The 71227-nt window shown below is 41.1% G+C and overlaps 5 protein-coding genes and 3 pseudogenes across 6 annotated transcripts; 2 read left to right on the top strand and 6 right to left on the bottom strand.

The window, feature by feature from the left end:
* Positions 1-947: 947 nt before the first annotated feature.
* tom1l2 (target of myb1 like 2 membrane trafficking protein) lies at positions 948-18113 on the bottom strand. Of its 2 annotated transcripts, XM_049562592.1 has the most exons (15): positions 18011-18113; positions 17506-17590; positions 16676-16754; positions 16203-16352; positions 14885-15019; positions 13926-14072; positions 13156-13272; positions 12766-12899; positions 12571-12622; positions 10409-10577; positions 8727-8853; positions 8394-8469; positions 7389-7448; positions 4594-4630; positions 948-4464 (listed from the first exon to the last, which is right to left on the bottom strand). In XM_049562592.1, exons 1-15 carry the CDS (start codon positions 18060-18062, stop codon positions 4316-4318), a joined length of 1569 nt encoding a protein of 522 aa, XP_049418549.1. In that variant the 5' UTR covers positions 18063-18113; the 3' UTR covers positions 948-4315. The 2 variants fall into 2 exon arrangements, with proteins under 2 accessions (XP_049418549.1, XP_049418550.1); XM_049562593.1 differs by lacking the exon at positions 7389-7448.
* Positions 18114-18353: 240 nt separating this feature from the next.
* atpaf2 (ATP synthase mitochondrial F1 complex assembly factor 2) lies at positions 18354-22297 on the bottom strand. The gene is made up of 8 exons (XM_049562590.1): positions 21890-22297; positions 21726-21770; positions 21353-21501; positions 20789-20886; positions 20363-20443; positions 20106-20218; positions 19865-19980; positions 18354-19306 (listed from the first exon to the last, which is right to left on the bottom strand). Exons 1-8 carry the CDS (start codon positions 22005-22007, stop codon positions 19169-19171), a joined length of 858 nt encoding a protein of 285 aa, XP_049418547.1. The 5' UTR covers positions 22008-22297; the 3' UTR covers positions 18354-19168.
* Positions 22298-22463: 166 nt separating this feature from the next.
* On the top strand, positions 22464-29232 carry LOC125880290 (glucose-induced degradation protein 4 homolog). The gene is made up of 6 exons (XM_049562591.1): positions 22464-22862; positions 23268-23327; positions 24317-24424; positions 24515-24616; positions 24699-24829; positions 27770-29232. The coding sequence occupies exons 1-6, from the start codon at positions 22560-22562 to the stop codon at positions 27831-27833; spliced, it is 768 nt and encodes a 255-aa protein (XP_049418548.1). The 5' UTR covers positions 22464-22559; the 3' UTR covers positions 27834-29232.
* Positions 29233-40477: 11245 nt separating this feature from the next.
* On the top strand, positions 40478-43034 carry LOC125880288 (NADPH oxidase organizer 1-like; annotated as a pseudogene).
* A 5527-nt stretch (positions 43035-48561) lies between these two features.
* Positions 48562-52130, bottom strand: LOC125880286 (putative neutrophil cytosol factor 1C; annotated as a pseudogene).
* A 2225-nt stretch (positions 52131-54355) lies between these two features.
* Positions 54356-57944, bottom strand: LOC125880287 (NADPH oxidase organizer 1-like; annotated as a pseudogene).
* A 3095-nt stretch (positions 57945-61039) lies between these two features.
* On the bottom strand, positions 61040-63824 carry LOC125880283 (NADPH oxidase organizer 1-like). The gene is made up of 8 exons (XM_049562587.1): positions 63677-63824; positions 63495-63575; positions 63331-63403; positions 62897-63080; positions 62597-62805; positions 62380-62490; positions 61984-62101; positions 61040-61693 (listed from the first exon to the last, which is right to left on the bottom strand). Exons 1-8 carry the CDS (start codon positions 63749-63751, stop codon positions 61054-61056), a joined length of 1491 nt encoding a protein of 496 aa, XP_049418544.1. The 5' UTR covers positions 63752-63824; the 3' UTR covers positions 61040-61053.
* Positions 63825-66067: 2243 nt separating this feature from the next.
* On the bottom strand, positions 66068-69697 carry LOC125880285 (NADPH oxidase organizer 1-like). Its single transcript, XM_049562588.1, has 8 exons — positions 69532-69697; positions 69348-69428; positions 69182-69254; positions 68748-68931; positions 68450-68658; positions 68233-68343; positions 67835-67952; positions 66068-67544 (listed from the first exon to the last, which is right to left on the bottom strand). Exons 1-8 carry the CDS (start codon positions 69604-69606, stop codon positions 66905-66907), a joined length of 1491 nt encoding a protein of 496 aa, XP_049418545.1. The 5' UTR covers positions 69607-69697; the 3' UTR covers positions 66068-66904.
* Positions 69698-71227: the final 1530 nt, after the last annotated feature.

Genomic DNA, 71227 nt, shown 5'->3' with positions numbered 1-71227 from the left:
GCCCAACCACCAGGGTGTGCTAGCTGCTTGTGGAGAGGGGAATCATAGACAACAAGGTGGAGGTAGAGTGGATCCTCTGGATTTCTGCTCTGTGGTGAACCGATTCTTGCAAGTCCAACTGCTCCACACGCTCAGGCCTCTGCAGCAAACGCATTAATATTAGGGTTTAAGCAATGCTTACCAAAATATGACCTCTGACATGTTTAATCAATCTTTTTTTTAGTGGGAGAACATGCAGAAACTTGATTTTTAGAAGTCGTTTTTTGATTTTTGTCCAGATCACTGTTAAACTATCAACATGTGTCTTGCAGCAGTTCTGGGAGCACGTTCTCTCACACACACGCAAGCTTACACTAACAAGCAGCACATGGTGCCTCAGCTACTGTACAAGTAGAACAAGATTTGTTCTCCAAATCACGTTTTAATATATTTTTATCCTAAAAAAAACAGAACACACTTATAAAATTTTTAAAGATTTTTCCTTCAGTGACTACCTTAAATATATAAAAGCATCCATTTACCTGTTCAAGAGAAATCCACCAGCTCTTTAGTGCAGCACGACTTTAAAGAGACGGTGAGGTCTCATTTAAAAACAGCACATGTTGAGACAAACAGGGCTCCTGTACGCTGGTGTATTCCAGTCTACTGTCCAACACACGCCCCTCTTTTTCTTTTTGACCGGGAAAACGCTCCAGCGACTGAGGCTGAATGTGAGGGGCCATGTTGTGGGATGAGGCGATTCCAGACGACCAATGGGGAAGCCCCTGGTGTGGGGCCCATGGGCCTCCAGAGAGAGTTTACTGCAGGTCAGCTCCAGCTATTACCATCTGAAGAGGGAGCCAGGCGGAGGGTGGTATGCCAAGGAGAGGGCTGGAGTGGAGTGGTGCTGGTGGTGGCAGAGAATAACTGTAGGAACTCTTGAGAAAATAACGACAAGGATGTGGACACACTGCTAATGTTTTATTAGAGTTCATGCATAAGTCAAACAACACAAAGAGAAATGAGAGATGAGGCAACTCAGGAAAGTAGCAGTCACACAGCACAGCCTCCCTTATCAGCATCTCTTTTCATATTATCCAGCGACACGCACAAAGAAACGGATTGTTCCTCTGCAAAACAGGTCTGAGATGACTCCGGTGATGTCTCACTGTAGGTATGCTGAGATTCGGTTACAAATCACTGACAGAGCTCACACTGATATAAACCAGGTTGATCCTGGGCGGTATCAAACGGGATAGTAACATGTATTTTTTAAAACACACATTTGGAGGCTTCTTTTTTTTTCAACTGAGATAAAACGTCTGCGTTACAGAACAGATGACACACACACACGCTGAACACTAAAACAAAGAAAGGAGGTTTCCCTTTCAAAAATGTGCAATGTTGATGCTTTGTCGAAAGTGTCCAAAGTAAGTTAATCATGTCTGTTTTGTCAGTCAGAGTGAAGCTAGTAAAAATATGTATCCTTCATGAGATAAATAGAACTGGTGTGATTCTCATACAGCTATGGACTGCCCTTATTAACTATGTCCATATTCTTTTTTTGTTACCGTATGGACACATTGAACCAACAAGAATATCCACAGAACCAATAAACTAACAATGACACACAAGATACATTAGCCAGCAGCAATGTATAAAAAGGAAAATCTGAACTCCATTAACAAAAACACTCAAACCAATCCCTCATTCTGTCCCTTAACATTTTTTTGTACAATAAAACGATTTAAAATACTGATCTGAAGACAAAAAATAGTGCTGAATAAATTATCTCTACACCTCTGCTCAAATATTCCCCAAACAACTCTTATTAATTACATCTGGTTACGTGTTAATTTACAGTAAGAGGTCGAAAGGTAACGCGACTGTCAAAGTGCACGCTTGTTTTAAGCTTGTCGTGATTGTGTAACATGTTGCATTTATTATTGTCAGAAGAGGGAGGAAAAAAAAAACCAAAACGTCTCATTTGTAGCACTCTGTCTGCAGCCGGCTCATTTCTGAAAACAAATGTCATGTCGGAAAAGGTCAGAGCCTTTTAAGATGTCAGTGTAAGGAAATAACGGAGAGAACACACGACAAAATAATAATAATGTGCAAACAGCTTTTTGTAGTGTGATATTAGATTCTCATTACATCCCTGGATATTAAGCTGTGGATTCTGAGACGACTAAAGGACCGGATTATGTGAGGACAACTCAAATACTACAGCCAGAAGAGAGCGCAAGTTTGGTCCTCTAAACTCAGCTTTTTAAAAACAGAAATCATACAGCACAATCTACTCAAAAAAAAAAAAAAAAAAAGTTAAAACCAACAGTCAATGAGTAAAACCTCACCAGCATGTGTCTCATATCAGCTACCAGTAAGACCAACTGTGACTGGGACTCTGCTCAAAGTAACATTAACCACTCCCAGTGAGTACAAAGATGTTTACATGAATGAGAATAATTAGCTCTTCAGCAGATGGGATTTAACGACCTGCGAAAATTCTGACAGCAGCTTTAGGCAAATAAAATCTCAGCAATATAATCTCAATACCAACAACTGCGGTTACATTTGTCAAAGAGAAGTGTACGTGTGACTAATGCTGCGTTCACACGCAATCAGGCAGACGGACAACACCTTCTGGACGGCACAGGGACAACAAACAAAACAGTCTGTAAAACATATTCCAACTGTGAATGGAAGAAAATATAAAATTGTTTCATGTTTCCAGGGTTCCCTCACATTTTTACACGACTTTTCAAAAGTTTTCCATAACTTTTACATAATATTTTAACCCATTTCCATAACTTTACTTAAGTAGTTTAAAATAAGTGAGCCTCTATAGCAGTTCAGCAACACATTATTAAACACGCATTTCCCAGGCATTTGTTTTACGGGCATGTCTGGGCATGGTTTTGCAACCTTGCCTGAAGCACAGCATATGTGGTAACTCAATGAACTAATGTTGATTGCCATCATGTCCCTTCAATCGTTTCAACACTAGATTTTAAATTAGGAAGAAAAGGAACATATTTTGTGAAATGTGAGAAATGTTTTGGCATTTTTATGAACATATTCTAAATAATAGCCCAAAAAATTTTTTTAATTTCATAACTTTTCCAGGAATTTTATGACTAGGAGCCCAGTGTTTATTATCTTATATAATTATTCTAGTAATGGCCACTAATTGTCAAGATTGCCTGTGTTTTCTCCTCGTGTGAAGGAGCTACATAAAATTCAGCTTTAAGTTCCGTTGTGGAGGATGTCAAACAGTTAAAATATTTTGACTCTGCCATTGACTGTTACCCACAATTCTCTGCCTGTTCTCATCCACTAAACACAATATCCGGTGTGCTGTCTACTGTCTGCCTGATTCCATGTGAACGCAGCATAAGTGGACGATAAAAAGGACACATTTGTTGGTGTGGTGCGCAATTGTGCCAATCACAAAAACTACATTCCCCTCTTCTTCTCTTTCTTCCTGTTACATTATAGTTTCTGTAGATTATCAGATGTATTCTGTGTATACCATTCCCTTTTCTTGTCAAAAAGCTGACCCCCAGTGAGGTACATCCCTTTTCGTCAGAGCAGCTGGAAGATAAACCCTTTTCAAAAAAATCTACATTAAATCAACATCTCTTTCATACATCTGTAGCTTAAATATACACACGACTAATAAACTCGACATTTGTCATTTACAGATTTACAGTTCAACTCGCACTGACTTGCAAAGGGACTGATACAAACACCAAAACAATATCGTCGTAGGTCTGCTCAGTGCTGCCTGCAACGGGCGTTTCTGTAATCACAACCATAGTGTTTCTGCTGGGGCTCTTTAATTATAAAAACTTAACTGATCATGTTTGGTGTTAATGCATGCTTTTAGGGCTTTGGGTAAGAAATTGATTTCCTACTAATGACAAGCACAGCAGGACTCTCTTTTATAAAACTCTATTTTAGGATTAGCTGCAACATGAAGCTCTGCAGTCCATAACAGGCGGAGGGAGATTCTTCACACATTAAGAGGAAGGAAAAAGCAGGCTGCCTCATAGTCTCTGACACCAGGCATGATGTGGGTGAGATCCATCGTCTGGTGGCATATCAAAAATAGGCCGTTCGTTTGGTTTTCCCTTTCTTGTGAGAAATTAACGGAGAACATGAATAATTCCCTTTTTTATAAGGAGAGCATGTGCAAATCTCTGTAGTGTGACTGAATAGTGTTGAATCAGAGTGGAGGTGGGCGTGTTTTAGTGTCGGGTCAGTCTGTTCTCAGGTGATGCTGCTCGGCTGGTCGGGGTCTTGAGCTGGGGGTCAGAGGAAAAAGGTGGAAGGTCTACACAGCGAACAAAGCGTCCTCCGGCCTGTCTGGCTTCTTGCGGCTGGGGGTTCCCGGCGCTGCTCCCGGCTCACCGCTCGGGGGCGACGGTAGGCTGGGGACCATCTCTGCAGCTTTGGCTCTCTCCTCGAGGAACTTGTCAAACTCTGGCAGCATCGGATCAGAGGGAGAAAACAAAAAGGAGAAGAATGTGATGAGATTCAAATGTAGCTGGTAACAAAAGAGGATATCTACTGAAGCAAAAATTAGAACAAAGGAGATTAATGATGTCCTACCCTCACTTGTCACGCCTTCTTCACCTTCATCTCCTTTCTGGTGAAAAAGAAAAAGAACAATGTCACACCTGGGAGTTGACTGTGCTAGACCTAATCCACTGCAAACCACTGCAAACCATGGGCGTGGGACGGTGGGTGCTGAGGGTGCTGCAGCACAAGTTATTTACAATAGGTGGAGCCACACAGACTGTAAATATTTAGCTATTTTACCATAACTAACGGGCTACTTGAACATTTGTTTAAATTTTGAACAGCAAACAATAAGGTTTCTGTCAGACAATATATGAAAAACGACATTGAAAATGTGTGATTTTAACTTATTCCTCCGATCTGATGTAGGTCACAGTGCAGGGGCCAGGTCAGCAAAATTTGGCGAGAGATTTGCTGTAGTGGGAGCTAATGAATGATGCAGACAGGCTGAACAGACTGAGAAAGACCAGAAAATTGCCAGGACAGCCTTGGCTGCTTTTAAGGCATGGTACCATTGGAATGGAGTTCTGTTGAAGCTAATGATGGAGCAGATGATGAATGGATGTTTGATTTGCGCAGGGCATAGGAGTGGCTTCACCAAAGAGCAAACTAGAGAGTTCAACACCACTCAAAATGAAATATAAGACAATAAATAAGCTCACATTCTTTGGACTAACAGCTAATGGAACCAGCATGTAACTACGTCTGAGCAGTTTTCCTGTAGCTCCCGTGTAAGCGCATTCACATACATAGTCATGCACCCACATGTCTACTGCGCAGCACCCGTCAGCAAAATTATGTTCCCACACACATGCTGCAAACCAGGTAAAGTTCTGATCCTATGGATGTGCCCCAAATCACCACAAATCATGTATTGAAGTGTTTCTTTACACACTCACTCAACAGGTTTATAACATAACAAGGAGCCACTTACCTTTCATCCTCTCACCCAAAAGTGTCAAAATAATTGCAATACATTTTCCATTGATGCCCGTTTATAGAAAATACAATGAATACCAAAATTTCCACCATTTGTTTTCCACCTAAAACAGTTGGATATTATCACCCCATAATCCAAAACAATCTCATAAATGTGTGTAAAATGAGCATGACCTTTTGTAATACTTCATCATTCATTCTGCACCATAAAAACAAAATTATATGTTAAACCAATAGCCCCTTTCACACTTCCTGCTTATGAATGGGATATCGTGCCGGTATGCCTCCTCCCCATGCTGTACATAAGGTACAACTGCAGAATTGGGGGATGGAGTGGTCTCACATTTAAGCCACCACAGGAGGTAGTAACAGTGCCGAAATGGTGACTAAATTAAGCAGCTGGTAGGATGGGACCATGGGCAGGATGGTGTGACATTTTAATGATGTGTTATGCATGCCACCCCCCATGGGAGATTTTAAAAGTAGCTGTTAGCAGTTAGCGGCTAACTCAGAGAAGAGGAACAGCAGCCGTAATTGTGTGCAAATTGGGAAAATGATGAGATTTGAGAGCTCCTTTCCCTCCAAAGGGAGGACGAGATCAGTCGCCATATAACAAGAACGTTAATGCCACTGAATTGTTTATAATGTGCTACGAAAGCATTTGCTTTATGTCACACAAGACACTGTGTTACATGCCTGTGACGTCTCTTTTGATTCCACGATGCCAGCATGCTGTCTATAATCACACACTGAAGCAGAATGATGCCGCTGTGTTTGGTTCTTTGTAAAAATGCAAAGGGAGCATAAAGAAGGGACTTTGTAGCTGCTCTATAGTGCAACCTCTGTGTGAAAAGTGCTAACGTGGCCAGTGCCTTTCACCTGCATTCTTTCAAATTGCCAGCAGATGACGACTCCACTGGCTGCAAAAAGAAGTCTATGGGAAAATAGCAATACGTCTCACTTACTTTATTACCTCAGGAAACATTTTCCTGATGAGCGTCTAGTCAAAATCACAGGTTTCAAGTCCTATTCAATATAGCATGATGTTCATTTTGTAAATTATGTTCCCATTTATGGTCCGACTGATTGACAAGTCGCTACCACAGCAACCTGTCAATCAAGATAGAGGCATAGCAATGCGTATCCTCCCCAGCTCCACCCACTCATTTGGATATGGTCACTTTTAGCTCCAAAAAATGCAAGATGGCGATGGCTAAAATCTCATAGTTGGGGCTTCAAAACGGAAATCTACAAACCCAACCGTGATGTCAAAGTGGCTACGCCCACTTCTTTTATACAGTCTATGCTTTCTTCCCTTTTGTCCCATCAAAAAGTTAGATAAGGTTTAGTGAGTCGCACATTTTTGTTAAGATTAGGTTGAGGTTAGGCAACAAAAACTTTGATTTGATCAAAGTTACAAAAATGCACAGCTACAACTAAAAATCTTACACAGTAGAAGAAACTTTGTCCCTTGTTGTCAGAGCTGAAACCGGATGAACACATTCACAATCAAGAATGTCCTTTGAGATGTGTGTGTCAGACTATAACCACTTCATAGACACTTTCATAATGTGTCCATCAGTGGTGGGAAAGCAAGATGTCATGCTGTACCAATGACACCTATTTGGATTCAAAACCTCATGCTCATTTTACACAGCTCTGTCATGTCAGTCTGTCCCCACAACACACCGTTAGTAACTTAAAGTGAAATAGGATATTAATGTGTGATTGGTAAGAAAGTGAGGAAAAGTAATGTAAGAGAAATGTGTTATTTTGTGGCATTAAAAAGACCTTGAAAATGAGATAAGGGAGTAACACAGCGTGTAAAAAGGAAAGAGAAAGGGAGAGAGAACTGCAGGCAGAAATAAAAATCATGATGGGCTCACCACATCGGTACACAGCCACTCCTCTATGTCATCCATAACAGAGGACTGGCCTCCGACACCCTACGGGGCAGCATCAAGACCGACACAGGTGGCCAGGGGAGGCAGCAATGCCACAACAGAAAAAAAATCCCACCCCAAACACAACAGAAAATATGACTTAAATGAACTTCAGTGTTAACTTAAATTCAACTTAAGCACTTTGTGAGGAAAAAAAATAAAGAAATGGAATGGAGATAAATGTTTGTGGATGGTGTGACACATCATACACAGTGATGATGACAAGGAGTCATGCTGAGATGCAAGAGAATCCACTTTCACATAACAAAACCCTGAGCACAAGACACGACAAGCTGGTGAAGATGAAAAAAGCAGCATATCTGACGGCACAGCTGGTCGTTTTAGGCTGTGACCACGAGGTTTATCATTTAATTTTACCACTTTACACAAACAACAACCCACAGTGCACACCAAGCACATTTAGGTGGAGTTGTCAGACTCTAAAGCGTTAGTCAGTCACTTGGACATAAAAGCATTAAACAATGCTGCACACACTACAACTGGAGATAAGACAAAATCTTTGTCAGTCTTGTTAGTAATGGATGACAGACAACAGCCGTGAATGGGTAGCACTTAAGATGCTTAATAAATTAAACCCACTGGAGACTTGTTAAGAGCCACGCAGTACAAACAAACAAAAAAAGAAACAACAGGAAGTGAAGCCTGTATAATCTAGATACTGCTGTTAAAACTGCAGGCTCGGTTAGACATACAAAAAGCCAAAAACTAAATTTTAAAGATGAGTTTAAACTTTTCTTTATTTGTGAACTAACTGAGCAATTAGTAGCATCCAGCAGCACAAGTTAAAGCATGAGGCTAACGTCTGCTACGGCTACAAGGCGCACATACAAACACACACTCCAAATGTTTTTTGAGTGGTGATGAGAGCACTGACTGAAAATTAAAGCCCACACTGCACATAAAAGCCTGTGTGTCACTGAGACTCACCGCTCCTGCAGTCGGCTGTTGGACATCCAGAGTGGGAGGATGGCCATCGGAGGCATTGCTGCCTTCTGCTGTAGTGCTGAGACAAGAGGTGGAAATGGGCTTTTAGAATCTTGTTTTGCCTAATTGTTTGTAATTAAAAATATGACTCGAGCTGAAATGATTAATTGATCAACAGAAAATTAATTTGCAACAATTCTGACAATCAATTAAGTGTTCTCAAAATCACCGTGGGATCTGCAACAACAAACTTAATTAACACTCAGCATCTAAAAACAGAATACATAAAAAAAAATGTAGAATTGAATCAACCATAAATTTCTTAGGCATTCTTACGTCTTGCGTGGTTCAGGCAGAGCTCCAGTCCTGGTCTGAGCAAACACATCAAAGTCGTCCTGGCCAGGAGCAGGTTTACAGGTAGGCAGAGAGCTCAAGGTGCTGCTCACACTGTCAGCGCCCATGTCTGGAGGTAAAAAAAATACACTTGACTGTCTACAGCATAAAACAGAATTCCACAACAAAAACTACAAAGCCAATAGAATCATGACTGTCTTTAAAATATTTTCTGCAGAGGCTTCCTCTAGCAACGACTGCTGCTGCTAAACAAAGATTCAATGCAGAATCAGCTAATTTACTGTAAGTCTACAACAATTTGTAGTGATGCACGAGGCAGTGATGAAAGAAACATTTCAACTTTTTACAAAATTACATTGGTTCACTTTCTTGCCATAAAGCTTAGTGCCACTCTGATATATGTGCACTAACTATGGAGCTAGAGCTGGAGTTCTTTAGCTTAACATAAAGACTGAAAGCAAAGGGAAAACAACTAGCCAGACTCTGTGCAAAGTTAAAAAAGTATGGCAACTAACACCTCTAAAGCTTAGCAATTACCAGGTTGCATTTTGTAATCTATTAATGTGATTTTACAGGGAGATAAGAGCGGGAACTATTTCTTGGCAAGGTGAAGCAGCAGCTTGCTGATATCTCTGCTGGTTGCCCAGGAACCTCACCATGACACCAGGACTAGGCACAGCTTTGCACTTTGGACACACCCAGACTAGCCTTTCCACCCTAATTCCAGGCTTTATGCTCAGCTAACCTAATGGACTCTCAACTTTGGCTCTGTTGTTAATACAAAAACATGAGTTTAATTGATCATCTTTTGCCCAGTTCACACTACACAACTTTAGACCTGATATTCCACTTGCCAACAGCTTTTGGAGCTCCCCGGCAAAAGCCCCAGATCAGAGGCTAATAACCATTGGCTCAGCAGTAACAAATCAGAGCTTGAGCTCTGGGGAAGAGGGGAAGTAAAGGTGGAAGGTGGACTATTGCACACAATGTTTCTAAATGCTGCTTTGTCACTTTTTAACTTTTCTTTATCTTCTCGACTCTGGGTTTGGGGTTGACTCACGCATCACGTGGATATACTCTTGGTGAAAGGTCCTGTACTGTGTGTGACCCCGTTCCTGGCCATGTAGTCAAGTAGTGTGAGAACCACAATGACTTCAAGACCCCTGATTACGAGACAGTAAGTTGTGTAGTATCAACAGTACAGCGATCTGACTTTGAAATTCTTGTGGTGTGAACTTAGCTTAACTCTCTTGAGGAAAGAGAAATATGTGTAGTTCCAAAAATGTTCAACTGTTCCTTTAATTCAGTAATGTAAGTAAATGTCAACAATTCTACCTTTTAAACTGACTTATCTTTAGGTGTAATCTCTCTTTCAAAACTGTTCTAGCATGACGAAACCCAGTTTGGCTCTTTTAATACATACCTGACTAGCCAGCAGGCTAATTTAGCAAAGAAACTCATGTTTGTGTGATTCAGTCAAATCAATGAAATATGTTCAGAAACAACCAACTCTACTGCATTTGTCAAAAAACATACAATATTAGTATTAGTATTTCAAGTATAATTTTTCGAAAACTGTAATTGCAGACATTTGCAGTACCAGTAGAAGAACAGTTATCTGTTTTGTAAGTGCTTGGCTAAAGTCTGAGGTAAGGTGTACATACCAAGGCCAGCCAAGCGGGATGCCAAGGTGGCCGGGGAGGAGGGCCTTCCTGCTGGGGCTGTGATGGTGGGAGGCAAGCTGGTTGGGGCTGCGTTCGGCATGTTGCTGACCACTGCTGGGGAGCCTGGGCCGAGGTCTATGAGGTTGTCCTCTGTGGCCTCACTCAGGACCTGTTGAAAAAGAGTTGATGAGAGACACTATAGTTCTTGTTTAATGTTGAAGCTGAGAGAAGGATTTAAGGTTTCTGGCTCATGAGCAGCAAAAAACAAATCCTTGTGTGGAAGGCTAAAACAAAGGCAGGGTTATACAGGAGTTCCTTGACTGTGTCTAGAAAAAACAATAACACAAAGAAATATGTGTGGTCCATAAATAAATAAATATAATAACAATGAGGGCTTGGTGGGTGATAAAAATAAGTACAGTTTTGGAAAACATGTTGGTTAGCTTCAGGAGAGCATGAAAATGTCTGTAACTGAGGATAGCAGGAAATTAAGATTTTTTCTGAAAAAAGTGTTTCTTAAGGGGGTCCAGAGAATATTGTTTGACATTAGAAACATATTTAAGTTTTTAATTTGTTGTCAACAAATTTGTGACAGTGTTTTCAATAACTATAAAAGTGCTGTTATCTATAAATACAAAACAATCCCCTTAAGAAGGTAGAAATACAGGGAGGGAGAAGGGAAGATTCAATCTTTGGGCTCTGGAGGAGTTAATATATTAAGACCGTTTTGTTTGAGACGATGCAAACACAACATGACAGTGATTCTAGGGACATTTTCATTTTAGTGCCGTCTTAAATCCTGTGTCACTGTCAGTCTACTTTCAGGTCCGTCTTATCATTGGCTGTCGGGGGCTGCATAGTGAAAACATGCCATATGGGGGTGACAGATACAGGTGGAGGCAGGGCCCATATTATTTAGCCATGTTTCAACAGTTGCTGTGGGGTGACACTGGCCACTTAGGAAGGTTGACAATATTTTCATACTTGCCTGTCTCAGCTAGCCACAGAAACAGAAGAACAGAAAAGAACAGAAAGGAAGAGACAGTGAATACCATTAACATGCCAGTCCAGGGACACAATGTAATGGCATGATAACTATGGAAGATATAGCATGCCTGATGAACTGGAAACCCAGCGAAGAGGCACGTATTTTCCGACAGAGTATCTTTGCCTCATGCTTTTTGTCAGATTCCTGGCAATGGTTTTGGAGCGCCTAGATTTTGGTGTGTAACTAGAAAAAACATGAATCAGTATTTGATGGAAACAACAGGAAGCTCACAAAAGGCATGAAGCAAGAGAGACATCTACTGTAAGCAGTTGCAGGAATGTGATAGTACATGGATCTGTTAAGGGAGTGGCAGTAAACTGATGTGTTGCTTCATAAAATTTGGACATGTTAGCTCTTTTTTGGCAGACAGATTTGAAAAAGGGCAGAAATGTATTAGACAGATAAAAGTAAAAACAGACAAACAGTGGTGAAATAAAACAATGACATCTACTCAACACTGCATGCAACAATGCATTCAGGTCTTTTGGCTGATGAATCCCAAAGTACCCTTTTGGCATATACCACCACTGCAACGCTGTGACTGGACTGTTGATTGTGTTCAATTCTGGCATGGGCACAAGTGAATCGCTAAATACAATCAGCTCATTTCCAGTGTTTCCCCAAATGCAATGACTTTGCTTTGCATTGACTACTGTATTATCACAGACAATGTTTCCCCCTACTGGACAGGACTAAAACTCAACAGGCCTGCTCCGACTGTACTGTATTGCAGAAAAACAATGGAAGACAGAATATTTCAAATGAATAACAGAAATGTAAATACAGATATTGCATTGCATTTAATAATGCAAGTAAATGTATTTGTGTCTTTGTTGGGTTTCCATTTAATTAGGCACGTACATCTGGTAAATCACTGATAGGTAAATGACAGATAACAGCACTTGGAAGACATTGTAAAGCCTGACTGATAATATAGCATGCAAGTCCACACTGCTGACACTGAAAAGCGCCCTCGCGAGAGTGTGAGAGAATATGAGCAGAAAATAAACACCATGACATGAAAGAGCTAGCTCAGGGGATTCAGACAAGTAAGCCAACTATCTTTAAGTGTGATGCAAACATTTGGTGATTAACCACCGTGCAGCTGACTCACCCCATTGTTGACACTCTGAGCTGAGGACCTCCCGGACCTAAACCTCTCATACCTGAGGCACAGAGAGGACGACATGAAAGAAGTGACAAAGAACTCGTTCGAAGTTTACCTAACCAAATCTGTGCAAACATAATAATAATGTCAGGGTAAAGATGAGTTTGGACGTGCACACGTTTTTACTGTGTGTGTTCGAACCTTTCATAGCGTAAGAAAATGTTATTGAGGTCATCGTTGACATGCAGCAGCTCCTCGGTCACTGACTCATTGGAAACACAGGAGATGAGCTCTACTATCCTCTGCTGCATGGCTCTACAAGTCCTGTTCAGCTCCTAAACACACACATGCACAAAGTATATATATGACGTTACATACACATGTATGCACGGTGGTCTTATGTTACCGTTTTCTTGGTGCATTATACATGTCTTTATAAACTAAAAATACTATTTTTTTCATTTGATCATTCACACACAGTTTAGAAAGAATACAACACATGCACTGACAGGCAGAAAAACACACACACGCGCGCACACACACACACACACACACACACACACACACACACACACACGACTGGTTCCTTGCCTGTAGTAACTCATAGTCTGAGGTGTCCTCCTGTCCCGGGACCATCTCAGTCAACATCTCTGACATCACTTTAGTGTTTCCACGAACAATGTCCAACTCACTGCGCAGCCGGCAAATCTGGGTGTCACAGAGGTAAATTAATCGACACTTAGTCTACTATCAAGCAAATTGTTGCTCAAATGATCAAATTTACATCCAACAGCATTGCTTGGGACCCAAGGGGTACACGGGAAGCTCAACTGATAATTCAACTTGACTAAAAAAGGAGCCAAAAAGGATAACAAATTGTGTAAGGCTGACCTTTAGTACTTTTACAATAACAGGTAAGCTGCCCATCAACCTGAATTAGTTGTAACAAAATACATGCAAGTAAGGCCGCATCTAGCAATTGAGAGTGTGTGAAGACTGACATTAACTAACAAATGAGCAGAAAATTTGAAATTGTTAGCTTAACGTAAGCCATAAACAGTTAAAAAATATTAGCTATAAGTAATCAAAAAAATACTTGAAATAGGTAGCTAAAAGTAAGGGATAAACAGTTTTAAAAATGCAGCTATAAATAAATGATAAACTGTTGAAGTCATAGACTGTACAAGATGGACGACATGACAACTCCCCAAAAATGAAGTCCAGTCGTCTCAGTTGCACCCTGGTAGCTGGCTGCAGTACAGTTCAAAACCGTTTCAGTCCCGTTTCAACTTGCATGACACCAAAGAAGAAACTCAACATGTAGGAGTCTGTCCTCTGGTAAGGGAACTGCTGATATGTACCTGTTCAGGTGTAGGATTGATGGATCCAGAGGCATGAATGTTGGGGACCTGAGGGCTGGTGTAGGCTGGTGGGACAGCCTGTGGTGTGGGCTGAGTAGTGGTGCTGAACTTATGTAGGGTGGAGTCGCCCTCTGGAGCAGATGCCAACTAGAGGTAACAGAGAGATAAACACAGCACTGTTACAAATTATCTGGTAAGATGATCACACTATACTTGGTCTTTACACAGAAACGTCTGTAGACAGTCAGGGGTCATGTCCACTAAAGCGTTTTTTCCTGAGGCTGGCATATTTTGCTTTTAATCCTTTGCAATGGGACTGCTGCATATTTACACTGTGCTACAAACGTTAGCAGCATGATGAGGCACTGAGCATTATTCTGTTTGGAGCACAGTGCGTTTGGCTTTTTTTTCCTGACTGCCAAGAGTTCAAAAATATTCAATTTTGGGTTGCGCTCGTCACTGTCACTTTTTAGCCAGCCATCCAATCACAGTGCAGGAGGGGCGAGACGAATAGCCTACAGCAAAGACAAACACTCTCATCTTACATGTACATGTGCTGAGCAACAACAATAATGGAGGAGAAGTATGTTAATATACTATGTATGCATATATATATATATATATATACACACACACACACACACACTTTAATATATATTTCACCTCATGACCCTACATAAACTGGTGGGTCTGTCCTCTCTCCCTACGTGCTTCAGCTTTCCGTCATCCAAAGCAAGGGCCAGAGGAAGTACTCAACCTTGCCGGACATTTTACTTGCGTGGATATTCCATATCATAGCAACCAGACGCAACCAAGCTGGAAAAGTGCTACGCCTCCAAAGCATTCTTAAGCGCTCCCAGCTTGGTGTTTCCTGAGGAGTGCCTGATGTTTTTTTTAGCTGGAAAAAACATGCTTTGGTGGACATTGGGCCTTTTGCTGCTTAGTATGATGCCTCCTACCCGCTGAGGTGTGTGTATAGGGGACAAGGTTTCCAGGTCTGACATGGGGAACTCGATGCCTTTCCTCTTTAGCTCCTCATAGATTTGGACCACGCCTGTGAGGTCTGGACTGCTCCTGAATGCATCAGCCCACGCCTGGAGAAGGCAGAGTAAGAAAAGAGTTAAAAGGAAACAGAGGGAGAGACTGAACAGAAAAAAACAATGGGTAAAGGGAGGGCTGACACAGCAAACAAAGCAAGGGATGTCAGAATAGTAAAAGAGGCTTGTTCTCTGATTATTTCTGTTTGTCTGCTTTGAATGCATTCAGTCAGCAAACCACAAAGCTCTTGGCTTCTCTCTGTCATCAGTGGGCAGGTTAAAACTAAACTGGGCCATTACAAGAGCTCAAACACATGACACATTTTTAAAAAAAACAAGTGCACAAGGGCTTTGAAGGTGTTCTTTATCCAAAAGTCTTCTACTCAGTCACTTTAAACTGCCAGCCAGCTTGATCAAAAAAGCTAATTTTCGCAATAGCTCAATAGCTCCCTTATTTTTGTCACAGTGAGTCTGTAAAAAAACATAAAGCAGATCACAAAACCAATACTCTGACCAAGACTGTTGAGGATTTGGCTGTAATATATCAACTTTGAAATACTTTATGCTAAAAAGGTTGTAAGGACTATCAACTGTGCACACACGCCCTCTTTTATCAACTCCAAGGTACACACATTAACACCTGAGAGATGAGACAGGTGGCTAGAGAGCTGCGCAACTCAACCACAGTCTGCTGCCCGATTGGGTATTTTGCATCTTGCCTGAAGAAATGTCAACAATACTCTTGCTGTTGTGTAAAGGGAGCGCTGTTCGATAAATTTTCCCACACCGCTTTCCCAGCTGACCCTCCTAATGACGAGACAAACAAGAGACAATTAGATTCGGCCCTCTTCGTCACAGCTACTGTATGCATACACACACCACATGGTTTCCCTGGTGGAAATAAGAGAAGCCCACATGAGCCTCGCAGCGTTACCCGAGCTGTGACAGGTAACTAGAGCTGCTCCTGGCTGAAGCCCAGGAGACACTGTACTTTACCTGAGGCTCTGCCTGGGGATGACAGGACACCTTTTGGACTGCTACACACCTACGCACAGCTTACTAAACATCTACGCTGCAAACCCTGCTTCACCTCTTACTCACAACCTCAATCAACACCAGTTTTCTCTCACACTGATGTACAGACTCACTATATGTCATAGGAATAACCTATTAAGCTTAATGACATGAGAACACAAGGCAACAAACCTACACAAGGTGCAAACAAACAAAGTTAGCTTACCTGAATCAGGGCTAGAACTTTATCTTGAACGATTGTAGGCGGGTTGTTTTTAGGGGAGATGATTTTAACGAGCACGCCATCAACAAAGTCCCTGCTAGTGACCAAAGCATGAAAACGATGGCCGCAGTTCTTCACACACGTCTCCAGGACCTGATGGATGCATAGGAAAATCTGCTGTCAGAATACGCTAATGTCTGGCATACTGTGAGTTAAATACTGTTACAGGCATGTGAATAGTTTTGCAACCAAGACATATAATAAACAAAACATTTTGGATTGCAAATTCTCAGTGAATGCAAACTCTATAAAATATTACATTACGTGGGAGAAAACACACAGTATCAATTCATTTCATCTGTGATTTATTTGTCTGATTTACACATTATGAGAACTAGACTACGTGAGTAACGCTTTTAATACTGTAACGTGTAAATACAGTGTATCTGCCCTCCAGCTGCCCTCTTATAACTCACCGTTAAAGCCAGCATCACTTCCCTATAGTTCCTGTTCCCATTCAGCCTCTTCTTCACTGCTCTAATAGCATCCTTTGGCCTGCACACACACATAAACACACAGACAAAAGCACACATTAAACACACCAGAATAGCATAGCATAGTATGCCCACAGCTTTTAAATGGATTGGAACATCAGTCCAAGCAGAACAAACACAATTACCAAGAACTTAATGACCGAGGGCTTTAAAGGGCATTTTGAATGGCATTGACAGGATGATGAACACAACTGCAAAAAGGCTGAATACCAGGCACTGGCACATGTCAATGATTCTTTGACTTTTCACAATCTCAACACAACACGGCTGTTCAACCCTGAGGTAGTAATAATTAACTTTTGAATTCTTTGACCACTACCCAACAGATCGAATCAGCCTCACAGCAGTGTGCGTACAACACCCCTTATATTCCCCAGAGAGCAGAAAATAGGTAGAGTCAGACTTCTTTTTATAGACTGCTGATATATAGCAAACCACACCAGACTAGACCCACCTAAGGCAGTTTACAACCCTCTAATCAAACAAGACCTTGACGCAGCACACCAGTTTACACATACAGTACAAGGTTAATGGAGGAATGAGATAAGCAATGAGGCCTTGCATAAAACACAGCCAGAGCTAGGCTTCCTCTCTTAGTATGACACAGATAAAAGGCTGACTCTAATAGTGTATGGTGCTGCAACAATACATTATGTAAACAAGGAACAAGGAGAACATTATTAAGCCAGTGCATATAAGAGGTTTAATCAATAACAGATATGGATACTCATTGATTTCTACTAGCCACTCACCCATCCTCTGTTTCATTGATGATGTCACATATTTCCATGTTGAGGGTCCAGTCTTCACTTTGCAGGGAGCCATCAGTGGCTCTCTCTGGAAAGACACCAGCAGTTAGTAAAGAAACTAACCTATAAACACCGACACACAGCAGTCCAATTATAAGACGATGACTGGCGGCTAGCTAACTTAACTGTTAGCTAGCTTCGCTGTTAGACACCCATAAAATATATGTAAATGTATTTGTGGACGTTTTTAACACTACCCTATGAACTGACAATGACTGAAAACACACATTTAGTTTGTTAGCGGTATTCATAACACAATGACAACAGATGTTAGCGTAACTACAAGTTAGCTAGGCGGCTAACGGTCCAGCTGTAGGAAACTCATTCAGGGACGTTAGCATGCTAAAGGTAGCAAGCCCGTAAAATGACTACCGCAAAACATAAACATTTTCAAGACATAAACATCTATCGCCACGCGATGTCGCTTCCTAAACATCTGCTTACATACCAATGCAATGCCCCACTGGCGTACTGTAAGGATTTCCCAAAAGGAACTCCATCTTTGCTCGACAACAAACAAGTCAGTCCATGGGCTGATGATGATACATGAGGAAACGTCTGCGAAGTCCCGCCCACACAGTAACGTAATTGGACCAGAAATCCTGACCTTTAACGTGATTGGACAGCTGGAACATCCATCATCAGAGTGGGGCGATTGTAAATAAAAAGCACCAAAGGTTGCATCAATAAACTCAATGGGTATTTTATGACTTTAGCACTCATTCTGATATGAGCTGACATAAAACATGCACATCTGGTACTTAATCAGGACAGACATCTGTAAATGTTTTGCCTTGTTTGGGTTTTAATCCACAAAACTTTACTGACATTTTGGTTGCACTTGGTGGAAAGTGCACAGGCAAACATGAGTCACTTTTAATTAAATTTCAGCTGTAAAAGCAACTAAACCTTCAGCTTTGTACATGAAAATTACTACTGAATACAAGCAGTCAGGTTTTCCAATATAATTAAACTTTTTGTAGATAATTGTGCAGTCAAGATGGTCCTGCTTTCTGTGTACAGCATTCAATCTTCCCTTTTTACCACACTAAAAATCCTAAAATACATACAACTTCAATGATGACAGTCTTAATTACAGAAAACAATTTGAATGCAGCATGTTTCACCAGCTGAACATGGATATTTTTTCACACATTGTACCCTTACAAAACACTACACACAGCACAATTAGCATAGATACTGTGCTGTTAGGATAGCATATGTACTTTGCAGTATTCAAATGTGGCACACAGAGGAAGCAAACATGGAATTCCACCACTGAACAGACACAACAACATTAGTCACTATTCTCTTGCAACCATGTGCAGTGTCCAAAATGTCACGGATGACTGAGAACCGACTGGAAACTCGGTTAGGGGTGGCACACTTGGCAGCTGCCACGTATAAACACTGCAAAAAAGACAGCCAATGTTTTTTAGCTGGGGTGAGATGACTCTATAACAGATTGCAGACAAAGCAGCTGTCACTGCTGAATGGTATTAAACAGGAGGTGTTGTGTTTGTCTGCATGGATGTAGAAACATGGATAAACTGAGCTGTTGTTTCATGTGTGGTCACTGAGAGTTTTATGTTTGCGCTTGTCCTTCTCAGTCCTGCAGAAGTTTGCGTTTTACAGTTGAACTCTCAGATGAGAGGTGAACAAAAAGAGCTCCGGCAGCAGTTCTTGCCCTCAGCTCATACATGTCGTAGTCATGGGCCCACTCCACGTTTCCCCAACGCTGAATCTGCGCAGGAGGAAAAAAAACATGGCAGAGGGGTAAACACAGAATGATAAGTGTATGTTTCTTCTGTTACACTGAAGGCACTACATGCAGCAGTACAACATTAAAAAACCATTACTATAACTGAGTACATCTGTTAAAGTTCTGTGAACAAGTTAAGACTCAAAAGAGCAAGGTCATCTTCTACAATGCACTGTACAATGTGTACTACCAGGTAAGATTAGATGGAGGATATGATGAAAACAGAAGAGGGTGCTGTTTTTCAAGAGTAAAAGCAGCAATTCTTGCAATAACAGTGTGGGGGCAGAGCGACAGAAAATAAGGCTTCCAGCATGTTTTTTCTTTGCTCTTCAGTAAAGCCAAAGAAAACTTTTGACTGAAGAAGCACAGATTCCCTTATCAAGAAACATACCACAATATCTGGCAAATGTGGTTATGATAAACACAAATCAAAACTGTGTCACAAGATAGACGCCACAAAGCTTGACCTCATTTGTTTACTGTTATCACAGGATAATGATATGCTAGATGATGATGGAAAACATTCTGCTACTCTCCTACCTGGTATTCCTCCTCCAGTCTGGAGAGCAGCACAGCCTGTTCCACACTCAGATGTCTGTCAATCAGCCCCATCGACAGCACAACAGACTTAAGCTGGGTGATCACATATTCGAGCCCTACACCAGAGAAACCATATTACTGTATTGCTCTGTCCCACTGCTGTTACATCTTATTACAACATCCCAACAAACATATCAAATATCAAAAGTGCTTATCTTGGATCAGTCAGGAGATGTTTTACCTGTCAGAGACCAGAAGTTATAAGAGTTCAGGTGCTGCCGGAAGGTGTCTTTGGTTGTCTGTGGGATATCAGGACCCAAGATACTGGACGAAGAGCCAATAGTGACATTATATCTGTATTTGAGTGGTGGGAAGATAAACACAATTAGCAACGAGTTTGATATAGTAGCTACATTTACACAGGCTCTATCACCATTTGGGGGGCTTTAATGTCAGTCATTGTGCTTTGACTGTAACCAAAGCAAATGCTTCAGTTACCTGTTTTCAATCCAGTGCAGCACAGGATCCCACTCATTCTTCTGTAGCTCAACCAAACCAAGAGGCTCATCTACTCTGTAACTGCACAAAACACAATTAACATTTAAAGCCACACCTTCAACTAACTCACTTTTAACAATGTAAAAAAAAGTTTGCAAATAACCATCACATGTAAACTCTCTATCAACAAGCTTGTCCAAATACATGTTTTCTGCAGAAATCAATTCTAAAATTATGTGACAAACAATCACTGATTTTCATCCTATTGTTGTTGTCATTGTGTTGATTTTCTTATGTCTTACACAAACATGGATTTTTAATTGAAAGGGGTGTTATGTTAAGTGGATATATGCATGTACAATACACTGAATAAGTTAATGCAGTTATCCACAGCAACAGTAAATAATAAGTGAATGGCTAGTATACCAGACAGTGTCAGTCTCCAGGAACTTGAGGGCTGCATTGATCATTTGGTCCTTGTTACGCTGGGTGGGATTGTCCAGAGCTGTGTTGCACAGTGTAGTCTGCAGGAAGAGTGTACAAACATAACTCTTTCAGTGAGATACATTTTTTAATTAAACATCCTTTACTGGTGGTGAGGAAAAAAAACTGAAACAAAACAAACAAACAAAAGCAACAGCTAGCAAGTTTTTTTTTCTGTGAATCAGTTCTGGAGTTAACCTCCATGTGTCAATCTCTGTGTTAGGGCTTCTCATACTTGTATATATCCATCAGCTAGTTTTCTGGTCTCAGTTTTCCCCACTTTCCCACAAGAAGGACTGTCAAGTTGTTATTTCACGTCAATAAGCATATGGTACACTTATGGAATAGTTGACAGCATAGAGGGAGCTCCAAATGTATTGTGAACACATTAAAAACATATCAATATAGTGGTTTTAAAACATACCACGCAACCCTAAACTGGCTCTGAATACAAGGGTAAGAAACTCTGCTTTAAACCCCTTCCAATATAACGGTCAAAAGCCGTACCAGGTGCATGGTATAGAACTTGAGTGTGTCCCTCTGAGCATCCCACTCGGTTGCTACGGCGATGGCCAGTGCTTCATTTGGTGCTGTGAACAGCTTCCCTCCAGGGGTTTTCAGTTTCCGTCTGTCCAGGTTTATCTCATATACACCACCTAGAAATATTAATTAAACAGAAGAATAGCACTGGTATGAAAAAGGCACAACTTCTTCTGATGTTATCTTCATATCAAAAACATTAATTGTGGCCTTATTACCAACAAAGAAAGCTAGAAGAGACACCTTCCACAGTGGAGGGCAGATTTTCCCACTCCAAATGAATATTCCTGATCACAGAACTGCAACACTAGATCTGTTGCTAGTGACATTTGACACTTACCTTCACCTTGGGATATACTGACATCTTGATAAAATCTTTTTCTCTCTACAAGGAGAAAATAACAGTATATCAGTTAACACTCCGGGCACAACAAGGTGAAGTTATATAATGTAATACTGCAGCAAAAAGGATGCGGTTTTATCCACACTGATAATTTATCTTACCTGCTGTAGCTGTTGAGTATTTCAAAGCAAACGGAAAGTGCTGACTCCTGTGGCATCCTTTACTGGGAGAGAGGATATTCCCAATCTGACTTTGAAGTCTAACAAGGCTCCTAAACATAGCTGCAGTGCTGAGAAGATGTAATGTTTGGAAGAAATGCTAGCTGACAGGCTAGGCTACCTCTTTCTGACACCAGTTCGTTAATTATTTAAACGCCATATTTTTATGCGAGTAAATATATTACGTATTAGCATAAATTGTTGTTCATACTGTACTAGCTAATTGTATAAAGTTGATATGTCTCTATTTACTGCGGCATAGCTCTTACTCTTCTATCAGGTAGCAGCTCCTGAGTTCAAAAGCACGCGTGTGACCTTCTTTGCTTGTAGTAACGTCACAGGTACTACTACTTTTGGGAAATGTAGTTTTATGAGTGCTTCTACGCACCCCAACACCAGTCCCAACACGACAGGAACAAACTACACCCAGATATTCCCATAAAGCCTTCCGCAGGTTGAACCAATGAGCGTTGAAGATGTTCGAAAGGTGAACCAAACCGACCAATCAGAAGGGCGGATTCTGCTGCCTACGGCGCCGCGTCGAAGTCCACTTACTTTTCTGGAAGCTTGGCGCCTGGTAAACGAAACTGTGGAGGTATCGGGGGGGATTTGAATGTTGGTGGACCCTACAGTGCTCTTCCACCTCTCCGTAGAGACGCCGACAGAGTCCTTCGCCCAGACGGCAATTGACCGCGGTCGGTGCCCAGCCAGCGAAGCGGGAGCCATGCCTGTCCCCGCTGGATACCTCAGCGACTCCCCCGCCGCGGCCTTCACATCCTCGGGCTCGCTTATCCCACCGCCACCGATAAACACCCAGCAGCCCGGTGTTGTCACCTCGCTGCTGTACAGCGGCTCCAAGTTCAGGGGCCACCAGAAGAGCAAAGGGAACTCTTACGATGTGGAGGTTGTTTTGCAGGTGGGGCTGTGACGCGGATATTTTACTATTCAGGCCAGCTGTCAGGGGCATTTGGCGATCTGTCAAACGGGCGGCGCGATGATTGACAGCTGGGAAATCAATGAGCGCTGGCCTGTGGTTGAATAATTCGCCTAGCTAGCTGTGGATGTAGCAGCTGCGACTGTTTACTAGCAACCCTTTTAACCATATGTAAACATTTTAATTCAAGTTATTACAAAAATACGACGTAATAGACGTTCAGTCATATTGTGAGAGCCTTACAAACCTACACGTTTACAGCTGGTTTGTGTAAGAGGATGTTGTGTATGTCACAATCGTATCACAGCACTGTTACTCACTGCCATTTGAATGTAGGAGAAAACAGATAATACACATATGAAGTAAATGTCAACATTGTCTTTCTAGCATGTCACCATGGAGGACTCCTACTTGTGTGGGTACCTGAAGATAAAAGGACTGACTGAGGTGAGAGCAGTAATTCCATTTATAAAGCCACAAACATCAATAATTTAAGATGGCCTGTACTCACTGTGTTTGTGTCCTTTTCAATAGACTGATGACTGTCTTTCTATACAAAACTGTATTTACAGTATCGTAAATCTCACAGCATGACTACAGTGATTGAAAATAAGCAATGACTATGAGTATTATGTATACATATTAGGCTTGGATGGTGTCATGGTATTGCAGTATACCAGGGTATTCAGAAATTCTGAAGGTATGATGCTGTATTGAGGCGATGTAGTGCACAGCACACACTGGGAAAGATGGCAATTGCAAGTGGTGGGGATAACGTTAGAGGACTAATAAAAAAGAAAAGCATCTCTGCTCCTGTCCGGAAATATTGCTACTTTTACCTTTTATTTTGAGACGACTTCTTCCAATTACAAGAGCATTTTTTTAGTCACATGATTTTATTCAACACATCATCTCCATTCAGTCCACTGGTGTGTTGGTATCTGTTGCGGCAACAAGTGTCATCGGGTCCTACGGCAACAAGGGCGCTCATTTCCTTTCTATTCATCATTCTATCAGCCATTAGTATTTAAACCCAGAAGCATTTGTCTAAGTAGGCCAGTTGCATTTTTGAAACACTTACGTAGGCTAGATAATGAAATACATGCTACCATGACTTATATCGCTAATAGCTCAGCTTTTATGTTTTTTTTTTTGTTGTGTTTTTTTAAGACAAATACCATCATGAGCTGTATACCCAGGTAAAACGTCAGGAACATATGAAAAAATAGATACCGCCAAAGCCTTATATGTGTTAAGAAGTTACTTTCTAGCCTGTAATTTGTTCTTTTGGATGAAAACATTGAACTGACAGACCAACTATTAGCACTGGGTGTGACATTCCTTCACTCACATAGAGAAGAAACAAAACAGTATCAGACCGGCTGCACCACAGCAAACAAAACACCACTGTTTCTCTGTTGTGTTCACTCCCGCAGGAGTACCCAACTCTGACCACGTTCTTCGCCGGAGAGATCATCAGCAGGAAGCGGCCGTTTCTCACTCGGAAATGGGATGCAGATGAGGATGTGGATCGAAAGCACTGGGTAAGGTGAAAGCTTGGACATACATAATCTACACAAACTCTACAATCAGCTGGTTTATCACGACATAATCTTTTTACTTTATATGTCAAGGGCAAGTTCCAGGCCTTCTACCAGTACGCAAAGACATTCAACTCAGATGATTTTGACTATGAGGATCTGAAGAACTCTGATTATATTTTCATGAGGTGGAAGGTAAGGTACTGCTTAAATTGAGTCTGACCAAACGCTGGATGTCCGCAGCTGTTGCTAATTCTCACCCTGTCTGTCCCTGTAGGAGCAGTTCCTGGTCCCTGACCACACAATAAAAGACATCAGCGGGGCTTCCTTTGCCGGATTCTACTACATATGCTTCCAGAAATCCACAGCAACGATCGAGGGCTACTACTACCACAGGAGCTCTGAATGGTAATGAAACACAACACTTCTTACTGTGAGGCAAAGTGGAGTCATTGTGACTGAAAGGTTGCTGGATCAAAACCCAGACCAGCTGGAAAATCAGGGCAGGCAAAGTCCTTTACAGACAAAATTTCCAGCTTTGTGCAGCGTCTGTCAAGGTGCCCTTAATTCTAAATTTCCCCTTGCTCAGATGAATAGAAGATGATGAATGTGGCTTTTTCTGAACAGCTCCAAGTTAGACTGTGTAACCTTATATGGATGAAGCAGGACAATCTAACCCTCAGTTTGTTACATTTGATTTATAGAGCTGTGCTGCCTGGCTATAAGCAAACGGAAGCCTGCTTGCACTCTATCTTTAGTGTTCACATTTTCATTTGACATTCTTTGGCATTTCTTTCAACTCCCTTCACACATAATGGTTTGGCTATTGTTTCAAAAACCCTCTGATTTCATTCCATCAGGTCTTCCCGTCCTTGACCAAATACTTGGAGGCAGTTTTGTTTCCCTCTCCGACTGCAGAATACCTCTGTTTCATGTTGTTTTTAAAAAGTGGAAAATGATTAACAGCCAGCCCTTCTGTCATACTTGCTATGACATCGGCATTTATTGTGGGGACTGAAAACAGTATTAACTGCAATGTGAATGTTGTTATGTGACATATAAATAGCTTGTTTATTGGATCGACTCTTTGCTCTTTGCTGCCTTTCACCAGCTCTGGTGTGAAACCCCGCAAACCACACATGAAGAAAAAGCTGAGCATGAACATCAGCCCAGGCTGTGGTCAGCCCTCGATTCATTTTGTTCCTCAAGCATAATTTACTATTGGCTTTCAGATGTCAACATCCTTCTTTTTATTTTAGTCAAGCCTCTCATTTTGAGGTTGTTTTTGACAAACTGGATTGCAGTTGTGTCAGTGGAGTCAAGGGAAGTCAATTATTCAGACTTTCACAGGGTTGGGAGATGTGGAGAAAATCATAATCACAGTATTTTGGGACCATATACCTCAATATGGATATTAAAAAGATATTGTAGGGTTGACTACTGGTGCTTTCACCAATGTTTACACACTGAGATTTTTTGATAAATAATCATAAGTACTGTGGATATAATGACTAAGTGACAAAGGGGTAATAATAGAACAGCTAGAACAGTCTGGTAAGCTCAGAAAATTACATCACTTTACTGTAATGCAGGCTCCCAGCAAACATTGAGACATTGAATGATCATTGTTTAAACATTCAATCAAGACATCCCATTATGGTTCAAATATAGTTCCTGAGCATCCTAGCAAAATCAATATACGACACTAACAGTATAAACTAATGTTGACGCACACAAGAGTCAAACTCCGGGCTCCTGGGTAAAAGTCCTGTGCATTGTCCATTCATCCACCACAATTTCCCATCTATGTGGAAGTTATCACTCTTGATACTACGTCACCTGACTTTATCAAAAAGCCCTGAAGGCTACTTCTCCAATGTGTGAATAAAGACAGCTTGGAGAAATAATTTAGGCTCTTACAAATGCCACAGGCTTAAAACAATGAGACATGAATGTAATTTACATGTAGATATACATGGCGTAAACTGTTTTTATATTTTTTAAAAAAAAACGGGTGCCGAATAATACTAGTTTGTGGAGTGGACATCACGTTGTGGCAGTCTGATTACAACTAGGGCTGCAACAATTAGTTGACTAATCGATGACTAATTGTCTAATTGGTGACTATTTTAGTAGTCTACTAATCGGTTTGAGTAATTTTTTATAGAAAAGTATGAAAAAGTACTCCAAAATACTCTTATTGCAGCTTGTTACGTTCAAATATTGACAGCTTTACACACTCTCCCATGACGGTGAACTAAAATGTGAGTGGCGCGAGTACGAAACAAGACATTAGATGACATAATGTTGGGGTTTGGGAGAGACAGACCGACATTTTTCAACATTTTAACAAATTTTTTGATAAAATGATTAGTCGACTAATTGAAGAAATAATCGACAAATTAGTCAACAATGGAAAATAATCGTTAATTGCAGCCCTAATGGCAACCATTTCACAACCAAACAAGTAATTGTCAATAAAATGTCATTGTATTGTAAAAGACAAAACACAAAGATACATGTTAATACCAACAACGTAACATAACACATAACGTCACCATCTGGCCGTCTGTCTCATAACTGTGTGGCAGTTTTTGGCATCTGGCTGGGACCATTTTTGGCCACGGACGCCTTCTGTCCAATGTTTTCTAGGCTCTAAAGCCAGGTCAAGACACCACTTAGGATATTATAATGTCCAAAGTCAAAGACAATATCTAGTCTCATATATTGATATAATGCCTGGCTCTCAACAGGCACATTTTAAAGCAACAATATAGCTATATATGCTATATCGTGAAAACCATGTATCTCAGAGTTTGGTAATTTTGATTTTTGTCAGATAATATCACTATAAAAGCCACGCTGTATTTCACCAGTTGAATGCTTTTAACATGGGAGTAACAATCAGATGTTCCGTTTGCATTAGCAGTAACTTAATCCAGCTTTAATATGGTGTGAAGGCAATGAAGAGTAAAGTGAGGCTGATATCAGCGAAATAAAATAACACTAGTTTACGTGCTGTCGTGCATGCAAAGGCAGTTTGAACCCAGGGTGGCAATGGCGGACTCCACCACTAACAGTAATAACTGATACATGAGGAAGTAATTGCTGAAGGAAAATATATTGAATGGCTATTGCGGGAAAAAAATGCTGACCATATAACATCAAAAAGGGATTTGGATTTCATTAAAAAAATGTAAGGATTATGTCTTTAGACTAAATAAACCACTTAAAACCTTTTAGATTATCTAAAAAAAAAAGGATTGTCACAAAGCTGCAAACAAGCGTGTACTGTGTGCTTCTAACTCATATACATAATCTAACATGTCGTGCGTTGTTACTCCGCAGGTACCAGTCTCTAAACCTCACCCACGTTCCCGAGCACAGTGCAGCCATCTATGAGTTCCGGTGACCCCGGCCGGCATCGTGGATCTTTTTTTTTTTCGATGGACAGAGTCTTGAGTCAAAGCAGAGGTCTGCGGATGCTACTGAAGAGGAAAATGAGAATGACTGTGGATGAGATTTTGGGCTTTGGAGAAGTGCAAACTCTTACATGTTCCCAATAAGTGGATGGACAGCGGATTGATCAGTGGACGGGATATCGGGACAAATGAATGTATGGATGAGATGAGAGGAAAGACAGGAAGAAAGTGCAGTTCTGCTCCCTGGCTGGAGCCTGTAAAGTTAGAACCAGCAGCAGAGACTGGGTGTGGCTCGTATAGTGTACCCCTTTCTTCATTTGTTTTAACGTCTGGTTTTTAAAAAAAACGCTTGGCGCAGTATCTTGAGACACTTTATAAGCTGAGTTGGGAATTCCCCTTCTTGTTTTGCGACTAGAAAACCAGCTTTCATCCAGCTGATGCAGAGTGAGCAACATAAACACATTTGACTACCGTTGGACAAGGATTCCTCTGAGGAGTCTGCTCTCATATTCACCATCTCTGAAGAAGTTAATCGCCAAGTCTGTGTGGAAGAAACGCAAGAGAGAAGTTTGGGTTCATGATTGATTGGAGCTTTAATCAGCCCATAAGCTAGAATGACAGTATTTGCTTTAAAGCTAAGCTGGTTCTTTGTTTGCCTGCCAAGAGGATATTTTGTTATTTTACTCTAAATGATGGACGCAGAGTGGCACTTTGAAACGCTGCAATGTGAGTGACACACAAAACGAGCTTTTCCCCCCGTGTTCATACAATTGCTTGGGAGATTATTATCACATGTGATTGCTGTGGATCTTGTTCTGTTGAGTTACATTTGCACAAAGATGGACTATATGTTACTAACGCTTGCAGTCAGGATGTTACACTCACGTGCCCTAGTACATAAGGGGGCAGTCAAGCTTTTTGACTTGCGTTTGTGTGGGGAGTTCAGAGCCAAAACAATCACAGAAAAGTATTCAAAAAAAGAGAGTATTTTTACCCTGCACTCTGCATTAAACAAAGAGCTTTTTACTCCCCCGTGTGTCATTTTAAATTAAGATCCCTACTATCCCTACATATTTGTCCCCTCAACTATGCAACACTTTCAACATAGCACTCTCCAAACGTAAAACCTTCAGTTTTCAGAGACAAAATTTTATTCTATCCTTATAGTATATGAAAAAAAGGAATCTATCTTCATTAAAGGAAATATTTTTGTTAAATTGCCTATGGAAACACTCCCATATCATGTTCCCTTCCCATGTGATGGTGCCATCTTTCTAAAGCTTATCAGAGTTGTATTATAACAGTGTGTTTGTTTGAGAATAAGCCTGGATTTGATTGATGGTGTGAGTGTAAAGAATGGATTATGGATTTTAAAAAATCATATCAAAACACCTTTTACCACTGTGTCTATCTTGTTTGACCAATATGCCACATACTTTTAATACTTTCATAAAACACCTCATATTATTTATCAAGTTATTTAATAATTTTAAAGACTAAAACAAATGTGCATTGTACACAGTTAAATCTAAAATTTAAATATTCTTAAAAAACTGCATTTCCTTCAATAAGAAGCTTGATAGTGTTCTTGCCGTTCCTGGTCGAGGAACAACGCTGACAGGTGCTTTTTAACCCTGCACTGCCCTCTGCTGGTGTGTTAAAATATTTCACACAGTGGTCCTCATATGAGGACATCACATTTTGGGTCTACCTCTAGACCTTTAGACCTGTTGTCCTCATTTGTGGACACTTTTTTGTGCCATCTAGTGGTAATAAGAACACAACACACTGATCCACAAAAACAAGATGGCAGCCATCTCTGCCAAGTCAGTCTGATCACATTGCATGGTTGAAATTTGTTTATTTTTATTGTTGTCCCGTTTGAGGACATTGGGACTCTATTATTGTCTCATTTTAGGACATTGGGACTTCAATATTGTTGACCATGTTTTTCTACTCATTGGGTCCTACTGATCCCAAATCTCTAGGAGAAATTGAAAAAAGGAATACAAAACAAAAGCTCAGGTCTCAGGAGGATATGATGTAATGACAATGCTATGGTTAAAAACTATATTGGTGAAATGAAAATTTTGACCTAATGAATGTGTTAGATGAGTGGTTCTCAGCCTGGGGGTCCTGACCCCAAAAAGGGTTGCAAGATCGTTTCCAAGGGTTGCAAGGTGGTTTGGTGCAGAAAATTAAGTCGCATTTTAAAAATAAAGTAACATATCTTAGTCTGTCATTAGACTGACATTACATCACCTGTGCAAGTGATATAATTTGACTTAGAATTAATTTTATGGAGTGTTAGAGTCAAAGTGTGTGGGCACAGAGAGTGTTCCCAGCAGGTCATGGAGAGAGAAGACGTCATGAAAGGCCTGGTACACAATGGACAACTCCTATACTGTAGGTGCTAGCTGTTAAAACTGCCATCACAAACAAAGCAATATTTGTTGACATTTATTCATCAGAGCATTCACAATAATTACTCAAAATCAACAGGGAAAGGCGCGTAGAAGCAACTGCAGTGCATGCGATTACCTACCTGATTATTCTGAGGATTCGCCACTTGAAAAGCTTGAGAACCCCTGTGCAAGGTGACAAGTCAGGGGTTTGGTTCAGGTATACTGTGTATCACAGACTTCATGGCAATGCATCCAGTAGATGTTGAGACATTTCCCTCAAATCCAAAAATCAACCACATGGTGGCACCAGAGGATAAGGCAGGTGATCACCAAAGTCTTTTTGTGCCAATCCATACATGGAAAAGTTTGAGCTCTTGGTGGCACCAGAGGACAAAACACAGAATCAGCAAAGTTGAAGGGATTCATCCTCCAGGCACCATGGATATGTCTACTAAATAAAAAGGGAATCTGTACAATAGTTGTAGAGATATGATTTTATTGATACCATTGCAATTACAAATTCTGTATATCGGTGGTGTGTGCAAAAGCTTCAATGTTCAACTATTTTCTTAGTCAAAGGAAAAAACTGCTTAGCCTGCCCATTTGGCATTAATGTTCTCATACCATGGGATATTTACACTTGGTAAAAGACATGCTGCTCTGTTGGGAAGCAGTGGCACTGCTGCGTAGAGTGTCACATACATAGTGTTCATGGAATCTGAGCCCATGTTGTGCAGAAAGATGTTTCAGCATGTTGGTGTTTCCACCCTTGCTTGAAATGATCATATTACAGACAATACAAGTAGCACTTTTGTCACCTTTCTTCATGGAATGAAGCCACACGTCAGACCTTTTCTTCCTCTCCGCCATGACTCTTTGTTGCAAGTTTCCAGCAGCATAGACGCATGAGTTTGGCATCATTGTTTTGCAATGTGGAACTGTCCAAAAAACATGCTTGTATCAATAAAAGCATTGATAAAGCTCAGCGCCATACGTATCAAATGGATCGGACAGTTTGGAAGAGGTTCTCAAGTGGAACCTGTTCTCAACAGGCCAGCTCAAAGAAATAGCTGGGCCCTTGAAAAGGTCATGTGAGTGGGCCTTCCCAAAGTCTCCTTTACTCATATCAATGCATACACATGCTTTCTCTCTCCTACTAACACATATATGAGAGAGACTTACTCTGTGATGGGCTATATAAGCTGGTCGCCAGAGTTCTTTCTTTTAGAACAGTTACATTAAAAAAAAGGCCCATACTATTATCAGGATGGAGATTTCATTCTGAAACACGCTTCATTTGTCTAAAGCAACAATAAATACAGTGCTCCATGCCCACTACTGCTTTGCAGAAACAAAGAAAGAATTAAACAAAGTCACCAAAAAGAAGAATAAGAAAAGAGATAGAGTTAATTGAAGGCATTACAATATATGCCTACAAAACTATCACTTTTACCATGGTTTGCCAAAAGCACACGATATGTATGTGTACTTCATGTGAATAATACATGTACCTGTGTATGTGTCCGTTAATTACAAGTCTAATATGCTGGAATAAACCAGATGAGAATGTCTGTCAATTATAGTTCAGTCACTTACTGTAATACCTGTCTACATAGGAATTTCCAGTTCGTTTCCTGTTGTGAGACAAACCTTTAAACGACCTGTGGGAAAACTCAAGAATTAGTTTGCTGTACATACCTTCCACTAACGGGGCAGCGATGCGCTATAGCCTGAGGGCGGCTCAGACTGTGCTTGTCAGGCTTAGGGCTACATTGTTTGTCTTGCCTTAACTTCTAAAGGCTTGGTCAGAATGTGGTGGAAAGCAGGTGCACCTGAGAATACACAGGGTTGCATAATAAGCTGACCTGGAATCGGTGTCTGCAAACAGTATTAATACGCAAAACAAATGGCGTGGGTTTTGAATACGCTCTTTTTATTTTCTTTTTCAGAATAACTTTGCACATTGCGCTCATTTTAAGTCACTCATAGAAGAGTCAGCTAAAAGAGGTTAAACCATGTGTTATAAAAACAGCAGGTGCATTTGCCAAAACCTGCACAATTTTTTTTTTTTAATGACAGGTTCCCGTAAATTGGCAGCCAGGTACTGTGATACTGTGTGCTTTGCAGCTTGTGCTGGTTTATGTGTGGTTGCAATACAGTGGATGCTCCCTCGCTACATGTGACATTTGTTCATAGAAAAAATGTCCTTGTATCTGACACACCACAATCCTGCCAACTAATACACCCACTTTATTCCATGGTGTTATTTTTGGAAACTGGAAACTGCTGCTTGCTTGCTAGGAGTGTCATAGACAATAGACAAAGATGAAGAGAAAGGAATGTTCTTGTCAACAGTGAAATATTTCTGGAACGCCGAGGCACAGTGCAGTCACACTGTCAATTAAGTGCTTCCGGTGGAGAAATCACTGTCTGCAGTACATTGTGTACTGTATGTCACCTACTGTACAGAAGTACAATTGTGAGGTACTTGGGTCATTCTATTTTCTGCTACTAATGTATTTGATAGATTTAATTACTAGTTACTTTGCAGATTAGGATTATTAATACAAAATCTAATCAACACATGAATTATAATGTATTATTATGGCTAAAGACAACACTTCATTGATCCCTTGGGGAAATTCACAAAGATCTGGGGCCGGTTGCACAAAGCACAAAGCAGCAAAGTAAAGACAAAAATATAACATACCTCTGACTCCATCTTGACTGCAACATGGCTGAGTTCATGGAGATGAATGAGAAAATTAAGGTATCCCGAGAAGAGTGTTTTGCAAGCGAGAGAACATGATTATGCACTTTAAATTTTACCAGAAGCCAGTTTATGATTGTGACTGTCTGGAGTTGGATCACTCACCTCTCCAAAGTTACGATCTTCTCACCCCTTTAGAATTAATGACTGCTCTACGGTTTTATGCAACGGGATCTTTCCAATCAGTTATTGCTAAGGTATTTCATGTAAGCCTAAGTATCATACTTAAGGAGCAAACTTAAGGTGATTTGTGCAACTGGGCCCTGAGTACTTCTTAAACCACTGACAGTCTGTCTTCAACTCTAAAACTCCCAAAGCTGCCAAAAACTATTAAAAACTTACTTGAAGTCTGGTAAATTGATTCCAACCTAAAACATTTGCCACATTTTGTAAATATATTCAACCCTTAACACTTCTGAAAGTGTCAATTAAATCGCAACAAATATTGAATGGGTCGCCATGAAATTTTGTACAGAGATTCAAGGTTCTCAGATGATGAATCCTAATGACTTTGATGATCCCTGACTTTTGAGGCCCAAGGGCCCCTCTGGCCCTCACCTGCAAAATTTCACTCAAATTAACACGTACACAAGAAGAGACTCAAAATGACCACAAAGAAACATAAACCCATTACAAAGAGACAAAAAAGGAACAAAACTGTGACTATAAAGAGACACAAAATGACTACAATGAGATGCCAAACAACTACAAAAAGGGCCTAAACAATCCCAGATGAAAAACAAAGCCACACAAAACCAGAGCGAGAGATGTTTAATGACTACAAATACATGCAACACAACAAGAACAACCAAACATACATTCTGTATGTCTAGCTCCTATGAATGAGAGGTGGTGGTGGGGCCTCCTACATATCTGTGCCCAGGGGCCCATTGTCTCATAATTCAGCCATGGATCTGAGTGAAAACAAAAACTTTCAAATGGATTGCCATGAAATTTGGCACACACATTCATGTTCTATTTGTCCAAAACATTGGTTGTGACCAAGTACCTGTAGAACTGCTGTCATTCCCATCAGACTTAGCTATATGTGAAGTAGCAAATATTAGCATGCTGACGTGCTAAACAAAGATAGTGAACATGGTAGGCTAAACATCACGTCCAAAAAACAGGAATTAATTTCTGAAAGAGTTCAGGCACAGAAACATTGTACGTGCCTATCAGCACGTCGTCATTGTGTTCAGCTCAAAGCACCAGTCTCCAGCCGCAGCGTTCTAGCCGTGTGGCATGTGCTGCATCCATTCAGCTGCCAAAGTGCTCCACCCTGTAGATCAATGGAACATGTTACATGCTTTGAGCATTTCCAGTTACTACTAGACACTGACTGAGCTATCAAACTCTTGGATTTAAAGTCCCAGAAGAACAGGTAAATCCCCATCACATAGAAGTATATACATGTTTGCCAGTTGTAAATTCCAAAAACATGGTGACTCAGTTTTTCCGCCTTACCTCATACATTTGTATAAATCTTCAGCACAACTTATTAATGGATGGTAGGTTGTTTATTACAGTTTTTTCTGAATGCCTAAACACTACGATGATTTTAAAGTAGTTCTGAAATCATTAACACTTGCAGCTAATGTGTTTGCCAACTGTGACAAAATAAATGTTTATTCTCTGCTTCACACCCAGTTTGCAATTTTATAACACACTTTTAGCAACACATGTAACACTGGTCTCTACATTGCGTCACTAATTTGCAAATTACCTTTCTATACTGACACATTTGAAAACACTTTAAGACAATGAGTTCACTCACAAATCAGAGCTTGGGCACTATGAATAGGCCACAGGTAAACATTTTGACAGAAGTGGAGGCCAGTATTGGACAGAGAGATGTGGATGAAGTCTTCTTATGGCCAGCTCTACAAAGACATCTCTCGCAAAGGCAAACAATTCTTGTGAAACTCTTCAAACTCTTTAAATATTTAGTGTTAATACAGTACACACAAACCACCATTTGAACAAAGCACCAACTACACACTTATAGTAAAATGAAAAACACTTCTGGCTTTTGCTTTTTCTGTGAGCAGGGTATAGCAGCCTGCAATACTGTAAAAATCTCACACTTGTCGTAAACACACACATTTTTGTACTTATACGTTGTGGGGACCCTCATTGACGGAGTGAATTCCCTAGCCCCTTACCCTAACCTAAACCTAAACCTAATTCTAACCTGAACCCTTAAACCAAGTCTTAACCCCCAAACAGGCCTTTGAAAAAGTGAGGACCAGCCAAACTTTGCAAAACTCCTCACTCTGTTGCTAAAATATGTGTTTTGGTCCTCACCATGTAACATGTACAAGTACAAAGACACACACACATGCACACACAGGTATCCAAATGTCTAAAGTATAGTTGTGTATTCCAAACATAACACATCTTGAAGCTTTATCTCCAAACATTGTAGCCAATGCATTTATCAAGTGCACCATACTGCACGTCCTCTGCTTTACACAATATAACACACTTCTGGCAAAACTTTAAACATTAGCCTCCACATTGCTACAGTATTTGTGCCAAGTGCCTTTTTGACACATTGGCACTTCTAGATAAGTTCACTTACAAATCAGAGCTCAAGCACTATAAATAAACCCAGGTAAACATTTGGTGTGGACAACAATAGAGGCCCGTACTGGATGAAGTCTTATGGCCAGACCAACAAAGATGCAAGACTCAGCCTTTTTTGTCTAACACAAATGATTGTTTTCTGCAGTTGTTTGAAGAGTGTTAGAACATTTGAGGAAAAACAAATCTCCCTTAGTCATCTATACACATTTGAATACCTGTACTGCAGGTGCTATCTTTATTATAAGGCTCAAATATGGGTTTTTTTTAATATTGTTTTTGGTTAAAAATGGCTCTTTTGATCATAAAGATTGCTGAACCCTGGCCTAAACAATCAGAAAGACACTGTGAAGCAGCAGTCACACAGATCAGCCCCTGACTTCCTTGAGGGCATTTTAATGTTGACCTTCAGTTTCTTGTAAGAAGGTGCAAAGGAGGAAATATCTACAGGCAAGCAGATTCCCACACACTGTCACTGTGCAGGAATTTCTAAAAATCTATTACAAGTAAGAGCAACAGAATTATTAAACCAAACTAAATGCCTACAAAGTTGAAGATAAATAAATAAATAAATAAATAAATAAACACCTGCAGATATAGGTAAACAGGTTAGAGCGTATTCTGGTTCTTTAGTCTGTGGATTGTCAAACAATATGATGGCATTGTTAGTCATGGGTGAGTTAGGTGTAGTCATTACAAATGGGTTTACAATTCGTTTCTCTATACTTGTTTGCTGTGTCAAACATCAAAGAAAGAACAAAACTGAGAAGTTGCATAACACACCAAAAATAGCATGGCGAGAAACATGCAGAATCTCCTCCACCGCAGAACAGAAAGATAAAACAAAATCAACAAATTATCGATAAAACATTTACTGTAACTGTGAATCACATGACTAATTTCAGCGTTATATTTTGGGTGACTCATATTCCCCTGAGGGTGTATCAGATTAATTGCACATTGGGTGTTGTTTTGCAGGTGTGTTTGGATCTCTGTGGACCTGATTTCCTGGCACTGACTACAGAGTTCCAGTCTGTTAAATAATGCACAGCTTCCGTCTACTTGTGATAACACTTCTCAGAAGCTTTACACCCTTTTTCTAGAGACTCCACCTTCTTCTGTGCACACTATTGGAGAACCATCGGCCATGTCCAACTATTCAAAGATTTATGTTTACTAAGCACTTTACTACAGTGGCATTGATCATCAGCTTTCCTGTTAGGTCGCAAGTTTAGTGTCAAGTTCTGCAGCTTCCTTGTAATAGAGTTTTTATATCATGGGTGTTTTCTTATATGGCTCAATAACAATGTTATGGAGGTCACTCATCTAATCTAATCAGCATGGCTAGAGGCCATTCTCTGCAGCCACCTGATTCTGTTTTGGTGTTTAGAGACAAATCTGTGTTTATTTTATCACAGATTAAATAATGATGTTAAATCCTGAGACTTAGTTTTTCATGCATATTATCCCTAAAGATCTGTCCTCTCAAGAATATATAAGCTAATCAATGCCTGCTTTTTAAATTTATTTTATTTCCTATGGTTCTCCAGAAGTGAACAACTAAAAGCAGACCCACTAGTTCACTGCTGAATGTTGTAAGTCTGTGTAATCAAAACCAAATTTCGTGTCTCTGTCTCAGTGCTGTCACACCCGGAAGGATTTGTCACTGTTTGTCTGTGGCCTTGAAAAAAGCCATAAAGCGTGCCTCTTGTCACGTCCTCATGTATTTGGTTTACGGTTAACTGAGTACTCCAGGGAGCAAGTATTAACGTGTCCATATATGATTAAACACACAACAAAAAGTACCTTCCTTCCTTGTTACAAAAAATGCATCAGGGAAGACTTTTTTGCTTCATTTTCCTTCACTAATAAGTCACTAATAAATTAAAACAGACAGTGTTAGGACATCTGTTCACACTCAAGATGCAAAGGAATCTGTCAGGGTAGTAATATGTTTGGGATTTTGTTTTTGCAGGATGATAACATTCGTATTCCTGTAATTGTCCAGAAGAGATAGAGGGGAATGAAAGCTATGAGCCGTGCACCTGGACAGTTTCTCTAACATTTCTATTGTCAGTTCCAAGGCAGGTCAGACAAAGAAGTGATTGTGAAACGAGTCCAAATCAAACAAGATGATGCTCCGTGGTGCTCTGTAAAAAATCCCTGAGAAAAAGAAATGTTTTTCTTTCTTTTCTTCTTCTTTGTGTTTAACAGGGCGGATGGTCCTTTTGATAGACAGAGCTAGTAAATCATTGGCACGCAGACATCCACTGCATAGTTTAACTGAACTGATCGGTACAAAGACTCATAAACTTTTATTATCTGATAGCCTAAAAATAATTCTCATAGGTCCTATGAGGAAATGCACACATACAAGTCTTATTTATTTCCCTTTTGTTTGAGGTCTCAGAGCATTAAGTGTTAATAAAGACTATAGTTTTAAGCCAGTTTTTTAATTTTTTTGGTTTAAGTTAAAACCCATTGCACACAAAAATTTATTAAATTCCCTATTGCCCAAAAACAAGACCTACACATTTTTAAAAGATGAAGGTACACTCCACCATTTAATAATGATGACATAATCTGAACATTGCATGAAATCTAAAAATAATTCATGTTTGCTTTTCTTTCTCTTTCTCTTTCTTTTCTTCTTTCTTTCTTTTTTATGTTAGCTGCATTAATCGTGACTGCTCTATTAAAGAAGTGTCCATTTTGACACACATCAACAGATTTCTTGGAGCTACGCTGGTTTATTTACACATTATCTTATATATTCTTACTTAATTTAATATCATATAGTCTGATTAAGATTTCATATATTCATGTTTCTATAATATGCATTACTATGTAGCCTATTACTTGAAACTAAAGAAGTTGAGATGTGGGCAGTGTCCACCAATCCATTCATTTTCTGCTTATCAGGGGCCAGGTTGCAGGAGCAGCAGGCTGGACAAGATATTCCAAACGTCCCTTTCCCAGCATTATTTGCCATCTCCTCCTGGGGGATGCTAAGGCGTCCCCAGGCTAGATGAGATATGTAATCTCTCTGGCGTGTTCTGGGTCAACCCCAGGGCCTCCCACCAGTTGGATGTGGTTGGAAAACCTTTAACAGAAGGCACCCAGGAAGGATCCTAGCTGGCCCCTTTGGACGCAAAAGAGCAGCGGCTCAACTCCGAGCTCCCTCCAGATGTCTGAGCACCTCCCATCAGGCACCCTATGGAGGAAAATCATTCGGCCACTTGTATCTGCTATCTTATTCTGTCGGTGATTACCAAAAGCTCATGACCATAGGTGACGGTTGGTCTCCTGTACTACTGTTCATCCAACCATCCTGTACAGCAGTTCATTCTCAAATGCACACTTTTGCAGAGACCAAATCACCGTCCTAACCAGCACCAACTGGTACAAAGTTAGAAGCAGAGGTTTAGTGATCAACACTGTGGGCAATCATCACGATGATGAGAACAGGACTGACATTTTTGCACTAGTTTAACCCCATGTTTGTGACATCATGATTTACCCCTCAGGCAAACTCACAGGCACACCAAACACTTGTCACTCCATTAATGCTCACGCCCTATAACACATACCGTACATCTCCACCCAAATTTCATTTATCCTTTACATTCTCCTGTTTCAGTGTTTATGCTTAACTGGAATGTGTGAGGTTGTAACTATGAGATTGTGTCCTTAAACGACCATTTTGGCACTGAATGACTGCGTGTTTGGTATTTTTTTAGTGTGTTTTGTGCCCACATACAGTACACATTATGTATTGTGTTATCAACAGATGCCCCAAAAAATTCAGAGTCATGGTCCTTTTGTTCAGTGTGGGGAAACCTCATGTGGCTTTACACACAGGTGCTGACATCTCCACAGGTCGTACACTAAGCTGGACAGTCCTGACCTTTTACACCATAACGCTGTGTGTGTTGGCGTGAGTGCGTGCAATACAATCCTGGCATCACTTCAGACAAGGACTGCACGCCCACGTCCATCTGATGAGTGGTTGGGATAACCCCCTCTGACTGTGGCCCTCTCATGCAATCCTCACTTTGAAGAAACACCTGCTCGCCACCCGCCCACCTCCCAAACACACACACACATACACGTGCTTACCTGTTTAGTCAGTCTCAACAGCACCACAGCTCTCCACACTAGTTCCTGATATTGCTGCCAGATGACAAGTGTGAAGTGACTGCACGTGCAAGAAAAGTTTTAATTATTGGAGGATGCTGGAGATACCAGGAAGCGATTACGCTGATGTAATAAATTCTTGAGATGGCAATATCACGTTCATTTACTTCAAAGAAGTCCCTGTGCAACTGCACTGCCTGTACTCTCTTTATTTACACCCTGCCTTTAATATTTTTGTTGAAATCTACACCCCTATGATAGCATTAGACTATTTAGCATTAGCATAAAGAATGCACTGACATGCTACTGTGCTGATAGTTTGGCTCTGTTTTTTTCTTTTTTTTTTTCAAATGTTATGACAACATAGAATTGTTATATTTCTGTAGTTGGTGACTATCTGGCAGATGAACAAATATATCCTGACAAAATAATCTTGCTTGGCTGAGGCTACAGTACTTGTAATGCATTGCTGTTTAGATGATTGAAATCCTTTGTGTAAATAATTGCCTGTAAAATAAAACTCAGTCCAATAATTAGGCCGGGCTAATTACATCAGCTGGGTGTTTTCCCCAGGTACATGTGGAGTAATTATTGTTTTGATGATAGCTCATTCTCCTGACCTCGCCTCCATCCTTTTCTCTGCAGCCCTCAGGTGTTTTTCAGTCAGGCTCCGCCTCCGTTTTGTGAGGCCTTTATCTACAGCAGCAGACTCTCAGATCTGGCAGAGCAGCAGAGGCCGGTCAACGGGAGACTGAAGGTCAAGAAAGCAACTATTCATCCTGAGAGCTGAGACACAAACGGGTGCACCATGGTCGGTGAACAGCGCTTTGTAATCAGTGCCCGCATGATCGGAGCCGTCCACAGGGACTCACCAAAGCTCAAGGTGAGTTAAGACCTCAGACATTTTTATTTTAGATGTTAAATGTCTTTGCTGTACTTGAGAATATTTCTCTGATCCTTTGTTTTTTTTTACTTCCACAGATGTTCATGATATCTGTGTTATGGTCTGATGAGACTGAAGTGATTGTCTACAGGTCCTTCCAGGATTTCAAGAAATTTCATGTGAGTCCAAAAGAAAAACAAAATCCAAACAAGTGCTCAGTGTGCTGTTTATGTTGTATGAATAATCATTAATAAAAATGTATTTTTTTCCAAACAGAGGCAGCTGAAAAAGATGTTCCCTCACATGAACCCTTTCAAGAAAAATGACAGACTGATCCCAAAATTTAGGGGTAAGATTATCACTGTGTGACCAAATGTGTGACCATTAGGAAAAAGCCAAATCTTCTTTGGAGCAAACGTGTTAATCTTGATGTCATTTCCTCTCCTCTATCCAGGGCAGGCCAGGAAGAGCAGCCTCCAGCAGAAAGGATCCAAGCGATCCGTCAAACGCATGAAGTTCCTGGACAGCTACTGCGACAAACTGCTGAAATGTGACCAACCTGTGACTCAGAGCTCACAGGTCACACAGTTCTTCATGCCCAAAGACCATGACCTGCAGCCAGACTTCACCAAGAACAGGTAGCTTGTCATGTCAGCGTGTTACTTCAAATCATGTGAGAGGCCGATAGAAGTTCATGGTTATTAAACGACTGACTTCTCTCGCACAGCATCATGATCCTGCTGTCTGATGACCTGCCTGATGGCTCAGGTGGAGGAGGTGGTGATGGGACTCGCCAGCATGCAGGCAACGTCACTCACCCGTTTGTCACCCAGACCTACCGCTGTGTGGCTGCTTACGAGACAAAGGACACCAAGAATCGTCCATTTAAGGTGGCTGTGGACGAGAAGCTGGATGTCCTGATCAAAGACCCTGCAGGTCAGTTCTTCAGCTTTCATGCAGTCGCTTACTGAAAATCAGAAAGAAAAACCTTCCTTCACTTTCATTTCTGTTGTACTGAAAATCTGTGTTATCTCCTCTCCAGGTTGGTGGCTGGTGGAGAATGAGAATAAGAGTTTGGCTTGGTTTCCTGCTCCCTACCTGGAGCTGTGGGACACAGAGGATGATGATGGCGATGATGGATTCCAGCTTGCAGGTGAGAACTGACTGAATAATTGGACATTTGTAAGCCTAGCACTGGTGTGAGCTGTGACATCATTCAGCATTCATTGTGCCAAGCAATGCATGCCACATGCACATACTTAGCATTTTACTGTGAAGCCCGGTTGTTACAAACAGCCAACACTGGGGAGCGCTATTTAACCATTGGAAGTTAACATGCAACTGATCCTTTCTACCAAAACTTTGTACACTCTGGTTTTATTAGTCATTCTGTGTATTTGTCTTAATTTTACCACATGTCTCAAGAGAGACTTCAGCTGTGCAGCAGTTTCTGAGCTTATTGTCTTGTTTGTGAACTTCAGGTGCCCTGTACTGTGCCGTGAGGAGTTTCTCTGCTAAGGAGAGTGACGAGGTGTCTGTGCCCATTGGCTCTGTGGTGGAGGTGCTGAGGAAGTCTGACGACGGCTGGTGGCTCATCAGGTATTACAATCTTATCTGTCTGCAATGCAAACAATGGAGGATAGGAATCAGGTGCACGTGCGTTTGTCTACCTAGAGAGTATGGTTTTGTTAGAATAATATTTGAAGTACTGACAACAGCAGTATCAAATGTCAAATAAATTCCTAAAGTCAGTCTAGGATGTTGCCATAGTTTGCAGGCTTGTAATGAATTCCTTTTTCTTTGCAATCCTTGTTTCAGATTCAATGGCAAAGCAGGTTACGTCCCCTCCATGAACCTGCAGCCATACAACAACCCACGGGCCGGCCTTTACAGTCTGCAGAGTAAGCTGCACAGCTCCACTCTGAACCTGGCAATTCAGGCGCCTCGTCGACCCAGCAACAACGAAGACGGCCCACAGCAGGATTCAGCAGGTCGGTCCAGAGGAGAGCCCGCTGTGCCCGGGCGTCTCCACAAGGCCCGATCTCTGGATGTCCTCTCTGAGACCTGGACGCAAACACAGATGGAGAGGGATGCCCCCACCTCAGATGGTCGTGCACGCAGTGGAAGCAACACAAGCACTGAGATCAGCTTCTCAGGCTTCTCCTCAAGCAGCGAATCAACCTCAAGTTTAGCAGAGAGCCGTTCAGGCAGTCCTGCAGCCTCATCCCAGGCCAGTGTCAGCAACAGCGGGAGAAGCAGCCCTGATCTCAGCCTCTCTGACCGCCGCGGCTCCAACACCAGCTCTGCCACCTCTGTATCTGTCAGCTCCAAAGGCAGTGAGACGGCTTCAATCGCTCCCAGGGTGCCACCCAGACCCAAAACCGAGGAGATCCTGACCCGCTGCACCACCATGACCCGCAAGGCAGCCCTGGCCACCAAGACCCGGCTTCAGATTCAGCCAGAGCCCATCCACAGCCGCTAGGCCATCACAAGCCTTTGTTTAATTAAGTATACATGTAATATGTTAATTCTTGTCATACCAAAGATTGTAGAGATATCAACCTGGACAAGATAAATGTATGTTGACCACTAGATGAAGTCTAGATATGTCCCATTTGATCAAATGGAGGAAGGCATCTGAATATTTCACCCAGAATAAGAATAATAATGTAGCTTCAATGAAGCGTTAGAAGCAGCAGATGCAAGAAAACGTATGTGACATTGTCATAGAGCAGTAAACAAATATTGTCTCCAGCTTTGAAGACACTTAAGGGTAAATTTAGGTGGATTTTTGGAGTTTAAAGTGCCTAGGTATTTACACTGAACTGTATTTTATATGTCTCTTTTGAACACATAGAAATCAGATCTGCACGTTCTGAAATGTTTGATGATATAAAAATTATTTATCACCTTTTATTAATTATTAATATTTTATTTGCTATGTCGTTCACAGCAGTAATTTTACATTTTAATATGTTATTTTTCACCATCTCATTTACTTTGAGTAAACAGTTTCTCCTAATGGAAATGAACGTATGGCCTCAAGCAGGCTTGTTGTAAACTGCAGCAAAGAACACGTCACTGAATAGACTGGATACCAGTTTGAAGGCTCAGGCACTGAAATATGACAGGTGTGGCAGATAAGATGTCAGCAAACAGGAGAGACAATCTTATTTGTTACCTTCTATATCTACTATGCTGCTTATTATATGAATATGTATAAAGTTGTCCTTGTATGTATGTGTTGCATTACATAACCTGTTCACAATGCATCATAATGTGTAAGTTTAACATAAACATGTCAATAAAATCAAAATTTAACCAAAGTAACAAGATGTCTGTTTAATGAATATATAGGAGAGGAGTGGGTATAAATAAACATATGCACTCACTGCGAGACACCATGTTTTTATACACTATGGCCACATTCCTCAGTATGAGGAGTGTTTTTATTTGTCTTGTATTAATGAAAGAAATTGGTCAAAAGTATTTATAAATACAATAGTAATCTTGATTTATAGTGTCTTTCTTATTAAGGCTTTTAGGTGTGGCACAAAAGTTAAGTTCCAGCACAAATATGTATGAATAGAACTTCATCACAAACACATCACAAACACCATAAAATCCCACCATAGGAATAAAATTATAGTGGAAATACCCCAAGACATGAGTATAATGTGTTGCAATAATGCAGATGAGACAAAACCGGAGCAGTTAGTTGTCAGGGCATCACAGAGGATAGTATATCTTATTTATTTTTTTTTTTTTTAAATCATTTGCTTGAGAAATTCACAATTCGTTTCTCTGCTGAGAGTCAGTTGTGTCAGAAAGCACATCCACCGTTGTGGTTGTTTTCATTGAATGTAAGCCAGGGGTCTTCAACACCTTTAAGACCAAGGACCTCTGGAAATGAAGTTAATTTGTTAACTTAGGTTCGGGAGCAGGGCCACATCTCAACCACACCTCTGATTACCTGTCAAGCCTACTTATACCCGGTCAACCCATCCTGCTCCGTTTGTCTCAGATTTCTCGACCTACCCTCCCTTTCCCTTCCCTTCACGCATCACCCCTCCTACCTCATCCCTACCAACATTCCTTCATCCTCTCCTCCTGTCTTCCATCATCTCTTCTTATTCAGTCTGGTGCATACCTCTCCCATGTCTCTTTCTAGGTACTGTCTGGGGGGCCTGTAATCCGCTCGGGTAGGAAAACGCCTGAGATGGAACCCCCCACTGAGTCTCCCTCCGTCCGATCTCAAGTTCATCCTCCCAGACCAACCTAACAGAAGACATCCCTCTTCAACCTTCACCCCCACTTCCATCCATTCACCATTCCTCAACAACTACACCCCCTGAATTCTTGCTAGTGAACTATATATCAAACTGGGCAGGTGGTGGTTGTCAGAGGGAGCACCATATCAGTCTCAGGTTCAGTCTTGACCTGTATTTGCTTTCCAGGTAGGTTTACAAAGATAATGTTACAGCTGTCAGTTCAGAGGTGGATCCAAATGCAGATCAAACAGACAGATTTAAGTTTTCAACAAAAGGTGAGCTTTAATGTGGCTGTACAAGGATTTCCAAAAAGGCAGGCAACTCAAATCCAACAGGGAGCAGACACAAAAACCCAAACTAAAAAACAAACCACGAAAAGACATGAAGACCAGGGGATGACACAAGATGATGGCAGGAATGATGAACAAGGTATGCAGACGAACACAGACAGTACACAGATGGACTGACAAAGGGAGGCACACAGATATATATATACACAGAAGACTAATCACAAGGACGAGACACAGCTGGAGAAGGAAGACATGGGCAAAAGGAGAGAAACAGGGATTGGCTGACAACAAGGGTGGAGCAGACAAGACTAATACAAAACAGGCGTGAAGGGAAGACTCAGGGAACAAGGAAGGACTAATGAGACAGGTGTGACAGAAAACAGGCGGGAAAACACTAACACACAAAGACAGGAAGTGAAACCAAACGCGTCACATGAGGAGAGAATCTACAAAATAAACATCATGAAAAAAGGAACACAAAGTCCACAACAATATGAAACCAAAACCCAGGATCATGACAGATAAGCTGTTGCAGAAGGACAAATATGTTAGATTCACTTTGACGTGTATTTTTAGACTTTGAGAAGAATGAGACATCCCAGAATGACTGTCTAAAGCAAAGGCACAGACGGGAAACTAAATAGACTGATGTTTTAGTAGGCAACATGTTAAGATACAATTTTCCTGAGCAGCCACAATAGAGTAAATATATCTAGTAAAAATGTCTCAACACTAAACTACAAAAGTAATCCACCATTTATTACAATGTAGTGTCAGATTTTTGTCTTCTCGTACGTCTCACTTATCTACTGTAGTGTGACAGCATAAATAAAAAGCCTTTCTTGAGACAAAGCTGCTAATTCAAATAGCTGAATTTATTAGAGCAGCACCCAAGAAATAAAGGTGTGCATGTATTGTTGTGGCACATTTGTGTCTGAACAGCATTTTTGAATGAAAAATGATATTTTCGGACATAACTGCTGTAGATGTTTAAGGTTTGAACAATTTTATCTATTACTGAGTCATTAATAATTTGGGTTACAGCTATTTAAAGTGTAAATAATAGCTTTGGTGTCTGAATTACTCTGTTTTGTTTTTTTTTCATCTCTGTTTAAATAGCAATTATTAAAAGAAAGCAGAAAAACATCAATAAAACAGCTGATTCCAAACTCTTGTACAGTTGTGTACTTTATCTTAATGACAACCCTTTAAGATATTAGAGTGACAATGAATTATAAAATCATTTCAACAATAGTGAACTCCCTGCAGCTCTGATCTCACCAGCCAGTCATGTTTGTGGTTTGGTTTCGTCTCTTGAACTTATCAGAACTACATGTTGTTGAGCTCCCTGATAAGGTGACATACGTCACAGTTTTGTACACAATACCACTTCCTCTCAGATATTAGCCAACCTCTTGTTTTTTTCTCTGCTTCTCTCCGTACTTGTTTGTTGTTGTGTAACTTCATTTCATTGTTGCAGCTGCTTGATTTCATAATACACTCACACGCAGCGTATTATCTCTTTGGGTGTGCATGTGTGGACATGTATTACTTACGCTGTGAGGGTGAGGCCATAAATCTGCTTACAGAGTGACGTTGTGGGGACTTGCCTTCCCTAAGGGGACAAAACGCAACTCCTGGAATGTACCATTACATTTTAGGGTGATGACCTGGGTTAAGGTGACGGCAGGGCAAGGTGTAGGTTAAGGTCAGGCAAGTTTGTGTGTGTGTGTGTATGTGTGTGTATGTGTGATGTCTGTTGTTGCAAGTGTGAGTGAGTTTATTACATGAAATGATACTAAGTCAGAAGTGTTTTCATACACATACATATGATTACTTATCGATTATTTTAAATATTATGTAATTGTTTAAAGGCAGGGTGGCATGGTGGTGTGGTGGTTAGCACTGTCACCTCACAGCAAGAGGGTTGCCGGTTTGATCCCGGGTGTGGGAGCCCCCCTGTGCAGAGTCTGCATAGATGCAAATATTCTGGCTGTACTATTGTTGTCTGTGAGATCAGTATATTATATTAACATTATTCCTTAGTCTCTGTGACATATTAGGATGATTTTACAACTATTTGCTTTAGATTTCTTACATATAGCTCCTTTAAGTAGATTAGAAGACATTTCTTTCCTGTGTGAAACTGTGATTATAGATGGGAAGAGAACAAGAAATATCACAGATACTTTCGATTGTACGTCATCAGTGTGTGATCTTCAAGCTTCAGACCAACCAGCAAATATTGGTACTTCCCAAAATGCCAAGACCTCGCCCCCCTTTTGGAGGAAAAAAAGCCAAACATCCTGTTGATGTCACTGCAATCACATGTGTTTGGATTATAATTTTGACACATCTGTGTTCATTTATTTCTTGGTAAATAAACATTTGTTAGTGAGACCTTAATAAATTAAGGTTGATCGCTGGAATGTCCCTTCAGTCTTCCCACGTCTGAGTTGATGAATAACCCAACACAGTAGCTGAATAATGCTTATCTAGACATCTATATTCAGGTAATATAACAAGAGCTGTCATTAAGATCAACTACACAACCGTTCATTAGTTTGAAATCACCTGTTATCTTGATGTTTTTCGTCTTTGTTTTAATGATGGCTAAATGTGTGATCCTCAAACTAAATACTGGTACTTCCCAAAATACCAAGGCCTCGCCGTCTTTTGGAGGAAAGAAAGCCATAGATCCTGTTGATGTCATTGCAATTTTACATGTGTTTACATTATAATTTTGACGTATCTGAATTCATTTCTTAGTGATGGCTTGATAAATTAAGGTTAATGGCTGTCATGTGGCTTCAGTCTTCCCCCGTCTAAGTTGATGAATAATCCAACACAGTAGCTGAATAATGCTTATCTGGACATGTACATTTGATGGTATCAGCAGGTAACATCAGGCTAAGTGTTGTCTGTAAATGAGCAACCCGTTAACAGCTAACTGTTTGATCTGCAGGCTCAGATTCAGTTGGCTAACATCAGTAGTAACTGGCATCATTGAGCCATTTACCTTTGTTACAACATGGCAGGGAAACAAATCAGAGATCAGTGTTTTTGGATTTATCATTGGTGCAACCAGCTACACAACAACTCTTTGGGTTGCTTTATTGATTTAAAACAGTTTCTTAAAAGCAGAATTTTTTTTGATACTTTTATGAGATTCTTTTTTCATGTGTTTAATGTATTGTTCACTGATCTTATGTATTCTTATGGTGGGTTTTATTGGTGCATCATCTGTAACCCATCTGTGGTGTCAGCATGCTTTAGGGTGCATTCAGATGTTTGCACATTTAATGTAGAAATACCTGAAATGTTTGTTGAAATACATACCAACTCTTCTCTTTTATATTCATTAAACAGAGACATCTTGTTACTTTCAGAAATATTGGATTTTATTGACTTTATGTTAAACATATACATAATGAAGCTACATTGTTAAAGGCTTCATGCTGTACATAAATAACATACATATTAATGCAATAGGCAACACAACAACAATATAAGGTAATCACTAAAAACAACTATGTTATGACAGGAAACATGTATCCCTTCCTGTTTGCTGACAGCTTGTTTGCCACACCTGTCATATTTCAATACTGAGCCTTCACACTGGTATTCAGTCTATTCAGTGACGTCTTCTTTGCTGCTGTTTACAACAAGCTCCAACAAATAAAGTATATAAGATGGTAAACTATGACATATTAAATAGTAAAATTACTGCTGTGAACAATATAGCAAATAAAATATTAATATATAATAAAAAGTGATAAATAATCTTTTATATCAGAACGTGCAGATCTGATTTTGATGTGTTCAAAATTTGAAAAACACTAAAGGGAGATACACAAAATACAGTTCAGTGTAAATACTTTACCCTTTCAACTCCAACAATCCACTTAAATTAACCCTTAAGTGACTTCAAAGCTAGAGAAAATATTTGTTTACTACTCTGTGACAATGTCACATATGTTTTCTTGCATCTGCTTCTTCTAACGCTTCATTGAAGCTACATTATTATTCTTATTCTGAGTGAAATATTCAATATAGATAGACTTCATCTAGTGGTCAACATACATTTATCTTGTCCAGGTTGATATCTCTACAATCTTTGGTATGACAAGAATTAACATATTACATGTATACTTAATTAAACAAAGGCTTGTGATGGCCTAGCGGCTGTGGATGGACTCTGGCTGAATCTGAAGCCGGGTCTTGGTGGCCAGGGCTGCCTTGCGGGTCATGGTGGTGCAGCGGGTCAGGATCTCCTCGGTTTTAGGTCTGGGTGGCATCCTGGGAGTGATTGAAGCCGTCTCACTGCCTTTGGAGCTGACAGATACAGAGATGACAGAGCTGGTGTTGGAGCCGCGGCGGTCAGAGAGGCTGAGATCAGGGCTGCTTCTCCCGCTGTTGCTGAAACTGGCCTGGAATGAGGCTGCAGGACTGCCTGAACGGCTCTCTCTTACACTTGAGGATGATTCGCTGCTTGAGGAGGAGCTGGAGAAGCTCATCTCGGTGCTTGTGCTGTCTGAGGTGGGGGCATCCCTCTCCATCTGTGTTTGCGTCCAGGTCTCAGAGAGGACATCCAGAGATCGGGCCTTGTGGAGACGCCGGGCACACTGGGCTCACCTCTGGACCGACCTGTTGAATCCGCTGTGGGCTGTCTTTGTTGTTGCTGGGTCGATGAGGAGCCTGAGTTGCCAGGTTCAGAGTGGAGCTGTGTAGCTTGTGCAGACTGTAAAGGCCGGCCCGTGGGTTGTTGTATGGCTGCAGGTTCATGGAGGCACGTAACCTGCTTTGCCATTGAATCTGAAACAAGGATTGCAAAGAAAAAGGAATTCATTACAAGCCTGCAAAACATCCTCCACCCTAGATGAAGTTTAGGAATTTATTTGATATTTGATACTGCTGCCAGCACTTCAAACTCTTACACTAATAAAACCACCTTTCTCTCTAGGTCGACAAAGGTACGTTTGTCATGTGTTTACATGCAAAGTCAATGCAGGGGCATTGATAAACGCTTCACTACAACCTCTTTTAATGTGTTCCTGATTCCTATCCTTCATTGTTTGTACTGCAGACAGATAAGATTGTGATACCTGATGAACCACCAGCCGTCGTCAGACTTCCTCAGCACCTCCACCACAGAGCCAATGGGCACAGACACCTCGTCATCCTTCTTGGTGTTGTAACTCCTCACGGCACAGTACAGGGCACCTGAAGGTCACAAACAAGGCAACAAGATCAGGAACTGCTGCACAGCTAAAGTCTCTCTTGAGACGTGGTAAAATTAAGTCAAGGGATCAGTTGCATGTTAACTTCCAATGGTTAAATAGCGCTCCCCAGTGTTGGCTGTTTGTAACAACCAGGCTTCACAGTAAAATGCTAAGTATGTGCATGTGGCATGCATTGCTTGGCACAGTGAATGCTGAATGATGTCACAGCTCACACCAGTGCTAGGCTTACAAATGTCCAATTATTCAGTCAGTTCTCACCTGCAAGCTGGAATCCATCATCGCCATCATCATCCTCTGTGTCCCACAGCTCCAGGTAGGGAGCAGGAAACCAAGCCAAACGCTTATCCTCGTTCTCCACCAGCCACCAACCTGGAGAGGAGACAACACAGACTTTCAGTACAACAGAAATGAAAGTGAAGGAAGGTTTTTCTTTCTGATTTTCAGTAAGCGACTGCATGAAAGCTGAAGAACTGACCTGCAGGGTCTTTGATCAGGACATCCAGCTTCTCGTCCACAGCCACCTTAAATGGACGATTCTTGGTGTCCTTTGTAAGCAGCCACACAGCGGTAGGTCTGGGTGACAAGCGGGTGAGTGGCGTTGCCTGCATGCTGGCGAGTCCCTATCACCACCTCCTCCACCTGAGCCATCAGGCAGGTCATCAGACAGCAGGATCATCACGCTGTGCGAGAGAAAAGTCAGTCGTTTAATAATCAAGAACTTCTATCAGCCTCTCACATGATTTGAAGTAATACGCTGACATGATAAGCTACCTGTTCTTGGTGAAGTCTGGCTGCAGGTCATGGTCTTTGGGCATGAAGAACTGTGTGAGCTGTGAGCTCTGAGTCACAGGTTGGTCACATTTCAGCAGTTTGTCACAGTAGCTGTCCAGGAACTTCATGCGTTTGACGGATCGCTTGGATCCTTTCTGCTGGAGGCTGCTCTTCCTGGCCTGCCCTGGATAGAGGAGAGGAAATGACATACTGGTTAACACACTGGCTCTGAAGAAGATGAGCAGAAGAACTATACTTATAAAGCATTTTCTTTAAATGAAAGGATGCTCTAAGGAGACAACACTGTACCCCAGAGAACGAGCAGCTAAATAAACTGTTTTAGTTGGCAGTTCCTCTTATTGCTGGCTGCAAATGCCCAGTTGCTTGTAGGAAACGCATTTAAATAAACCCTGAAACACACAGAGATAATCTTACCTGTGAATTTTGGGATCACTTTGTCGCTTTTCTTGAAAGGGTTCAGGTGAGGGAACATCTTTTTCAGCTGCCTCTGTTTGAAAAAGAAAAAAAATATATTAGTGATTATTCATACAACATAAACAGCACACTGAGCGCTTATTTGGATTTTGTTTTTTGGACTCACATGAAATTTCTTGAAATCCTGGAAGGACCTGTAGACAATCACTTCAGTCTCATCAGACCATAACACAGATATCATGAACATCTGTGGAAACAGAGAAATAAAAAAATCAAGGATCAGGGAGATTCTCTCAAATACAGCAAAGACATTTAACATCTAAAATAAAAATGTCTGAGGTCTTAACTCACCTTGAGCTTTGGTGAGTCCCTGTGGACGGCTCCAATCATGCGGGCACTGATTACAAAGCGCTGTTCACCGACCATGGTGCACCCGTTTGTGTCTCAGCTCTCAGGATGAATGGCTGCTTTCTTGACCTTCAGTCTCCCGTTGACCTGCCTCTGCTGCTCTGCCAGATCAGACAGTCTGCTGCGGTAGATAAAGGCCTCACAAAACGGAGGCGGAGCCTGAGTGAGAAACACCTGAGGGCTGCAGAGAAAAGGATGCACACAGGCAGAGGCAAAGTGAAACAGGTGGGGCTGGATCTCATGTCCTAGGAGTGTCACAGAGATCATGTAGGAGAGCTGTCATTCTTCCCCGAAGAATTTCTGTTCTCTTCCTGTCCAGAATCAAAGCTTCACACAAGAAAGAATTGACTTCTGATCTACTTTTTACATTCTAATTACATAAAATTAAATATTATGTAAGCATGAAAATATTTGGACCAAGTATCCTTTTGATAGACATGTACTGCATTCAAAAATACTTGAATGTGCAGACATGCCAAGTAACACACACACACACACACACACACACACACACTCTGTTTTTTTTTTTTTTTTTTAAAGGGCTGTCATTAAGATAGGCTACACAACCGTTCATTAATTTGAAATTACCTGTTGTATTGATATTTTTCTTCTTTGCTTTAATGATGGCTACTTTAAAAGAAATAAAAAATGTTTAGTTCAGACACCAAAATGGTTTGGCCCCAAAAGAAGACAAAATAAATGGAGTGAAAGCTATATTTAGTCTATGTCCCCACAGTGATGAGAGGGTGGAGTACTCTTGAAACTATTTTCCTCCCAGAAACACTACGATTTTGAATTTGTTTTCCAGTCCAGAAAAGCATATGTGACCCTTGATCATTACTGAACCACAACAGTGCATTTGGATTCGTAATGTTTTCAGAATCTGTTTTTCTTTCAACCCTCTGCAGTCTACTCAGTGGTTTGACTGAATAGGTTTAAACTATGATTTGTCAGTTCAGAATATGTTCAGCTGATGTTCCCTGATCCAATTCCAGCAGTGTTAACACCCTAACCTTCTGTTTCTATTGTGAAGTTTTAAGAATGGCTTTGCTAAAGCTTTTTGATGCTGACCTTGCAGTTGTTGTTTTTTTTTTTCTTACCAATGATGATGAGTTCTTCAAGTCGTATTCAACTGTTGCCCAGAGGGATCTTTGTCTCTTTCAGTTGGGGGAGGGGATGAAATGATACTATGTCAAAAATGTTTTCATACACATACATATGATTACATATTGAGGGTGTTTTCTAATATTATGTAATTGAAATGTTTAAGTAGATTAGAAGACATTTCTTTCCTGTGTGAACCTGTGATTATAGATGGGAAGAGAACAAGAAATATCACAGATACTTTCTACTGTACATCATCAGTGTGTACTTCAAGCTCCAGACCAAACAGCAAAAATTGGTACTTTGCAAAATGCCTCACCCACTTTTGGTGGAAAAAAAGCCAAACACCCTGTTGATGTCACTCACTGCAATCACATGTGTTTAGATTGTAATTTTGAAACATCTGTGTTCATTTATTTCTTGGTCATGGCTTAATAAATCAAGGTTGATTGCTGGAATGTCCCTTCAGTCTTCCCACATCTTAGTTGATGAAATACCCAACACAGTAGCTAGGTGAATAATGCTTATCTGGACAGGTAACATCAGGCTAAGTGTTGTCTATAAATAAGCAACTTGTTAACAGCTAACTGTTTGATCTGCAGGCTCAGATTTAGTGAGCTAACATCAGCTATCCATCAGTAGAAACTGTCACCAGCATCATTTAGCCATTTACCACACTGATAGTGAATATTCATGGATGTTATGTGTCTCAAGTTTCAGTGAAAGCCATGGTTACCCCCTACACAACAGGTTTAGCACTTTTCCGCCCCAAAAGGAGACATGGCGTTGGTTATAGCATGATGCTGGCGTGGTGTATAGCTTGGAGCCAAAGCCCTAGCTGCTGTCTTCTTCCTTTGTTACAACATGGCAGGGAAACAAATCAGAGATCAGTGTTTTTGGATTTATCGTTGGTGCAACCAGCTACACAGCAACTCTTCGGGTTGCTTTATTGATTTAAAACAGTTTCTTAAAAGCAGAAAATTTTTAAATGGTTTTATGAGATTCTTTTTTCATGTGTTTAATGTATTGTTCACTGATCTTATGTATACTTATGGTGGGTTTTATTGGTGCATCATCTGTAACCCATCTGTGGTGTCAGCATGCTTTAGGGTGCATTCAGATGTTTGCACATTTAATGTAGAAATACCTGAAATGTTTGTTGAAATACATACCAACTCTTCTCTTTTATATTCATTAAACAGAGACATCTTGTTACTTTCGGAAAAATTGGATTTTATTGACTTTATGTTAAACATATACATAATGAAGCTACATTGAAAAGCTTCATACTGTACATTAATAACATACATATTAATGCAATAGGCAACACAACAACAATATAAGGTAATCACTAAAAACAACTATGTTATGACAGGAAACATGTATCCCTTCCTGTTTGCTGACAGCTTGTTTGCCACACCTGTCATATTTCAATACTGAGCCTTCACACTGGTATTCAGTCTATTCAGTGACGTCTTCTTTGCTGTTGTTTACAACAAGCTCCAACAAATAAAGTATATAAGATGGTAAACTATAACATATTAAATAGTAAAATTACTGCTGTGAACAATAAAGCAAATAAAATATTAATATATAATAAAAAGTGATAAATAATCTTTTATATCAGAACGTGCAGATCTGATTTTGATGTGTTCAAAATTTGAAAAACACTAAAGGGAGATACACGAAATACAGTTCAGTGTAAATACTTTACCCTTTCAACTCCAACAATCCACTTAAATTTACCCTTAAGTGACTTCAAAGCTAGAGAAAATATTTGTTTACTACTCTGTGACAATGTCACATATGTTTTCTTGCATCTGCTTCTTCTAACGCTTCATTGAAGCTACATTGTTATTCTTATTCTGAGTGAAATATTCAATATAGATAGACTTCATCTAGTGGTCAACATACATTTATCTTGTCCAGGTTGATATCTCTACAATCTTTGGTATGACAAGAATTAACATATTACATGTATACTTAATTAAACAAAGGCTTGTGATGGCCTAGCGGCTGTGGATGGACTCTGGCTGAATCTGAAGCCGGGTCTTGGTGGCCAGGGCTGCCTTGCGGGTCATGGTGGTGCAGCGGGTCAGGATCTCCTCAGTTTTGGGTCTGGGTGGCATCCTGGAAGCGATTGAAGCCGTCTCACTGCCTTTGGAGCTGACAGATACAGAGGTGTCAGAGCTGGTGTTGGAGCCGCGGCGGTCAGAGAGGCTGAGATCAGGGCTGCTTCTCCCGCTGTTGCTGACACTGGCCTGGAATGAGGCTGCAGGACTGCCTGAACGGCTCTCTCTTACACTTGAGGATGATTCGCTGCTTGAGGAGGAGCTGGAGAAGCTCATCTCGGTGCTTGTGCTGTCTGAGGTGGGGGCATCCCTCTCCATCTGTGTTTGCGTCCAGGTCTCAGAGAGGACATCCAGAGATCGGGCCTTGTGGAGACGCCCGGGCACACTGGGCTCACCTCTGGACCGACCTGTTGAATCCCGCTGTGGGCTGTCTTTGTTGTTGCTGGGTCGATGAGGAGCCTGAGTTGCCAGGTTCAGAGTGGAGCTGTGCAGCTTGTGCAGACTGTAAAGGCCGGCCCGTGGGTTGTTGTATGGCTGCAGGTTCATGGAGGGCACGTAACCTGCTTTGCCATTGAATCTGAAACAAGGATTGCAAAGAAAAGGAATTCATTACAAGCCTGCAAAACATCCTCCACCCTAGATGAAGTTTAGGAATTTATTTGATATTTGATACTGCTGCCAGCACTTCAAACTCTTACACTAATAAAACCACCTTTCTCTCTAGGTTGACAAAGGTACGTTTGTCATGTGTTTACATGCAAAGTCAATGCAGGGGCATTGACAAACGCTTCACCACAACCTCTTTTAATGTGCTCCTGATTCCTATCCTCCATTGTTTGTATTGCAGACAGATAAGATTGTGATACCTGATGAACCACCAGCCGTCGTCAGACTTCCTCAGCACCTCCACCACAGAGCCAATGGGCACAGACACCTCGTCATCCTTCTTGGTGTTGTAACTCCTCACGGCACAGTACAGGGCACCTGAAGGTCACAAACAAGGCAACAAGATCAGGAACTGCTGCACAGCTAAAGTCTCTCTTGAGACATGTGGTAAAATTAAGTCAAGGGATCAGTTGCATGTTAACTTCCGATGGTTAAATAGCGCTCCCCAGTGTTGGCTGTTTGTAACAACCAGGCTTCACAGTAAAATGTTAAGTATGTGCATGTGGCATGCATTGCTTGGCACAATGAATGCTGAATGATGTCACAGCTCACACCAGTGCTAGGCTTACAAATGTCCAATTATTCAGTCAGTTCTCACCTGCAAGCTGGAATCCATCATCGCCATCATCATCCTCTGTGTCCCACAGCTCCAGGTAGGGAGCAGGAAACCAAGCCCAACGCTTATCCTCGTTCTCCACCAGCCACCAACCTGGAGAGGAGATACACAGACTTTCAGTACAACAGAAATGAAAGTGAAGGAAGGTTTTTCTTTCTGATTTTCAGTAAGACTGCATGAAAGCTGAAGAACTGACCTGCAGGGTCTTTGATCAGGACATCCAGCTTCGTCCACAGCCACCTTAAATGGACGATTCTTGGTGTCCTTTGTCTCGTAAGCAGCCACACAGCGGTAGGTCTGGGTGACAAACGGGTGAGTGACGTTGCCTGCATGCTGGCGAGTCCTATCACCACCTCCTCCACCTGAGCCATCAGGCAGGTCATCAGACAGCAGGATCATCATGCTGTGCGAGAGAAAAGTCAGTCGTTTAATAATCAAGAACTTCTATCAGCCTCTCACATGATTTGAAGTAACACGCTGACATGATAAGCTACCTGTTCTTGGTGAAGTCTGGCTGCAGGTCATGGTCTTTGGGCATGAAGAACTGTGTGAGCTGTGAGCTCTGAGTCACAGGTTGGTCACATTTCAGCAGTTTGTCACAGTAGCTGTCCAGGAACTTCATGCGTTTGACGGATCGCTTGGATCCTTTCTGCTGGAGGCTGCTCTTCCTGGCCTGCCCTGGATAGAGGAGAGGAAATGACATACTGGTTAACACACTGGCTCTGAAGAAGATGAGCAGAAGAACTATACTTATAAAGCATTTTCTTTAAATGAAAGGATGCTCTAAGGAGATAACACTGTACCCCAGAGAACGAGCAGCTAAATAAACTGTTTTAGTTGGCAGTTCCTCTTATTGCTGGCTGCAAATGCCCAGTTGCTTGTAGGAAACCATTTAAATAAACCCTGAAACACACAGAGATAATCTTACCTGTGAATTTTGGGATCACTTTGTCGCTTTTCTTGAAAGGGTTCATGTGAGGGAACATCTTTTTCAGCTGCCTCTGTTTGAAAAAGAAAAAAAATATATTAGTGATTATTCATACAACATAAACAGCACACTGAGCGCTTATTTGGATTTTGTTTTTTGGACTCACATGAAATTTCTTGAAATCCTGGAAGGACCTGTAGACAATCACTTCAGTCTCATCAGACCATAACACAGATATCATGAACATCTGTGGAAACAGAGAAATAAAAATCAAGGATCAGGAGATTCTCTCAAATACAGCAAAGACATTTAACATCTAAAATAAAAATGTCTGAGGTCTTAACTCACCTTGAGCTTTGGTGAGTCCCTGTGGACGGCTCCAATCATGCGGGCACTGATTACAAAGCGCTGTTCACCGACCATGGTGCACCCGTTTGTGTCTCAGCTCTCAGGATGAATGGCTGCTTTCTTGACCTTCAGTCTCCTGTTGACCTGCCTCTGCTGCTCTGCCAGATCAGACAGTCTGCTGCGGTAGATAAAGGCCTCACAAAACAGAGGCGGAGCCTGAGTGAGAAACACCTGAGGGCTGCAGAGAAAAGGATGCACACAGGCAGAGGCAAAGTGAAACAGGTGGGGCTGGATCTCATGTCCTAGGAGTGTCACAGAGATCATGTAGGAGAGCTGTCATTCTTCCCCGAAGAATTTCTGTTCTCTTCCTGTCCAGAATCAAAGCTTCACACAAGAAAGAATTGACTTCTGATCTACTTTTTACATTCTAATTACATAAAATTAAATACTTTGTAAGCATTAAAATATTTGGACCAAGTATCCTTTTGATAGACATGTACTGCATTCAAAAATACTTGAATGTGCAGACGTGCCAAGTAACACACACACACACACACACACACACACACTCACACACACACACACACTCTGTTTTTTTTTTTTTTAAAGGGCTGTCATTAAGATAGGCTACACAACCGTTCATTAGTTTGAAATTACCTGTTGTATTGATATTTTTCTTCTTTGCTTTAATGATGGCTACTTTAAAAGAAATAAAAAATGTTTAGTTCAGACACCAAAATGGTTTGGCCCCAAAAGAAGACAAAATAAATGGAGTGAAAGCTATATTTAGTCTATGTCCCCACAGTGATGCATGAGAGGGTGGAGTACTCTTGAAACTATTTTCCTCCCAGAAACACTACGATTCTGAATTTGTTTTCCAGTCCAGAAAAGCATACGTGACCCTTGATCATTACTGAACCACAACAGTGCATTTGGATTCGTAATGTTTTCAGAATCTGTTTTTTTCTCAACCCTCTGCAGTCTACTCAGTGGTTTGACTGAATAGGTTTAAACTATGATTTGTCAGTTCAGAATATGTTCAGCTGATGTTCCCTGATCCAATTCCAGCAGTGTTAACCCCCGACTAACCTTCTGTTTCTATTGTGAAGTTTTAAGAATGGCTTTGCTAAAGCTTTTTGATGCTGACCTTGCAGTTGTTGTTTTTTTTTTTCTTACCAATGATGCTGACCTTGCAGTTGTTGTTGTTGTTTTTTTTTCTTACCAATGATGATGATTTCTTCAAGTCGTATTCAACTGTTGCCCAGAGGGATCTTTGTCGGTTTCAGTTGGGGGAGGGGATGAAATGATACTATGTCAAAAATGTTTTCATACACATACATATGATTACATATTGAGGGTGTTTTCCAATATTATGTAATTGAAATGTTTAAGTAGATTAGAAGACATTTCTTTCCTGTGTGAACCTGTGATTATAGATGGGAAGAGAACAAGAAATATCACAGATACTTTCTACTGTACATCATCACTGTGTACTTCAAGCTCCAGACCAAACAGCAAAAATTGGTACTTTGCAAAATGCCAAAGCCTCGCCCACTTTTGGTGGAAAAAAAGCCAAACACCCTGTTGATGTCACTCACTGCAATCACATGTGTTTAGATTGTAATTTTGAAACATCTGTGTTCATTTATTTCTTGGTCATGGCTTAATAAATCAAGGTTGATTGCTGGAATGTCCCTTCAGTCTTCCCACATCTTAGTTGATGAAATACCCAACACAGTAGCTAGGTGAATAATGCTTATCTGGACAGGTAACATCAGGCTAAGTGTTGTCTATAAATAAGCAACTTGTTAACAGCTAACTGTTTGATCTGCAGGCTCAGATTTAGTGAGCTAACATCAGCTATCCATCAGTAGAAACTGTCACCAGCATCATTTAGCCATTTACCACACTGATAGTGAATATTCATGGATGTTATGTGTCTCAAGTTTCAGTGAAAGCCATGGTTACCCCCTACACAACAGGTTTAGCACTTTTCCGCCCCAAAAGGAGACATGGCGTTGGTTATAGCATGATGCTGGCGTGGTGTATAGCTTGGAGCCAAAGCCCTAGCTGCTGTCTTCTTCCTTTGTTACAACATGGCAGGGAAACAAATCAGAGATCAGTGTTTTTGGATTTATCGTTGGTGCAACCAGCTACACAGCAACTCTTCGGGTTGCTTTATTGATTTAAAACAGTTTCTTAAAAGCAGAAAATTTTTAAATGGTTTTATGAGATTCTTTTTTCATGTGTTTAATGTATTGTTCACTGATCTTATGTATACTTATGGTGGGTTTTATTGGTGCATCATCTGTAATCCATCTGTGGTGTCAGCATGCTTTAGGGTGCATTCAGATGTTTGCACATTTAATGTAGAAATACCTGAAATGTTTGTTGAAATACATACCAACTCTTCTCTTTTATATTCATTAAACAGAGACATCTTGTTACTTTCGGAAAAATTGGATTTTATTGACTTTATGTTAAACATATACATAATGAAGCTACATTGAAAAGCTTCATACTGTACATTAATAACATACATATTAATGCAATAGGCAACACAACAACAATATAAGGTAATCACTAAAAACAACTATGTTATGACAGGAAACATGTATCCCTTCCTGTTTGCTGACAGCTTGTTTGCCACACCTGTCATATTTCAATACTGAGCCTTCACACTGGTATTCAGTCTATTCAGTGACGTCTTCTTTGCTGCTGCTGCTGTTGCTGCTGCTGCTGGAGGCCATACGTTTATTTCCATTAGGAGAAACTATTTAAATAAAGTATATATGATGGTAAACTATAACATATTAAATAGTAAAATTAATGCTGTGAACAATAAAGCAAATAAAATATTAGTATTTAATGAAAAGTGATAAATAATCTTTTATATCAGAACGTGCAGATCTGATTTTGATGTGTTCAAAATTTGAAAAACACTAAAGGGAGATACACGAAATACAGTTCAGTGTAAATACTTTACCCTTTCAACTCCAACAATCCACTTAAATTTACCCTTAAGTGACTTCAAAGCTAGAGAAAATATTTGTTTACTACTCTGTGACAATGTCACATATGTTTTCTTGCATCTGCTTCTTCTAACGCTTCATTGAAGCTACATTATTATTCTTATTCTGAGTGAAATATTCAATATAGATAGACTTCATCGAGTGGTCATCATACATTTATCTTGTCCAGGTTGATATCTCTACAATCTTTGGTATGACAAGAATTAACATGTTACATGTATACTAAAACAAAGGCTTGTGATGGCCTAGCGGCTGTGGATGGACTCTGGCTGAATCTGAAGCCGGGTCTTGGTGGCCAGGGCTGCCTTGCGGGTCATGGTGGTGCAGCGGGTCAGGATCTCCTCGGTTTTGGGTCTGGGTGGCATCCTGGGAGCGATTGAAGCCGTCTCACTGCCTTTGGAGCTGACAGATACAGAGGTGTCAGAGCTGGTGTTGGAGCCGCGGCGGTCAGAGAGGCTGAGATCAGGGCTGCTTCTCCCGCTGTTGCTGACACTGGCCTGGAATGAGGCTGCAGGACTGCCTGAACGGCTCTCTCTTACACTTGAGGATGATTCGCTGCTTGAGGAGGAGCTGGAGAAGCTCATCTCGGTGCTTGTGCTGTCTGAGGTGGGGGCATCCCTCTCCATCTGTGTTTGCGTCCAGGTCTCAGAGAGGACATCCAGAGATCGGGCCTTGTGGAGACGCCCGGGCACACTGGGCTCACCTCTGGACCAACTTGCTGAATCCCGCTGTGGGCTGTCTTCGTTGTTGCTGGGTCGATGAGGAGCCTGAGTTGCCAGGTTCAGAGTGGAGCTGTGCAGCTTGTGCAGACTGTAAAGGCCGGCCCGTGGGTTGTTGTATGGCTGCAGGTTCATGGAGGGCACGTAACCTGCTTTGCCATTGAATCTGAAACAAGGATTGCAAAGAAAAAGGAATTCATTACAAGCCTGCAAAACATCCTCCACCCTAGATGAAGTTTAGGAATTTATTTGATATTTGATACTGCTGCCAGCACTTCAAACTCTTACACTAATAAAACCACCTTTCTCTCTAGGTTGACAAAGGTACGTTTGTCATGTGTTTACATGCAAAGTCAATGCAGGGGCATTGACAAACGCTTCACTACAACCTCTTTTAATGTGTTCCTGATTCCTATCCTCCATTGTTTGCATTGCAGACAGATAAGATTGTGATACCTGATGAACCACCAGCCGTCGTCAGACTTCCTCAGCACCTCCACCACAGAGCCAATGGGCACAGACACCTCGTCATCCTTCTTGGTGTTGTAACTCCTCACGGCACAGTACAGGGCACCTGAAGGTCACAAACAAGGCAACAAGATCAGGAACTGCTGCACAGCTAAAGTCTCTCTTGAGACGTGGTAAAATTAAGTCAAGGGATCAGTTGCATGTTAACTTCCAATGGTTAAATAGCGCTCCCCAGTGTTGGCTGTTTGTAACAACCAGGCTTCACAGTAAAATGCTAAGTATGTGCATGTGGCATGCATTGCTTGGCACAGTGAATGCTGAATGATGTCACAGCTCACACCAGTGCTAGGCTTACAAATGTCCAATTATTCAGTCAGTTCTCACCTGCAAGCTGGAATCCATCATCGCCATCATCATCCTCTGTGTCCCACAGCTCCAGGTAGGGAGCAGGAAACCAAGCCAAACGCTTATCCTCGTTCTCCACCAGCCACCAACCTGGAGAGGAGATAACACAGACTTTCAGTACAACAGAAATGAAAGTGAAGGAAGGTTTTTCTTTCTGATTTTCAGTAAGCGACTGCATGAAAGCTGAAGAACTGACCTGCAGGGTCTTTGATCAGGACATCCAGCTTCTCGTCCACAGCCACCTTAAATGGACGATTCTTGGTGTCCTTTGTCTCGTAAGCAGCCACACAGCGGTAGGTCTGGGTGACAAACGGGTGAGTGACGTTGCCTGCATGCTGGCGAGTCCCATCACCACCTCCTCCACCTGAGCCATCAGGCAGGTCATCAGACAGCAGGATCATCACGCTGTGCGAGAGAAAAGTCAGTCGTTTAATAATCAAGAACTTCTATCAGCCTCTCACATGATTTGAAGTAATACGCTGACATGATAAGCTACCTGTTCTTGGTGAAGTCTGGCTGCAGGTCATGGTCTTTGGGCATGAAGAACTGTGTGAGCTGTGAGCTCTGAGTCACAGGTTGGTCACATTTCAGTAGTTTGTCACAGTAGCTGTCCAGGAACTTCATGCGTTTGACGGATCGCTTGGATCCTTTCTGCTGGAGGCTGCTCTTCCTGGCCTGCCCTGGATAGAGGAGAGGAAATGACATACTGGTTAACACACTGGCTCTGAAGAAGATGAGCAGAAGAACTATACTTATAAAGCATTTTCTTTAAATGAAAGGATGCTCTAAGGAGATAACACTGTACCCCAGAGAATGAGCAGCTAAATAAACTGTTTTAGTTGGCAGTTCCTCTTATTGCTGGCTGCAAATGCCCAGTTGCTTGTAGGAAACCATTTAAATAAACCCTGAAACACACAGAGATAATCTTACCTGTGAATTTTGGGATCACTTTGTCGCTTTTCTTGAAAGGGTTCATGTGAGGGAACATCTTTTTCAGCTGCCTCTGTTTGTAAAAGAAAAAATATATTAGTGATTATTCATACAACATAAACAGCACACTGAGCGCTTATTTGGATTTTGTTTTTTGGACTCACATGAAATTTCTTGAAATCCTGGAAGGACCTGTAGACAATCACTTCAGTCTCATCAGACCATAACACAGATATCATGAACATCTGTGGAAACAGAGAAATAAAAATCAAGGATCAGGAGATTCTCTCAAATACAGCAAAGACATTTAACATCTAAAATAAAAATGTCTGAGGTCTTAACTCACCTTGAGCTTTGGTGAGTCCCTGTGGACGGCTCCAATCATGCGGGCACTGATTACAAAGCGCTGTTCACCGACCATGGTGCACTCGTTTGTGTCTCAGCTCTCAGGATGAATGGCTGCTTTCTTGACCTTCAGTCTCCCGTTGACCTGCCTCTGCTGCTCTGCCAGATCAGACAGTCTGCTGCGGTAGATAAAGGCCTCACAAAACAGAGGCGGAGCCTGAGTGAGAAACACCTGAGGGCTGCAGAGAAAAGGATGCACACAGGCAGAGGCAAAGTGAAACAGGTGGGGCTGGATCTCATGTCCTAGGAGTGTCACAGAGATCATGTAGGAGAGCTGTCATTCTTCCCCGAAGAATTTCTGTTCTCTTCCTGTCCAGAATCAAAGCTTCACACAAGAAAGAATTGACTTCTGATCTACTTTTTACATTCTAATTACATAAAATTAAATACTTTGTAAGCATTAAAATATTTGGACCAAGTATCCTTTTGATAGACATGTACTGCATTCAAAAATACTTGAATGTGCAGACGTGCCAAGTAACACACACACACACACACACACACACACACACACACACACACACACACACTCTGTTTTTTTTTTTTTTTAAAGGGCTGTCATTAAGATAGGCTACACAACCGTTCATTAGTTTGAAATTACCTGTTGTATTGATATTTTTCTTCTTTGCTTTAATGATGGCTACTGTAAAAGAAATAAAAAATGTTTAGTTCAGACACCAAAATGGTTTGGCCCCAAAAGAAGACAAAATAAATGGAGTGAAAGCTATATTTAGTCTATGTCCCCACAGTGATGCATGAGAGGGTGGAGTACTCTTGAAACTATTTTCCTGCCAGGAACACTACGATTCTGAATTTGTTTTCCAGTCCAGAAAAGCATACGTGACCCTTGATCATTACTGAACCACAACAGTGCATTTGGATTCGTAATGTTTTCAGAATCTGTTTTTCTCTCAACCCTCTGCAGTCTACTCAGTGGTTTGACTGAATAGGTTTAAACTATGATTTGTCAGTTCAGAATATGTTCAGCTGATGTTCCCTGATCCAATTCCAGCAGTGTTAACCCCCGACTAACCTTCTGTTTCTATTGTGAAGTTTTAAGAATGGCTTTGCTAAAGCTTTTTGATGCTGACCTTGCAGTTGTTGTTTTTTTTTTTCTTACCAATGATGATGAGTTCTTCAAGTCGTATTCAACTGTTGCCCAGAGGGATCTTTGTCGGTTTCAGTTGGGGGAGGGGATGAAATGATACTATGTCAAAAATGTTTTCATACACATACATATGATTACATATTGAGGGTGTTTTCTAATATTATGTAATTGAAATGTTTAAGTAGATTAGAAGACATTTCTTTCCTGTGTGAACCTGTGATTATAGATGGGAAGAGAACAAGAAATATCACAGATACTTTCTACTGTACATCATCAGTGTGTACTTCAAGCTCCAGACCAAACAGCAAAAATTGGTACTTTGCAAAATGCCTCACCCACTTTTGGTGGAAAAAAAAGCCAAACACCCTGTTGATGTCACTCACTGCAATCACATGTGTTTAGATTGTAATTTTGAAACATCTGTGTTCATTTATTTCTTGGTCATGGCTTAATAAATCAAGGTTGATTGCTGGAATGTCCCTTCAGTCTTCCCACATCTTAGTTGATGAAATACCCAACACAGTAGCTAGGTGAATAATGCTTATCTGGACAGGTAACATCAGGCTAAGTGTTGTCTATAAATAAGCAACTTGTTAACAGCTAACTGTTTGATCTGCAGGCTCAGATTTAGTGAGCTAACATCAGCTATCCATCAGTAGAAACTGTCACCAGCATCATTTAGCCATTTACCACACTGATAGTGAATATTCATGGATGTTATGTGTCTCAAGTTTCAGTGAAAGCCATGGTTACCCCCTACACAACAGGTTTAGCACTTTTCCGCCCCAAAAGGAGACATGGCGTTGGTTATAGCATGATGCTGGCGTGGTGTATAGCTTGGAGCCAAAGCCCTAGCTGCTGTCTTCTTCCTTTGTTACAACATGGCAGAAACAAATCAGAGATCAGTGTTTTTGGATTTATCGTTGGTGCAACCAGCTACACAGCAACTCTTCGGGTTGCTTTATTGATTTAAAACAGTTTCTTAAAAGCAGAAAATTTTTAAATGGTTTTATGAGATTCTTTTTTCATGTGTTTAATGTATTGTTCACTGACCCTATGTATTCTTATGGTGGGTTTTATTGGTGCATCATCTGTAATCCATCTGTGGTGTCAGCATGCTTTAGGGTGCATTCAGATGTTTGCACATTTAATGTAGAAATACCTGAAATGTTTGTTGAAATACATACCAACTCTTCTCTTTTATATTCATTAAACAGAGACATCTTGTTACTTTCGGAAAAATTGGATTTTATTGACTTTATGTTAAACATATACATAATGAAGCTACATTGAAAAGCTTCATACTGTACATTAATAACATACATATTAATGCAATAGGCAACACAACAACAATATAAGGTAATCACTAAAAACAACTATGTTATGACAGGAAACATGTATCCCTTCCTGTTTGCTGACAGCTTGTTTGCCACACCTGTCATATTTCAATACTGAGCCTTCACACTGGTATTCAGTCTATTCAGTGACGTCTTCTTTGCTGCTGCTGCTGTTGCTGCTGCTGGAGGCCATACGTTTATTTCCATTAGGAGAAACTATTTAAATAAAGTATATATGATGGTAAACTATAACATATTAAATAGTAAAATTAATGCTGTGAACAATAAAGCAAATAAAATATTAGTATTTAATGAAAAGTGATAAATAATCTTTTATATCAGAACGTGCAGATCTGATTTTGATGTGTTCAAAATTTGAAAAACACTAAAGGGAGATACACGAAATACAGTTCAGTGTAAATACTTTACCCTTTCAACTCCAACAATCCACTTAAATTTACCCTTAAGTGACTTCAAAGCTAGAGAAAATATTTGTTTACTACTCTGTGACAATGTCACATATGTTTTCTTGCATCTCCTTCTTCTAACGCTTCATTGAAGCTACATTATTATTCTTATTCTGAGTGAAATATTCAATATAGATAGACTTTATCGAGTGGTCATCATACATTTATCTTGTCCAGGTTGATATCTCTACAATCTTTGGTATGACAAGAATTAACATGTTACATGTATACTTAATAAAACAAAGGCTTGTGATGGCCTAGCGGCTGTGGATGGGCTCTGGCTGAATCTGAAGCCGGGTCTTGGTGGCCAGGGCTGCCTTGCGGGTCATGGTGGTGCAGCGGGTCAGGATCTCCTCGGTTTTGGGTCTGGGTGGCACCCTGGGAGCGACTGAAGCCGTCTCACTGCCTTTGGAGCTGACAGATACAGAGGTGTCAGAGCTGGTGTTGGAGCCGCGGCGGTCAGAGAGGCTGAGATCAGGGCTGCTTCTCCCGCTGTTGCTGACACTAGCCTGGAATGAGGCTGCAGGACTGCCTGAACGGCTCTCTCTTACACTTGAGGATGATTCGCTGCTTGAGGAGGAGCTGGAGAAGCTCATCTCAGTGCTTGTGCTGTCTGAGGTGGGGGCATCCCTCTCCATCTGTGTTTGGGTCCAGGTCTCAGAGAGGACATCCAGAGATCGGGCCTTGTGGAGACGCCTGGGCACACTGGGTTCACCTCTGGACCGACCTGCTGAATCCTGCTGTGGGCCGTCTTCGTTGTTGCTGGGTCGACGAGGAGCCTGAGTTGCCAGGTTCAGAGTGGAGCTGTGCAGCTTGTGCAGACTGTAAAGGCCGGCCCGTGGGTTGTTGTATGGCTGCAGGTTCATGGAGGGCACGTAACCTGCTTTGCCATTGAATCTGAAACAAGGATTGCAAAGAAAAAGGAATTCATTACAAGCCTACAAAACATCCTCCACCCTAGATGAAGTTTAGGAATTTATTTGACATTTGATACTGCTGCCAGCACTTCAAACTCTTACACTAATAAAACCACCTTTCTCTCTAGGTTGACAAAGGTACGTTTGTCATGTGTTTACATGCAAAGTCAATGCAGGGGCATTGACAAACGCTTCACCACAACCTCTTTTAATGTGTTCCTGATTCCTATCCTCCATTGTTTGCATTGCAGACAGATAAGATTGTGATACCTGATGAACCACCAGCCGTCGTCAGACTTCCTCAGCACCTCCACCACAGAGCCAATGGGCACAGACACCTCGTCATCCTTCTTGGTGTTGTAACTCCTCACGGCACAGTACAGGGCACCTGAAGGTCACAAACAAGGCAACAAGATCAGGAACTGCTGCACAGCTAAAGTCTCTCTTGAGACATGTGGTAAAATTAAGTCAAGGGATCAGTTGCATGTTAACTTCCGATGGTTAAATAGCGCTCCCCAGTGTTGGCTGTTTGTAACAACCAGGCTTCACAGTAAAATGCTAAGTATGTGCATGTGGCATGCATTGCTTGGCACAGTGAATGCTGAATGATGTCACAGCTCACACCAGTGCTAGGCTTACAAATGTCCAATTATTCAGTCAGTTCTCACCTGCAAGCTGGAATCCATCATCGCCATCATCATCCTCTGTGTCCCACAGCTCCAGGTAGGGAGCAGGAAACCAAGCCAAACGCTTATCCTCGTTCTCCACCAGCCACCAACCTGGAGAGGAGATAACACAGACTTTCAGTACAACAGAAATGAAAGTGAAGGAAGGTTTTTCTTTCTGATTTTCAGTAAGCGACTGCATGAAAGCTGAAGAACTGACCTGCAGGGTCTTTGATCAGGACATCCAGCTTCTCATCCACAGCCACCTTAAATGGACGATTCTTGGTGTCCTTTGTCTCGTAAGCAGCCACACAGCGGTAGGTCTGGGTGACAAACGGGTGAGTGACGTTGCCTGCATGCTGGCGAGTCCCATCACCACCTCCTCCACCTGAGCCATCAGGCAGGTCATCAGACAGCAGGATCATGATGCTGTGAGAGAGAAGTCAGTCGTTTAATAACCAAGAACTTCTATCGGCCTCTCACATGGTTTGAAGTAATACGCTGACACGACAAGCTACCTGTTCTTGGTGAAGTCTGGCTGCAGGTCATGGTCTTTGGGCATGAAGAACTGTGTGAGCTGTGAGCTCTGAGTCACAGGTTGGTCACATTTCAGCAGTTTGTCACAGTAGCTGTCCAGGAACTTCATGCGTTTGACGGATCGCTTGGATCCTTTCTGCTGGAGGCTGCTCTTCCTGGCCTGCCCTGGATAGAGGAGAGGAAATGACATACTGGTTAACACACTGGCTCTGAAGAAGATGAGCAGAAGAACTATACTTATAAAGCATTTTCTTTAAATGAAAGGATGCTCTAAGGAGATAACACTGTACCCCAGAGAACGAGCAGCTAAATAAACTGTTTTAGTTGGCAGTTCCTCTTATTGCTGGCTGCAAATGCCCAGTTGCTTGTAGGAAACCATTTAAATAAACCCTGAAACACACAGAGATAATCTTACCTGTGAATTTTGGGATCACTTTGTCGCTTTTCTTGAAAGGGTTCAGGTGAGGGAATCTCTTTTTCAGCTGCCTCTGTTTGGAAAAGAAAAAAAATATATTAGTGATTATTCATACAACATAAACAGCACACTGAGCGCTTATTTGGATTTTGTTTTTTGGACTCACATGAAATTTCTTGAAATCCTGGAAGGACCTGTAGACAATCACTTCAGTCTCATCAGACCATAACACAGATATCATGAACATCTGTGGAAACAGAGAAATAAAAAATCAATGAAGAGAGAAATATTCTAAAGTACAGCAAAGATATTTAACATCTAAAATAAAAATGTCTGAGGTCTTAACTCACCTTGAGCTTTGGTGAGTCCCTGTGGACGGCTCCAATCATGCGGGCACTGATTACAAAGCGCTGTTCACCGACCATAGTGCACCCGTTTGTGTCTCAGCTCTCAGGATGAATGGCTGCTTTCTTGACCTTCAGTCTCCCGTTGACCTGCCTCTGCTGCTCTGCCAGATCAGACAGTCTGCTGTGGTAGATATAGGCCTCACAAAACGGAGGTGGAGCCTGAGTGAGAAACACCTGAGGGCTGCAGAGAAAAGGATGCACACAGGCAGAGGCAAGGTGAAACAGGTGGGGCTGGATCTCATGTCAGATGAGCATCACAGAGATCATGTAGGAGAGCTGTCATTCTTCCCAGAAGAATTTCTGTTCTCTTCCTGTCCAGAATCAAAGCTTCACACAAGAAAGAATTGACTTCTGACCTACATTTTACAATTCAGTTACATGATATTGAATATTATGTAAGTATGAAAATATTTGGACCATCCTTTTGATAGACATGGCAGGCTGAAAAGCTCCTTGAGGTAAATTGTTGATACTGGGCGATATAAAAATGAGAAATAAAACTGACTCGACTTGAACTTAAAAGAACCCTCTATTCTCTGTTCATGGTGTAAACATCAGTAAAAGAAACACATTAAGTAAATTCTGAATCCCTTCCTGCACCCTTTAGCTGTAAGGATGCAGCTTTGTGTTTGTGTTGAACTCTGCTTTTCTTTCACAAAACATTCACACCATTCAGTGCTGACAGGCGAGTACAGGGCTGGTCATGTGTTAATGATGTTGATGCATCACTGTGAATTAAAATCAAAAACATTTTGGGGAGTTTTGGGCAAAATATCTTTAAAGAAGCAGTAGGTGAGACTGAGAGTATTTTCTCCTGAAAGCTGCACAAAGCCAGTTTTAAAAAAGATAGGAAAATATGAATCAGTGTGTTTTCATGAGCTAAGCTAATCTATGAATACTTTCATTTCTGCTTCCAATCAAATTTATGTGTGTGTTATGCCTGGATTAGTTTGAACAGGATAGGAACATATTTCTACAGAAACTAGCCTGTATAATGCCTTCATTATGTACAAATTGGATATTAAAGAGCTGACCTTTAACACATGCAGTCAACCATGTATTTCTTCATGTTCTAATGAAAAGATTAGTGACTATGACCGTGTTAGACGTGCTTACTTAAGATAACCAGTTATTCTGGGAAAATACTGTTCATATTTTATCGCAACACCCAACCAGATACACCCCTATCAGTGTTTCTTTAGAGGCCCCAACCCCTAAATTAACAAACACGCATCACCAAGGCAACAACAGTGGGCTAGCTGATCCAAAGGGCAATATGGTGAAATCCAGAGCAGCTGCTGCCCGAGTCAGCCTCAAAATGTAACACTACACAGGCGAAGACGTGTAACTCCAAAGCAAAGACTGTAAGGTCTGGCATAGCAAGTAAAATGTTTTTATACCAAGTCGGCATGGTAATATCTTTGATATTATTTAATTCTCATTTCGACTGTGGTGTAGTGCCATTCCTTGTGGGCAAAGACATTGAAAGACACACAATGACCAGCTGACAAAGGAGATATTTGCAGAATTTGATGAAGAGTGTTGTATTGGAATCATTGACTGCACCTTTAAAGAAATCACATTCATATTTGAAAAGGCAAAAAAAAGGCTCCCCCATCAATAGTAAGTCTAATTATAG

The sequence above is a fragment of the Epinephelus fuscoguttatus genome, linkage group LG20 (assembly GCF_011397635.1).
Source record: "Epinephelus fuscoguttatus linkage group LG20, E.fuscoguttatus.final_Chr_v1".
NCBI classification, from domain to species: domain Eukaryota; kingdom Metazoa; phylum Chordata; class Actinopteri; order Perciformes; family Serranidae; genus Epinephelus; species Epinephelus fuscoguttatus.
This window is presented reverse-complemented; position numbering and strand designations above follow the sequence as displayed.

Coding starts and splice junctions, on each gene's coding strand:
- tom1l2 (XM_049562592.1), bottom strand. CDS start 18,062: ATGGAGTTCCTTTTGGGAAATCCTTACAGTACGCCAGTGGGGCATTGC. Junction 10,578..12,570: donor CTCAGAGTGTCAACAATGGG/GTGAGTCAGCTG, acceptor CTTTTTCAACAG/GTCCTGAGTGAGGCCACAGA. Junction 8,470..8,726: donor CTGCCTGAACCACGCAAGAC/GTAAGAATGCCT, acceptor CTCTTGTCTCAG/CACTACAGCAGAAGGCAGCA.
- atpaf2 (XM_049562590.1), bottom strand. CDS start 22,007: ATGTTTAGGAGCCTTGTTAGACTTCAAAGTCAGATTGGGAATATCCTC. Junction 21,502..21,725: donor CAGTATATCCCAAGGTGAAG/GTAAGTGTCAAA, acceptor TAATATTTCTAG/GTGGTGTATATGAGATAAAC. Junction 19,307..19,864: donor GACTGGAGGAGGAATACCAG/GTAGGAGAGTAG, acceptor CCTCCTGCGCAG/ATTCAGCGTTGGGGAAACGT.
- LOC125880290 (XM_049562591.1), top strand. CDS start 22,560: ATGTTGGTGGACCCTACAGTGCTCTTCCACCTCTCCGTAGAGACGCCG. Junction 23,328..24,316: donor AGATAAAAGGACTGACTGAG/GTGAGAGCAGTA, acceptor TCACTCCCGCAG/GAGTACCCAACTCTGACCAC. Junction 24,425..24,514: donor ATGTGGATCGAAAGCACTGG/GTAAGGTGAAAG, acceptor TTATATGTCAAG/GGCAAGTTCCAGGCCTTCTA.
- LOC125880283 (XM_049562587.1), bottom strand. CDS start 63,751: ATGGTCGGTGAACAGCGCTTTGTAATCAGTGCCCGCATGATTGGAGCC. Junction 62,806..62,896: donor CCAGACTTCACCAAGAACAG/GTAGCTTATCAT, acceptor TCTCTCGCACAG/CGTGATGATCCTGCTGTCTG. Junction 62,491..62,596: donor CCTGATCAAAGACCCTGCAG/GTCAGTTCTTCA, acceptor TCTCCTCTCCAG/GTTGGTGGCTGGTGGAGAAC.
- LOC125880285 (XM_049562588.1), bottom strand. CDS start 69,606: ATGGTCGGTGAACAGCGCTTTGTAATCAGTGCCCGCATGATTGGAGCC. Junction 68,659..68,747: donor CCAGACTTCACCAAGAACAG/GTAGCTTGTCGT, acceptor TCTCTCTCACAG/CATCATGATCCTGCTGTCTG. Junction 67,953..68,232: donor TGATGGATTCCAGCTTGCAG/GTGAGAACTGAC, acceptor TGTGACCTTCAG/GTGCCCTGTACTGTGCCGTG.